General features: G+C 35.5%; 1 protein-coding gene, 1 long non-coding RNA gene and 1 pseudogene across 3 annotated transcripts; 2 read left to right on the top strand and 1 right to left on the bottom strand.

Annotated features, from left to right (window-relative positions):
* Positions 1–35,614: 35,614 nt before the first annotated feature.
* On the bottom strand, positions 35,615–40,353 carry LOC143434382 (uncharacterized). Its single transcript, XR_013103853.1, has 2 exons — positions 40,220–40,353; positions 35,615–37,103 (listed from the first exon to the last, which is right to left on the bottom strand). It is a non-coding gene; the product is annotated as an uncharacterized LOC143434382 (long non-coding RNA).
* Positions 36,132–36,256, top strand: LOC117720241 (small nucleolar RNA SNORA17; annotated as a pseudogene).
* Positions 40,354–40,388: 35 nt separating the features above from the next.
* On the top strand, positions 40,389–68,152 carry Tmx3 (thioredoxin related transmembrane protein 3). Of its 2 annotated transcripts, XM_034518223.1 has the most exons (16): positions 40,389–40,658; positions 41,539–41,593; positions 44,205–44,244; positions 46,192–46,315; positions 47,852–47,897; positions 49,356–49,436; positions 51,865–51,964; positions 52,618–52,695; positions 54,820–54,886; positions 57,266–57,364; positions 58,963–59,020; positions 59,200–59,253; positions 60,352–60,408; positions 63,040–63,169; positions 64,522–64,590; positions 65,891–68,152. In XM_034518223.1, the coding sequence occupies exons 1-16, from the start codon at positions 40,604–40,606 to the stop codon at positions 66,146–66,148; spliced, it is 1,371 nt and encodes a 456-aa protein (XP_034374114.1). In that variant the 5' UTR covers positions 40,389–40,603; the 3' UTR covers positions 66,149–68,152. The 2 variants fall into 2 exon arrangements, with proteins under 2 accessions (XP_034374114.1, XP_076768441.1); XM_076912326.1 differs by lacking the exons at positions 40,389–40,658; positions 46,192–46,315 and having other exon boundaries at positions 65,891–66,293.
* The last annotated feature ends 3,937 nt before the right edge of the window (positions 68,153–72,089 follow it).

The raw sequence follows: 72,089 nt of genomic DNA, 5'->3' as shown, positions 1-72,089 counted from the left end.
GTGGCAAGGACTTCCCTTGTCTGTAGGTGGCCAACGGTTGGTCCAGTTGGTCCATCCTATGTGCTCTGGACCTCCCCCACCAGCAGGTAGCTGATGGTCGGTACACCCCCCCACCTCCTTACCCCCCCACCCCGACCCTGTGGTCTGAGGAATGTTAATTAGCCTCTCCCTTCAGGAAGGGAGGGGAGCCTAAGTGTTCTATGACCTTTCTTTTCCAGGAGGGGAGGGGTCTGCTGGAATTTTCCAAATTTTAAACCTTCATTGAACCTGTGGAATTGAAACAGGCGATGGATGTTTAGCCAGATAATTACTCCTAATGGATATGCATGTGAACATTCTCTGTTGTAAACTTCTATTTCAATTTATGATTTGATTTTTTTGTGTGTGATTTTGTGATGAACTTTGTAACATGTGATTATGTACTTTGAAAGATGTACAAGTACTGAGGACAAAGATAAGAAAAAGAAGATAGATAATTTTTTCCCTTAGAAGAATTTTTCCCTTACTAGAAGTTTTTCCCTTTCCCCACTTAGAACAATTTTTTCCTTTCCCTGTTTAAGATCTTTCCCCTTAGATACCTTTCACGGGAAACTTTTTCAATTTAGTAATAAATACTATAATCACTTTTCTAAGTGTCTCTTTTTCCTGCAACTTCCACCTAGCAGGCTGAAAGTCAGAGCTGTGCATGCAGGTCCTGCTGAGATAGTACAAAGGCTATTTACTTAATCCTTTGCTGTTTTTAGAAAGAGATGCTAAGTGCCACATAAAATAAACAATTTTTAAGTCAGAAACTGCAGTTTCTGGCCTCAGAGAGAGCAAGAAAGTTTTTTAGGACTTTTTTGAAGTTATCCTCAGCATTTCAGTATAGTTAAAGAGCTAGAATGTCCGGAGACCCTCAGACTTTAAAGCCATCAGCCTCCATCACTACCCACTCCAAGCTGGAAGGCTTCCCAGCAGATATGAGAGAAAGAGACCAGCTAGAATCTAGAGGTGAGAAAAAATTAGACTGAATATGTCAGACAGACTAGATATGGTCAGAAGAGAAGCAGAAGCAGGGCAGAACAGAACATGAGAGAGAGGGAGAATGTAGGGGAAACAGAGAGTGGAGAAAGGTAGAAAGAGAAATACTGGGGTTATAAGGGGAATAAGTAGCTAGAAAGAAGGAAGCCCTGGGCTGGAGGGAGTTGAGGTAAGGGAGGTAGAGGAGGAGAGGAGAAGAGCTAAGACAGCATATAACATTTGAAATTTGTAAGAGGCCTTGTGATACTCGGGGAACCTGGAGGCCAGCATGCACTTTTGATATGCTAATAGGTAGGTATACCTATTAGCCATTTGTCTCTTCTGCCTTTTGGAATTTGGGGAAATGGAGTTTCCTTTGTGTCTGACAAGTTTTTAGACATAATTTATTATCTCTAAGATGTCAAAGAGTTACTTTAAAATCCAGAAGAAGCTATCAAGTAATATAACAATTTTTAAGTCAGTCTTTATTTTTTTGTCTTCAGACCGTTAGGCCCAAATGGAAAGCTGAAGCACCCCAATAGGGCAGGTACACCGCTTTAATCAAAAATGACAATCTTGGCTCAACTCCAGGTGGACTACAGAAGGATTGCTGGCAAAGAGATAAAACTCACAAAGCAGCATTCTTCAGGAACCTATAAAACGGGTTTCCTTTCCACCAAAGAGAGCCATTTCCATTATCTTATCTCCCCTTGCCACTGGCAAAAAAAAAAAAAAAAAAAAAAAAAAAAAAGGAAATCTAGTGACATACCTGAGGTGTCTATCCATATACCAATGTCTGGGCTAGCATTCTGGCCTTCCTTACCTCCTCCACTATGCTGTCTTCTAGGCTTTTCCAGATTCCAGCTCACTCTCTTCCCTGCTCTTTATAAATCATCAAGGCCTTTTTCCTGCCATTTCTCTGGCTTCTCTCCTTGCTATTCTCTTTGGAGAGATATCCCAGGCCATGCTGGTCTGTTTTGTTGTTATTGTTGTTGCTGCTGCTGCTGCTGCTGCTGCTGCTGCTGCTGCTGCTGTTTTGTTTTGTTTTGTTTTGTTTTCTCTCTCTGCTTTGGATTCTAGATGCCTCGGGATATTTTCTCTCTCTCTCTCTCTCTCTCTCTCTCTCTCTCTCTCTCTCTCTCCCCCCCCCGCCCCCTTCCCATTCACAGAGAAGTCATTTACATTTTGCTAGTTTCTTTACTGTGTCATCACTTACACAGGCAAATTTTAAAATGTGAACAGTATTTTCACATTTTTCAAAATATAGCTTATATTGTGGGAAGAATAAGTCGTTTTTTTTTAATATGAAGTATGACAGTTATTTGTAATCAATGTCATTTCCATTAGTGCCTGATCTTCTAGACTGAATTTCATAAAAATGATCACTACAACATTTAGGATTTTATAATCTAATTAAAGTTCAAAGTTGATATACTTGCAAAGGAGGAGTTAAATAAGTATGAAATTCAATATAGACGGAGCACTTTGAATAAAAATCACACCTATTTCCCATTGTTGTCATTGAATGTTAAATATTTCTTATTTTTTCAACTAGATTCTTACCATTTTTCTTCTCTAATGTTAGGGATTCAAGACTGACTTCCTTCTGAAGCACACCAGACTTTAAACACAGGTGAAGAGGTGAAAGGTCTCAAGCACAACTGTTTCCGGCCCTAACAACTGCTAATCTTTTAATTAGTTAGCTTTGGCTGGGAATGTATTTGATTTAGAAATTTTAGCCATCTATGAAGTTTTATGCTTGTGTTCTCAGATTTCCATATACTGTAATAGCCAAAGTCAACGTGTAATTCCTACTTTCCCAAAGGATAAGGTAACTTCCTGGAATTCTGGGAGTTGGAGTTCTTGGAAAAATAACAATGCCACAAGGGAAATAAGGTGGCACTGAGCTTTTGCCCTTAAAAAGTCCCTACAACACGTGACTCATTGCCACTCACTGGGATCTCAGAGAGTGGACCTGACCAGTCTGTCCTGGTCAGTAATTAAAGCTTGCTCCAAACAACAGTTGACCCTTTGTATTTCACCTCCACTAACTCTATAATACATTTCTGCATGTAGCATAAAATCATTGTTTTGTTATAAGGTAGAAATTTTTATAACACATGATAAAAATAAAAAATATATAAATATGTGTGGCTAAGTACTATTAGTTTAGTTTTTAAGTACTTTAGCACTATTAATAAAATTTGGGAAATAAATATAAATAATATAAATATTGTCTTTTAAAATAATATATATTTTATATTATTATTAAAATATTAATAAAATCAATAATTAATATAAAATTAATAATATAATTATGATAATTGATAGTTATTTTAATAATAATATAAAATATATTTTATTTTATTTTATTTTATTTTATTTTGAGTTTTGGTTTACATTTATTCATCCAATTCAATCATTGCTTTCATTAGAGTGTTTTGGTTTTGATTAGGTAAACACTTTTGGTGTCCAGTCCTCTTACCATTAGAATCATATTAGGTAGCATTTTTAAAAAATTGGATATTTTCTTTATATTTCAAATGTTATCCCCTTACTCAATTTTCCCCCACCCAGGAACCCCCTATCCCATTCCCCTCCTCCTGCTTCTATGAAGATATGCCCCCTATCCCCCCACTAAAAGGCAATATCAACTAGTAAAAATATCAAGTATTAATATATTATACAAATGTATATTAAAATAAAATTATTTATGTCATCAAATATAGACCCAACTTATACTGTAAAAATACTGTTTTATTTTTCTCATATATGTCAAGCAATTTAGAATGTATTTTTAGACTGAAAAATGATACTTGAAGAAAAACACAACATATTTTTAAATGTATATATGTTTTATAAACCAACTACACCCAAGTTTTTTAAACAATATGACTGTTATATAAAAGTTAAATTACCTATATACAAGAACTTAGGAAGATAAAGCAAAATTATAAGGTCTGCACTGCATACTAGTGAAAAGAGATAATACATGCATGTGGACTCCTTTCAAGTTAAAGTTAACAATTCTATCTACATTGAAGCTTTACAAGCATGTCCATTGCATTGTCTTCACTGCAGTCAGCCTGTTGTGAAAAGAATACAGAATCTCCCAGTCTTCACTATTCCTCCATACCTGATCTTAACCTTCTCCCAATCCTTATTCACTATATTCCAGTAATCACTGTTCTATTTTTAATTTCTATGAGATTATTTTTTTTGTTTTAGTTTCACTTATAGCTAAGATTCACAAAGTCCTTTTGTTTCTGTGCCTGATTTATTTCACTTACCACAATGATCTCTAGTTTTACCCATGGTGTTATAACTAACAAGATTTTCATTTTTATATTTTGTTATATATCACAAATATATATTATAATGAGGTCAGTGTCAGAATTTTGTTGATAATAATGAAAATAGCAATATAAAAACAGGTGGTGTACCTGAATAATTAAATGCACTTAAAATAAATTTATATTTTTAGACAGCTTCATAAGTAAATATAAAAAGACTTTAAAATATATGGCAGAAAATAATCAGATGACCACTTCCTAGGTGGCTGGAATGGCTGATTAATTATTTTATGTACTTGTGGCCACTAAATATCACATTATTGCTTTGCCTCTAAAAGCATCTTTTGTACATGTCAAACATCTGCAGGAGATCTTAACAGAAAATAAATAGCTGGCCCTAGTCACTCAGGAGGTAAAAACAGAAGGCAGAGGCAGGCGGATTTCTGAGTTCGAGGCCAGCCTGGTCTACAGAATGAGTTCCAGGACAGCCAGGGCTATACAGAGAAACCCTGTCTCAAAAAAAAAAAAAAAAAAAAAAAAAAAAAAAAAAAAAAAGGAGGTAAAAACAGGAAAATGATCAATACTTTGTGATCAGAAGGCTACAGAATGAACGAGACCCTGTCTCACAAGTTCAAAAGAAAAAGAAAGAAAGGTGAGAGAGACAGAAAATATAAACAGAAAAACTGTGTAATTTAGAACAAGGTTTCCTAAGTCCTTTCCTGAATTTGATTAAGTTGATCTTTGTAAGTGATCTCAAAGATTTTTTTCTTTAGGCAATATTCATCTTTTATTAATCATTCTCTTGTCTGTACTGCCTGACATTTGTTCCCCTTATGCTATGTTCCAGAGAAAGAAACCTTGGATTCCCCAACTCCCTTCTACCACATTCCCCACAAGACTCACACCTTGGATTTTTTCAGTTCTTCATACTTTCATATTTTCATAGAGACAAAGATGATCCCAGTTGTTCTACATTTTTCCAATGCTGCACTCAATCTAAATCAATTAAGAATAGGGAGGGGGAGAGAGAGGGAGAGAAAGAGAGAGAGAGAGAGAGAGAACTTTTAAATAACTTGAAGAATCCATTTTAAAAAAAAACTCTATTTTTTATTTTCCTAACTTTTTTATTTATCATATAAAAATGTTTCTAACTACTCAAAAATGCAAGCATCAAAACTTGATTTGCTGGGCAATGGTGGTGCACAACTTTAATCCCTGCACCCAGGAGAGAGAGGCAGGCAGATCTCTGGGAATTTGAGGCCAGTCTTATCTACAGAGTGAATTCCAGGACACTAGGTCTACATGGTGAAACTCTGTCTCAGAAAAAAAAAAAAAAAAAAAGGAAACAAAAACAAATTTGATTTGTATTTTATTGGCTTTGTAGTACTTCAAATATATTCAATTTGTAATTGTTAGTATTGATTCTCTCCCTGCTTTTCTTATATATGTCATGCTTTTCTCTCATTTATATATTTCTATACATACAAAAATATTCCATATCCTTTTAGCATGTCTTTTTATCCAGTTGCCTACAGTGACTATCAGTGAAAAAGAATCCCTCTAGCTGACACAGACTATGAGTCAATGCCTCTTATTTAGTGTTTAAAACCCATTCTTAAGCCCACAATGGGACACATGCATGTAATTTAAACAATCAGAAGGTTGAGACTAGATAGGGAACCCCAAAGCCAGTCTTCATCCATGTCCCCATTCCACAAGCAACCCCACTCTCCATGCAACTCTGGAGCAACAAGGAGTCCTATGATCCAAACCCCAGTCTCACTCTACCCTCATACCAGCCACATCAATCCCAACTTAGTCCAGGGAACATATAGCATTCAACATGACCCCACATAGGGATCTCCAAAGCCAGTCAGTCACTCTGCCTACCAAGACACCTTGGGAACCCATGGAATCCTGTGTCTGACCACAGATATGGACCCCTAGTCTGATTCCCACCTAATCTACCTCTACCTTAAGACACTATATCAACTTACATGCTTCCCTGGTGAAGTATGCCCTCCACTCACTGTGACTACAGCCCATGCCACCAAAGGGTCACCTGAAAGAAGCCAGTGAACCCTCCAGAAACTTCTGAAAACCAGTAGTGATAATCTTCTAAGCCAGCAGAAGGATTGTTCCTGGTTTTAGAAGTTGCTCCTATTTCTAAGGAAGGCAGGACCAGTTCTGACACCTCATTTAAAATTTAATTCTAGATGCATATGCCTCACTGCAAAAATACAAACAAAATTAATATCCAAGCCACTGTATCTCATCAAGAAATTAGCACCTCCATCCCTAAAAAAAGGCAACTTAGCTAATGCCCAAGTAAAATGAGTACTAAGAAACTCAGAGAAAAAAAATAGCAGAATGAAGACCAAAACCACAAACAACTGAATAAAATAAGAAAAAAATAAATGAACAAAGAATGTAATGAAAAGATTCTGAAGAAAAACAAAATAGAAATAAAAGTTGAAATGGAAAGTTTAAACAATTCAAACAAAAGCTCAAAGGAAAGCTTCAACAACAAATTAGATCAAAGCAAAGAAAGACTTGGGTCTTCAAGACAAGAGAGAAAAATTGGATCCCTTATTAGTCAAAGAAAATATTGAATTAAAGGTATAGAAATGCAGAAATTCTGAGACACTAAAGAAAGAATAAACCTAAACATTATATAGATATAGAAGAAACTTAGATTAGAAACAGAAAATATTTTTAACAAAGTCGTATAAGAAAATGCCCTAAATCCAAGAAAAGAAATGCCTATTGAGATATGAGAGGCATACAAAATGGCAAATACACAAGCCAGAAAAGAAATTCCCATTTTACCTAATAATCAAAACTCTATAATGTACAAAACAACAAAAGGCTATTGTTGCAAAATAAAATAATAAAAATTCACCTCAGATATTAAGGTAAACCTGTAAAAATAACACCTGATTTTTCAATGAAGACTTGAAAAACAAGAAGGGCCAGGACTGATGCTCTATACGTTCTGAAAAACCATAGATGCCATCCTAGACTGTTACACTCAGAAAACCTATGAAGCTATCAATGGCAAAAACAAAACAATTTAAGAAATTTATAATCCATATCTATAGAAGATGATAGAAGAAATAATTCTGTTTGAAGAGATTACTAAACACAGAAAGGAAGGCATAAAGGATGAAAAATTCCATAATAGTTCTTCAAAATAGGTCTAAGAAAACAATACAATAAAATAAGAAGTTCATAAATCCTATTGAATGACTCTCAATATTAACAGTCTCTTTCTTAGTTATGGTTTCAATGGCTGTGATGAAACATCATGACCAAAAACTTGAAAAGAAAGATATTTACATATCCTAAACCATAGTCTATTGAGAGAAGTCAGGCAGAAGTAACTCAAACTGGTTGGGAACTTGAAGGCAGATGCTAATGCTGGGGCCGTGAGCAGTGCTACTTAGTGGGTTGTTCTTTTTAGCTTTCTTTTTAGTTGTTTCTTTTTTAGCTTTCTCAACCTGCTTTTTTATAGAATCCAGAACCACCACCTCAGGGATGACACCAACCACAATATAGTGGAAACTTCCACATCAATCGATAATTAAGAAAATGCCCAATAGTGTTACCTGCAGCCTTAACTTATAGATTAATTTTTCTCAATTGAGGTTCCCTTTTCTCAGATGACTCTAGTTTGTATCAACATGTCATAATAGTGTTACCTGCAGCCTTAACTTATAGATTAATTTTTCTCAATTGAGGTTCCCTTTTCTCAGATGACTCTAGTTTGTGTCAACATGTCATAAAAACTAGCCAGGACAATAGCAGTTCTACAATAAAGAGGCAGAGACTAACAGATTGGGTTAAAAAACAGAATAGATCTTTCTTGGCACTTCCAAGGAACATATTACCACCAATAGTCACCACCAACTTAGAGAAATGAGATGGAAAGGGGGTTATATAAAGCAAAGGATTTAAAAAACAAGCAGACATAGCTAATATAATATCCAGAACAACAGACTTCAGACAAAAACTAGTTAGAAGAAATAAAAAGGGATGTTTTATAAATAAAGTAGAAATCCATTTAAACATTATCACAATTCTAAATATGTATGGATCCAACACAAGTATACCAAATTTCCTGATAAAAAAATCCTATTCTAAAACCATAGAGTAACCCAATCATACTTATTGTGGGAGGGGCATTCAGACAAAAATTAATAGAGTAATCTGTAGTTAAATGACATTATAAATCAAATTACAGATGATTATACCCAAACACTAAGGAATAAATTTTCATCTCAGAAATCCATGGAAGTTTCTCCCAAATCAGCACATATTAGAACACAGAGAAATCTCAACAATTTGGGAACTTAAAATTACATAGTGTATTCTAACTATAAAGGGAAACAACTAATTATCAAAACAATAGAAATGACCGAAAGTATACAAACTCATGCAAACTGAACAATACATCACTTAATCATAATTGGATAGATGAAAAAGTCAACAAAGAATTTAAAAATTCCAGTGCCAAATGATCAGCCATGAAAGCATACATACAAATAACATTATATGGACTGAACAGGTCATATTTAGGAATATGTACATACAAATATGAATATTTGTATTCATTTGTCATTGCAATGACAATTAGTGAAATAAAGAGGTCATGAATTTCAAGGAGAATAGAGAGTAAATACCAGGTTTGAAAGGAGGGGTGGGAAGATAGAAATGTTTCAAATAATAACAAAATAAAAATTAAATAAATTTCTAAAACTGAATAAAAAGGAAAACATAACATATCAAATTCTATGAGACATAACTAAGTTCTAGGAGTTTCTGGCAGAAAGTTTCTAGAAATAAGTGACCATATCAAAAATCTTAATAGATTCCATTTTATGAATGTATGATGCACCTATGTTTCTTTGAAGTCTTTGAAGAATAAGAACAAACAACACCACTGTGACAATATACAAAAAAAGATAATCAAAATCAGAGCTGAAATTAATAAAATTAAAACATAAAAAACAAAGAATCAGTGACATGAGGAGTTGGTTCTTTTAAAACAGTAACAAGATTGTGAAACCTTTAGCCAAATTAACCAAAAGAAAGAGGGAATCAAAAAGAGAAATACTACAACAGTTACTGAGTAGAATTTAAAAAACCATAAAGACTTTTAAATTGTATCTCATTAAACTACAAATTCAAAATATTTTCATTTTTAAAAAATTAATGGATGAATTTCTACATATGATCTTACAAAATTAAATCAAGATGAAGTAAATATTTAAGCAGATCCATAATAACCAATGATATAGAAGTAGTAATTAAAAATCTCTCAACTTAAGTAAAACTCAGGACCAACTAAATACAGCACAAAAGCCTATCAGATGTGGAAAACTAACACCAACACTCCTCGAATTAAAATCTGTATTTGAAGTCAGTCTTACTCTAATACTGAAACCAGATGAAATCAAACCAGTAGTAAGAAAACTATAGGGCAATTTCTCTGAATGTAAACATAAAAGTTCTCAAAGAAAAAAAAACTTAAAAACCAAATCCAAGAAAGCACATGAAGAAGATTATACACAATAATCAAGTTTGTCATCGCAGAGATGTGGAGATATTTCAACATATATGGTGAATCTATAAATGTAATTCATGACAAAAATAGACTCAAGGACAGAAACCACATTAGTTACAGAAAAGTCTTATAAAAATCCTATATTCCTACTTGATAAAAATTCTGGAGAGTCTAGGAATACTGGGGAGATATCTCAATGCAATAAAGACAATATATAACAAGATAATCACCAACATCATGCTTAACAGAGAAAAATGCTATACATTTCTATTAAAATCAGAGACAACAACAAAAATTTCCACTCTCTTCATCCTCATTCAATATAGTGTTTGAAATCTTAACAAGAGACAGTGAAAGCAATTAAGGAGATACATATAGAAGAGGAAAGAGTCAAGTATCCTTATTTGAAGATATGATTCTATTCATAAAGACTCAACTGGAAAATTCCTATAGTTAATAAACATGTTAATCAAAGTAGTAGAATACAAAATTACCACATAAACATCAGTAGGATACAAAGGATATGCACATAAAGGCAAACAGTTCTACTTATAATAGTATAAGAAAAATCTTGGAATAAACCTAACTAGAAAATGAAACATAATAAAATGTTAAGGCAGTGAAGAAAGAAACTGAAGAAGATACCAGAAGATAAAAGATTTCCCATAAAAATGGAATAGTAGAATAAATATTGTACAAATATCCATTCTAGCAAAAGCACCCTACAAATTCAATGAAATAGCAATCAGAATCCAAACACAATTTTTCACAGAAATTGAAAATAAAATTTTACATCAAAACACAAACACACACACTCACACTCAGACTCACATGCACATGTACACGTGCCAAACCATGCATACCAAAACCGTGCTGTATAATGAAAGAACTGCTTGTAGTATCATCATCTCTGATTTAAAGCAATTTAAATTTATATCACAAAGCCATAGTAATAAAAACCCTGCTACTTGCATAAAAACTGATACACTGAAAGTATCATATTTTGACATTATTATTTAATAAATAAAATGATAGTTTAAACTTTTTAATTAACCTAAGATTTTTAGAGAAAATTCACTGAATCTAAAAATGTTACCATTCTTTTTTAAAAAATGACCCCAATAATGTTATAGAATTATTTAAATAATAATTCTTTCAGAGAAGTTATAACAATTTCAAAATATACATTAACTTTAAATTTTTTTAAAGATTTATTTATTTTTATTTATATGAATACACTGTATCTGTCTTCAGACACACCAGAAGAGGGCATCCGATCTCATTACAGATGGTTGTGAGCCACCATGTGGTTGCTGGGAATTGAACTCAGGACCTCTGGAAGAGCACTCAGTGCTCTTAACCGCTGAGCCATCACTCCAGCCCCAACTTTAAATTTTTATGTATGTATATAACCCAAAGATATAACTACATCTACTTTATATCTACAAATGTAAACATATATATTTATATATTTATATATAATTACATATAAACACATTAAATAAAAGTTAAGAATTAAATATATAATTAAAATATCTGGTCAGTCCATAAAAAAAAAAATCTATTGCCCAATGAAATTGAAAAGTATTATTTTCTTTACTTATTAAAGTGCATTAGTAACACCTTAAATAGAGCAGCATATTTCTTATGTGTATACATCATAAATAAATTGTTATAAGTAGTTTTTTTCAAAATGATGGATTTTTATTTTTATTATATGAAGTATATTACAGGTTGGTCAATGGAGTTATAAGAAAGGTAATTCATAAAACTTTACTAAATGATAGTGAATTCTAGATTTTTACAAAATCCTCACTAAACAAAAATTGAGTGCTGTCTTAAAGATTGTGTAACTCTAGTTTCATGCAGCAGAGAGTACTCTATAAATCCTATATTTACTATTGTAAAAATTCTGTTTCAGAGAGCTTATCAAGTTTGATTAATCTTATAGCTTAATTAAATTGCATTAATTAATTAATTAAAATGCATAGATTAATGGTAAGAAAATATATTTAATTTTAAAATGTTGTATATTTCATACTATAACTTTAAAAATGTGAAACTTATTAAGATAAAACCAAACAAAATATAATATCTTTAACATGGCAATACAAGCTTTAAAAACCATAACATTAAAATACATAATAATTTTAAGGTTTAAGTGTTAAGCCATGAAACAAAATTATTCTACGAAAAACTATGAATGTATTTCTGTCTAGTTCTAAGGATTTGCTATTATTATCTCATAATAATTAGAAATATAATTTAAATATTTAGTGGGAGAGCTTCTAAATTAAAGGTGTTCCTACATTGATATCTGATAATTCTGATCACTTTGAATGGTGAAAAATTGAAATTTTACCTAATCTGAGTTTTCTGAAAGGCTATATTAATATCAAATGTTTGTCATGGTTTTCTGAGTTTTCTTCTGACTGTTGTGCACTTGTCAAAAGAACATTCTAGGAATCATTAGGCTATGTAATAGTGTCAGGATAGATATATCAGCAGCAAGAAGCAATCCTGGGAAGAAGTCTCTGGGGGCCTTTCCTCTGAGAATGCACCTATCACAGTCATGAAAAATGGTGGGCCATTTCCCATAAAACTCACTTGCTTGCCATAGCCTTTATTAGATGATGCCTGTCAATTTATAAAGTAAATGTGAAAAGGGAACATTAAAATAGAAAACGGTTTCATCTCAGAAAATGCTACATACTTTGTGTTGGTGTGAAAAAATAACTTTATAAAGTTAAATCTTTCAAGCAATAGAAATGCAGAAGCCCAAGATTTTCTAAGACTACTAGATCTAGATGAAACTGTTAATATGTGCAGGAGCAAATCCACTCACATGTACTCTTTTTTTTTTTTTTTTTTTTTACAATTGCCTTTGTAAGGAATTTATCTTTGATGATAGTATAATGTGTATTCTCTTTAGAGACTGCCTCCAAGGTTTTTGTTTGTTTGTTTGTTTTTTGTTTTTGTTTGTTTTTTTTGTTTTTTGAGACAGGGTTTCTCTGTGTCCTGGCTGTCCTGGAACTCACTCTGTAGACCAGGCTGGTCTCAAACTCAGAAATCCGCCTGTCTCTGCCTCCCAAGTGCTGGGATTAAAGGCATGCGCCACCACCGGCTGCCTCCAAGGTTATTAAAATGCACTGCTTCTCTGTGTACAGTTACAATAGTCACTTACAATCCAATCATTATACATGGAAGCAAAATATTCTGGTCAAATATAACTGTTTCAACAGAAGCCAAGATGAGAACTCAAATCAGCCACCAGATACGTAAGTGTGAGACTGCAGATATCTCCTTCATAAACTCATATTAAGCTCCAGCCTTTGGGTCACCATAGCTTAAGCTACATGAAAGAAAAGAGCTGTTCTTGCTAGGTTGAGCTCAAGATTCAAAGAGAAGTCATGGTGATTGGTACTTAATGAAGTGCAATTTAGGAAATTTTGTAATAGAACAACATATCACAGGTATATAACATCAGTGGCCACATTTTCAGATCAAGGCCACAGTCCAATAAAATAGATCTGAATATGTGAGAATGAAAATGAGTAACTGTTTATTATTAAGCCATGTGTTTATCTTTCTCTACAATAGATAACACATAAAAATACCCATTTTCATGATAAATATTTTTCAAACTATGGACTGGAATAATAATTTTAATTTATTATATAATAATAAATTGAACATGTTTTTGTCTTTATTGCATCAATGATGTCCAGTAATGTTACAACAGACAAATAATACAGTGAATTTTTGAACCACAAACAATAAGAATTTAACTACAACTATGATTCTACCAAAGATTGTGGAAACATGATTGTGTGAAAAGAAAAACATTTAAAAAGATATAAAGCCTGACAAATCATTTTTAATTTCAAAATATGGATGCTGTCAGATGTGTTTTAATCTTAGAACTCATTATAAATATATACAACTTACAATTACTACAGATAAATACATTGTTAAAGGATAATGGACAAGAATTTTAAGTAAGTTGAGCCTCAGGCTTGGTTATGGGAGGTAATGATTAGCACTTACTCTCCTTAAAGATGTTTGGAAAGCCAGCCAAGTGTGTCTATAGAGGTGAAATTATAATTATTTCATCATCTAAAAGCAGATTCACTGCTTGTAGCTTCAGCTCAGGAGTCACTCCATAGATTATAAAATCACCATTTTTGAATGAATCTGCACAGTGTAGGTAGGGTTTTATTTTCTCATTCATTTTTAATGCATCAATACCCATACCCTCTTCCTGAAAAGAAAAACATAAAACAATAATTATTGAATATTTAAGTCATAGAAAAAATCAAGAGAAAATATCTTTTAAAAAGGAAATAGATTCATTTTGGGGTCTTCAATTTTATTCCATTGGTCAATGTGTCTGTCTCTGTACCAATACCATGCAGGTTTTATCATCACTGCTTTGTAGTACAGCTTGAGGTCTGGGATGGTGATTCCCCCCCAGAAGTTCTCCTATTATTGAGAATTGTTTTTGCTATCCTACGTTTTTTGTTCTCCATACAAAGCTGAGAATTGCTTATAACCCTATCAGAAGAACAACAGTGTCAACTAACCAGAACCCTCAGAGCTCCCGAAACTAAATCACCAACCAAAGAGTGTATATGGGCTGGTCCTTGGCCTCCACTACATATGTAGCAAAGGACTGCCTTGTCTGGCCTCAGTGGGAAGGGATGGATTTGGTCATGTGGAGGCTTGATGCCCCAGAGAAGGGGGATGCTAGAGGAGTGTGGAGGTGGGTGGGTGAGCACCCTTTTAGAGGCAAAGGGGAGGGAGTGGGGTCTGAGACTCATAGAGGGAGGACAACATTTAAAATGTAAATAAATAAATAAATAAATAAATAAATAAATAAATGAGATATCGGGGCTAGAGAGATGGCTCGGCTATTAAGAGCACCGACTGCTCTTCCAGAGGTCCTGAGTTCAATTCCCAGCAACCACATGATAACTCACAACCATGTGTAATGGGATTCAACACCCTTTTCTGGTGGGTCTGAGGGGAGCAACAATATACTCACATTAAATAAATAAATCTCTTTTTTAAGAGAAAAAAAAGAAAAGGAAATGGAATAGTTAACTAGTGACCAGCCCATTTTTATACCCATGGGCAGGCACCAATCCTTCACACTATTATTTATGCTATGTTGTGCTTGCAGACAGGAATCTAGGATAGCAGCCCTCTGAGAGGTTCTACCCAGCAGCTGACTGAAACAGATGCAGATATCCACAGACAAACATTGGATGGAGGTTGAGGACCCTATGGTAGAGATAGGGGAAGGATTGAAGGCCCTCAGGGAAATGGCAACCCCACAGGAAAACTAACATTGTCAACTAACCTGGACCGCTGGGAGCTCCCAGAGACTGAGCCACCAACGAAAGAGATACATTGGCTGGTCTGAGGCCCCTGACACATATGTGGCAGAAGGCTGCCATGTCTGGCCTTAGTGAGAGAGGTTGTACCTAATCCTGCAAAGGTATGATACACCAGAGTGGGGGAATTCAGGGGGTCTGTTCCCTCAGAGGTGAAGGGGAGAGGGGATGGGGGATGAACTCTTTGAGGGGAGACTAGGAAGAGGGGCAAAATTAATTAACATTTGAGATGTTAATTAATTAATTAATTAATTAATTTAAAAGGGAAATAAATAACAAGCATCAGGTTGTATTTTCATTCCTCCAACCCTTGGTAGAATTTACTATTTGGCCAAAGTAAATGGCATTCTTCTTTAAACTTATTTTTCCTTCTATGTTCTATTTTATAAAAATAAAATAACAACTCAAATGTCAGCTTCAACTTTTAATTTTTCTCTTTTTACTAATTAAAGATAAAAGTAACCCTATATAAGCTTGAATATCTTTAAGTGTTTTAATAAGCTGGTGAATTCATTATACTTTATTATGTCATTTAGCCCTCAGAATTTCAAAGTAGAGCTCATTTGGAGGCTAGAGTATATGGTGCTCTGAATGAGAGTCACTCCTAAAGGTTCATGTGTTTAAATGCTTGGTTCCCAGTTAGTGGAACCATTTGGGAAGGATGAAGAGGTGTGGCCTTTTTAGAAAAGGTGTGTCACTTGGGAGGCCAGGACTGGGGAGGGGAGCTTAGAGGTTTCAAAAGCCTATCCAAAATCCAAGTGTCTCTCTGTATGTCTCTTATAAAACAAAAACAACAGGAGCCACATTGTTATATATTGTTATTAAGTATCTATACCTTACAAGAATAAGTTTCTGTTTCCTAAGCCTAATGCATCCTGCAAACCATGTTTTTCAACCTATGTTGAACTTGTAACCCCATAATATATACCCACCCCTTTTACCTTGCAAAACACCTGAACCTATGATATATGATTGCTCCTTTACCTTAGGAAAATGTTTCTTCCCAAGTATCTTGATATCTCCCCTTTCACATGATATACTCTTGGATTTATGTACCCTAAAGGCAGCATTGAACTCTGAGTGTCATACTCTTTTGTCCAGGTACTAACAGCCAATTATTTCTACAGCTATTTCCTATCAACCTTAACCCTGTCCCATAAAAGAGACCTCAAAAGCCAGTGAAGGGCTTCTCTCTAAAACTTTGAGGGAGGCAATCACCTGGCCAGTCCCTTGGGCACTTCTAAATACAGCTTCCTTTAATCAAACTGTGGGGAAAATGTTTTGTCCTTAGGCCTCACACTCTCTCTGTGACTTGCAACAGATAAAGATATAAACTTCTCAACTATTGGTCCAATGCCATGCCTTTCTACTTCCTGCCATAATAATGATAGACTAACCGTCTAAAACTACAAGCAAGCTTCCAATTAAATGTTTTCTTTTATAAGTTGCTTTGGCCATAGTGTGTCTTACAGCAACAGAACAGTAACTACAACAGAAATTGATACCATTGACAAGGGCATTGCTGTGACAAGTCTGACCATGTATTGTATAAAGGAATGGGGAAGACTTTGGGACTTTGATCTAGAAAAGTTGTTGAACGCAGGAATTAATGAGGCATCCTGGTAGTGCTGTGGGTACATCACAGACAAGAGTACTGAGGGCACTGTGGTTCAAAAGGTTTTAGAGGGGAAGAGTTAAGTGTCCTATATCCCAATATAATATCCCAATTAAATGTTTTCTTTTATAAGTTGCTTTGGCCATAGTGTGTCTTACAGCAACAGAACAGTAACTACAAAAGAAATGGGAAACCATTCTTGGGATATTTTGTCAAAGAATATGGCCACTTTCTGCTCTTATCCAGAAAAATCTGCCAGAGGCTAAGTTGAAATTTTTTGAATCAAGGTCATTCATTTATTTGGAAGAGGAGATTCCAACACAGCCTAGTGTTAAGTATTTTGCAGAACTACAATGAAAAGGAGGTAGCAGGACAAAGAGAAATACAAAACATACAGTTTGAAGAGAAAAAGACTGCCAAAAAAATGTAATGTTGGTCCTTCCGGTCTGGGCCAGAGCACTGAGCAGATCTTGGGTGGCAGCTCTGCCCCCAACATCCAAGAACCCAGAGGAAGCAGGGATCCCAGGTGCTCGAACTCAGGCAGTATCTTAGGTAAGCAGACAGCAGGGCCCGCCCTAAACAGGGAGTAACTGGGAACCAAAAGGACCCAGGAAGTCACTCCCGGCCTGGAACACTGGTTCCTTCCTGTCTGGGCCAGAGCACTGAGCAGACCTTGGGTGGCAGCTCTGCCCCCAACCTCCAAGAACGCAGAGGAAGCAGGGATCCCAGGTGCTCGAACTCAGGCAGTATCTTAGGTAAGCAGACAGCAGGGCCCGCCCTAAACAGGGAGTAACTGGGAACCAAAAGGACCCAGGAAGTCACTCCTGGCCTGGAACACTGGTTCCTTCCGGTCTGGGCCAGAGCACTGAGCAGACCTTGGGTGGCAGCTCTGCCCCCAACATCCAAGAAACCAGAGGAAGCAGGGATCCCAGGCGCTCGAACTCAGGCAGTATCTTAGGTAAGCAGACAGCAGGGCCTGCCCTAAACAGGGAGTAACTGGGAACCAAAAGGACCCAGGAAGTCACTCCTGGCCTGGAACACTGGTTCCTTCCAGTCTGGGCCAGAGCACTGAGCAGATCTTGCGTGGCAGCTCTGTCCCCAACCTCCAAGAACCCAGAGGAAGCAGGAATCCCAGGCGCTCTAATTTGGACAGTGTCTTAGAAACTAGTTCTCAGATCTGAGGCCTAGATCAGACCTCTGCCAGGTCTGCTGTTGTGTGGACCCCGGATTCCACCTGAGACATACTGGAAGGTCCACTCAATCCAGATCCACAGAGGAACAAATGAACTCAGAGCTTCAGACAACATATCCTGAGATATTCTAGAGGAGACACTGCACCCAGAACAGCAGACACCTAGCTGGACTACTACCTTGGAGGCACCATATCCTGAGGCATCCTAGAGGTACCACTATAATCAGTGCAGCTGGAAAAGATCACAGAGACATCTGGACCCCTAGGAGATCAGACACAAGCTAGATAACTAGAAAGACAGGCTTCAGTCAGAGACAGCAAGTACAGGCAGCACTAGAGTTAACCAGATGGCAAAAGGCAAGAGCAAGAATGTAAGCAACAGAAACCAAAGTTACATGGCATCATCAGAACCCAGCTCCCCCATCAGAGCAAGCCCTGAACACCCCATCACACCAGAAAAGCAGGAATCAGAATTAAAATCACTTCTCATGATTATGATAGAGGGCTTTAAGAAAGACATAAATAACACTCTCAAAGAACTTAAGGAGAGCACTGGTAGACAGATAGAAACCCTTAAAGAGGAAACACAAAAATCCCTTAAGGAATTGCAAGAAAATGCAACCAAACGGGAAAAGGAATTAAACAGAACCATGCAGGATCTAAAAATGGAAGTAGAAACAATAAAGAAATCACAAAGGGACAATACCCTGGAGATAGAAAACCTAAAAAAACAATCAGGAGTCATAGACACAAGTATCACCAACAGAATACAAGAGATGGAAGAGAGAATCTCATGTGCAGAAGATACCATGGAAAACATTGACACAACTGTCAAAGAAAATGCAAAATACAAAAAGCTACTAACCCAAAATATACAAGAAATCCAAGACACAATGAGAAGGCCAAACCTAAGGATAATAGGTATAGATGAGGGGGAAGACCCCAACTAAAAGGACCAGTAAATATTCTCAACAAAATTATAGAGGAAAACTTCCCTAACCTAAAGAAAGAAATGTCCATAAATATACAAGAAGCTTACAGAACTCCAAATAGTTTAGACCAGAAAAGAAATACTTCCCGCCATATAATAGTCAAAACATCAAATGTACAAAACAAAGAAAAAATACTAAAAGCAGTAAGGGAAAAAGGCAAAGTAACATATAAAGGCAGACCTATAAGAATTACACCAGACTTCTCACCAGAGACCATAAAAGCCAGAAGATCCTGGACCGATATCATACAGACCCTAAGAGAACACAAATGCCAGCCCAGACTACTATACCCAGCAAAACTGTCAATCATTATTGATGGAGAAACCAAAATATTCCATGACAAATCCAAATTTACACAGTATCTCAACACAAATCCAGCACTTCAAAGAATAATTGGTGGAAAACTCCAACACAAGGAGGGAAACTACAACCTAGAAAAAGCAAGAAAGTAATCTTCCAAAAACCCCAAAAGAAGAGAGAGATACACAAACATATCTCCACGGATGTTAGCCCAAAAGCTTGGATTATCGAAGACTCAACCCACAGACCACATGAAGCTCATGAAGAAGGAAGACCAAGAGGGGATGCCTCAGTTCTACTTAGAACGAGAAATAAAAATGCTCAAGGGAACAAATAGGGAAACAAAACATGGAACAGAAACTGAAGGAGGGGCCATCAGGAGACCTTTCCACCTGGGTATTCACCCCATGTACAGCCACCTAATCTAAACACTATTGTGGATAGCTGGAAGTGCATAATGTGAGGAACATGATATAGCTGTCTCCTTAGAGGTCAGCCAAAGACTAAAACACTCAGAGGACAATGTTCACAATTAACCACTGACATGATCAGGGGTTTCCCAATGGAGAACTTAGTGAGAGGACTGAAGGAGCAGAAAGGGTTATTGACCCCAGGTGGAAAGCAACAATACCAAACAACCAGAGCCCCCCAGGGTCTAAACCACCAGCCTGGGAACACATAGGGAGGGACCCAAGACTCCAGAGGTATATGTAGGGGAGGATGGCCCCGTCGGACATAGGTGGGAGAGGAGTTTCTTGGTCCCATAAAAAAAATGAATGAAAAATGAATGAATGAACACACAGTGGGGGGGGGATGTGAGGGCGGGGAGGGGATAGTGAGGGGGTAGGTGTGGTCACTGCCTCATAGAAGCATGAGGAGGGGGATGGGATAGGTTTCTGGGTGGTGGGAGGAAGTAGGCTAAGGGAATAAAATCTGAAACGTAAATACTACAACCAAAAGTCTTCAGACCAACATCTTTAAAAAAAAAATGTCAGCGCCCTGGGGGTGGAAATTTTTTTTTTCTTGATACTAAAACTTGTTCTGAGAATTGTATATTGCAGAATACACAGCCTTGGTGTATCTACTCATCAAGCATACTGAGCAGACCTGCCCAAACCTCTGATGTCCTGGAATTCCATCTGGATTCAGTGAAGACACAGCATCAGAGGCTTATCAACTTACTCTCCCCCCCCCACCCCTCTTCTAAAATCTCAACGCCCTTAATCAGCTTGAAGAAGTTAAAGAAGAGTCAGTGCCCCTATTCCCTGAGCTTGGGGACTAATGTGGTTAATAATGGTCTGTCTTTCTAGGGACAAGTAGTGGTTTTGTTGGAACAGGGGGGATTAGCTAGGACTTACTGCATAGCCATAACCTACTGGTAGAAATCTGTATACTTATTATCAAGATGAAGTTATAAATTCTTAAATGGTACAAAATTTACTTTGATCTCAAATTTAAGGTTTTCATTGGTACGAGCCTCTTATTAATATAAAAATGAGATGAATATTGATACACTCATGGGCATTGTGCCTGTATAACACATTTAGGAATACAATGCCTACACCCAGCCCTTTTTTAACTTTTTTAACTGATTTGGGATGGTTAACCTATGAGTTAAGGGACTATAGCAAATTCATATTTTTGAGTTTATTGTTAGGGTGCTTTCCATATTTTACTTAGAAATAGCTGAGAGGAGTTAACAGAAAACAGTCCAGGTTACCTTACATGGATAGTTGGTTTTCAAAACATCAGAAGTCCATAGAACTGATGCTACAAATATTTATATATTAATGTTCATATTGATTAGAGACCTGTCTGCTCCTGACAGCTTCCTGTCGTGGATTCTAAGAAGAAATTGAGCATCCTTGGAGTTACTCCAGTTGTGTGGTAACAGCCACAAGGCAAGAATTGCCTCTCTCCATCTACAGACAAATTACTGTCCAGAAAAGGACACACATGCAGAATAGTCAACTGATTATATCTGCCTAGACAGAGTAATCAGTCTTAATAATCCTGCATCACCAAGGTCTGTCAGATGATTCTGGGCCAGAAGGCTGAAGATTTGATGCTCCAACGTTCGGTAGTATAGGGGCTTTTCAGGTGTTCAGAGGTCTCTATAAATTGGCTAAGTTTTAGAAGCTATGCTTTGTGCTTCCCACAATTATAGTTAACTCAGTCATTCTGGATTTCTGACGGGGTTGAAAACTTATAGCTATTTACCGTAAGAGAAAAGATTTGAGTGGATGGTAGTCAGCTGATATTCATCCTAAAGCCAGGTTCAGAACTAAATGTTTTAGTTAGGATAGATGACAGAGGTGCTGGTTAGTCAACAAAATGATGGACTGGATATTAGGACTATCTTGTACCTCACTGGTACAAATTGGCATAATTATGCTCTAATTGTATTTTGAGAGAAAAGTTTCATTTTAACAGGAAGGGTGATGTGTAGGAGGAGCTAAGGTAGGAGGAGTACTGAGAGCAAGAAAAGGAGTAAGAAGAGGAGGAGAAGAAGGATAGGAGAAGCTAGGTGATGAAAGAGAGAAAGAGGGGGGAGACAGGGAGGCAGATATTCATGTATCTCCACCAGTCAAAGATAGTTGTTATATCTAGGTCGGTCAGTGGGTTACACCTCTGATTGAACAATTCCAAACTTATAACGCTTATGATTAACATTATTTTAAAAAAAATGTATAAATGCAAAAAGGAAAAGGGGGCATGTGATAGGGGTTTTCTAAGGGGGGTGGGGGGGGGAATGGGGAAAGGGGATGGCATCTGAAGTGTAAATAAAATATCTAATAAAAAAAAAAAAGAAAAAAAATGTAATGTTGGAACCAAGTCCTGTGTTCAGGAGACAAAAAAATTAAAAAAAAAAAAAAAAAAAAAGACTGATTCAAAAATGGAATTAAAGAAGAGGCAACCTCAAGGCAAAATCTACCCAGCCCGTCTTGCAATCTGTTAAATGTAAAGCCTTTAGGATTTTCTTGGCTGGAAATATCATTAACAAGTCAAAGCTTATGCAAATTCAAGTCAAGTTGGGACCAGGTTCCAGCCCTAACATGAAAAACTAGACAGCTTTAAACAAATGATTCTTACTTCAAAGTCAAAAAGGATACTGGAGTAAAAGTTGTGAAATCTTCTTGGGGGAGGGGAGGAGGGGGGTGTCAATGGAAATCCTCCAGCTATGCTGGAGGGAAGTCTCTGCATAGAGTCCTAGAAAGACTGCTGCATGAAACTGTCAAGGTGAAGCCTGGGTTGCCTTGGAGACCAGAAGATGTTAAACATTCTAGACCATGGGATATCAGCCAAATAGAGCTGCAGATAGATTGTGGGTTTTAGGTCTCAGAAACCCAGACTAACTAACTAACTAGCTAGCTAACTAGCTAACTGGGGTGCCTATGAGCACATCAAAATAGATGCTGGCTATCTCTGCCAGCAGTACCTGTGGCTCCTGCCAGCACTTCTCATGCCACTCCCTACCCTACATCTTTCTTTCCTAGGAGCTGGGCCTCTGCTTCCCTTCCCCCAACCTGATCTCTATATAAGCCAGACATTTTGGCTATGCCAATCTTTTGGCTTTTTGGCCCTGGTGACTCTTGATCAGTAACTCCTCCCTTACCCACCCTCCCCTCAATGTTCATGATCTGATTTACTCTGCTGATCATGTTTAGCCTGTCCTCTTCCCTCTGCCTGCTTTCCCCCCCTTATATCTACAATAAAAACCTTTTCCAAACTTTAGGAGTAATCATGCCCTCCTTCTTTTATTTCATTTTTTTTATTCAGTGGGACCACCTCAATGAAGAAAAGTGTGTAGCAGTCAGCAAAGCTGGAAGGGAATAGTTATCTAAGCCTTTGACTATTAGACATAAAGCAGAATTTTCAATTTTCCCTGCTGTTGTTCTGTTGTTGTTCTTTGACCCAGAATTTTCTATCTTTGCCCACTTTCCTCCTTTTGGGAGTGGTTTTATATATATACACATATATATACATACTTATATATATACATACATATATATATATAGAAAATCTGCCATTGTATACCGGAAATATGTGATATTTTTTTTATTTGACTTTACAAGGGGTTGCAGTAAAGGATTGCCTTGTGTCTCAGAAGAGACTGACTTTTGAAGCAGTCTTAAAACTATGAAAGACTATGAAAACTTTTGAAGATGAACTGAATGTGTTTTGCATTATGATACAAATACAAGCTTGTGGAGGCCAAGTAGTGGAATGTTGTACTTTGAATGAGAATAGCTTCCATATACTCATATGTTTGAATGTTTGGTCTCTGATTAGTGAAACTAAGAAGGATTAAGAAATATGGCCTTCTGATCTGTACTAGATCTGGCTTTATTGAAGGAGGGGTATAACTGGAGATGGTTTGAGGTTACAAAAGCCCATACCAAGCCCAGCAGTGAAATCTCTCTCTCTCTCTCTCTCTCTCTCTCTCTCTCTCTCTCTCTCTCTCTCTCTCTCCCCTTCCCTCCCTCCCCTCCCTCTCTCTCTTCTTTCTTCCTCTCTCCCCCTGCCCCTCTCCCTCTCCCTTTCTGATGGTGGGGGCTGAAGAGATAGCTCAGCAGTTAACAGCACTGATAACTCTTCCAGAGGTCCTGAGTTCAATTCCTAGCAAACACATGGTGGCTCACAACCACCTGTAATGGGATCAGCCCTCTTCTGGTGTGTCTGAAGACAGTGACAATATAGTGTACTCACATATATGAAATAAATGAATCAAAAAAATTTTAAAAAGAAAGAAAACAGAGCAATAGACCACATGTGACAAGAAAACAGAAGAGGGGCTATTTAGCAGAAGAATGTTGATTACAGAGGAAAGCAGCAAGAGCTGAGTGGGGAAGAAGGATCAACAAAATCACAGCTGTAATGAAACCCATTACTTTGTATGCTAATTACAAAACCTAATAAAAAACACATTTCTGTTGCCCATGCCACCCAGCCTATGGGACTTTATAATAACAGGGCTGCATCTTAGGGTTCCCTGCCCTCTCAGAATCTCATAGAGCATTCAAAATACACATTATCTGTAGGCATGGATACATCTATCTTTATTTTGCAATGTCTACAACAAAAACAAAGGGAATCATAGTGCATCTGAATTTCCCTTGTAATTAATAAACCAAGAATAATTGTGGATAATACTCATCTTAAAAATTAATTTCAACCTTGTATATATATATTATTTCATTTATATTGAAAAATAATATTTAAAACAGTGTAATTTTATCACCATTTTTTATTCTACTTTCCATTGCAATTAAAATTATAGAAGCAGACTGGAGATCTTTGTTGAATTGTTGTCTGGCACGCAGAGAGTCCTAGGTTTGAGTCCTAAAAAAGAAAACCCAAATATGATGGCACACAGCTGTAATTCCAGCATTTAAATGTAGAGATAGGTAAGAGGATAAGGAGTTATGAACTAAATGGATTTAACAGATATCTACAGAACATTTACCCCAAAACACCTCATGGTACCTTCTCCAAAACTGACCAAATAATCCAATTAAAAATGGGTTACAGAGGTAAACAAGAAATCCACAACAGAGGAATCTTGAATGGCTGAGAAGCACTTAAAGAAATGTTCAAAGTCCTTAGTCATCAGAGAAATGCAAATCAATGCAACCCTGAGATTCCACCTAATACCAATCAGAATCGCTAAGATCCAAAACTCAACTGACAGCACATGCTGGCAAGGATGTGGAGAAAGAACAGTCCTCCACTGCTGGTAGAAGCGCAAACTAGTGCAATCACTCTGGAAATCAGTATGGTGGTTCCTCAGAATATTGGAAATGGTTCTACCTGAAAATTTAGCTATGCCACTCTTGGTCATATATCTAAAAGATTCCCCACCATACCTCAAGAACATATGCTCCACCGTATTCATAAAAGCCTTATTTGTAATAGTCAGAAGCTGGAAACAACCCAACTATCCCTCAACCAAAGAGTGGATACAGCAAATGTGGTTCATTTACACAAGAGAATACTACATAGCTATTAAAAACGAGGACATCATGAATTTTGCAGGCAAATGGATGGAACTAGAAAATATCATCCTGAATGAGGTAACTCAGACCCAAAAGGGTGTGCATGGTATGTACTCACTGATAAGTGGATATTAGCCCAAAAGCACAGAATACCTAGGATACAACCCACAGACAGTAAGATTTGTAACAAGCAGAAAGGTCCAAGTGATGCTTCAATCCCACTTAACCATTGACTGAAGTCGGGAACCCCTATAATTCAATTAGGGGAAGGACTGAAGAAGCTGAAGGGGAGCAGGACCCCATAGAAAAACCAGCAGTCCCAATTTACCCAGACCCCAGGGAGTTCCTAGAGACTGAGCATACACGGACCAGGAGCATACACGGCCAGTCCAAGGCCCCTGACACAAATATAGCAGAGGCTACCTGGTCAGGCCTCAGTGAGAGAAGACATGCTTAATCCCTGAGGGACTTGAGGCTCCAAGAAGGGGAAGGTCTGGTGGGGAAAAGCACCCTATCCTCTCGGAGGAAAGGAGGAGGTGGAATGGGATGAGAAATTGTGGGAAGGGGGGACCTAGGAGGGTCAACGACTGGAATGTAAATAACTAAAATTTTTTAAAATGTGAGTTTGTGCATGTTCACTTGTATCTTATTCTAAAGCAACAATTTACATGTGGAAAAATGAAAACTTTCTTAGAAGTAAATTCAAATTTCCATATGATTGAGTAATCTTTATGTTTAGTCCTACCTAATAGAATTAGTCCTTCTTTCCTTTCAGTGCTATTTTGTGGCAATGTCAACACCTATTTTATATTAATTTCATTTTTAAATTTATTTTACTAAAAGGAAATCATCATTTCATCTCCTAGGGAGTCCTATGGCAATAAAGTGACAATAAAGCCAATACTCATAGGCCCAGCCTATTGTGGGTGGTGCTATCTCTGGGCTGGTAGTCCTGGATTCTATAAGAAAGCAAGCAAGCTGAGCCAGCCAGAGGGAGCAATCCAGTAAGCAGCATCCCTCCATGGCTTCCACATTAACTCCTGCCTCCAGGCTCCTACGCCGTGTGAGTTCCAGTCCTGACTTCCTTTGCTTATGAACAGCAATGTGGACGTGTAAGCTGAATAAATCCTTTCCTCTCAAACTTGCTTTTTGGTCATGATATATTGTGCAGGAATAGAAACCCTGACTAAGACATAGTCTTTGTCATTCTTGATTTGAAACCAGTGATAAAGCAGCAAATCACAGCTGCTGGACAAGGTAAGTAGGAGGCTTGTCATCTCATAGTAAACAGGAAATAGGAAGAAAATGGACTGTGGTCTAGCTATAACCTTCAAAAGCACACTCCCAGGGACCTACTGTCTCTGGTGAAGCCAGGCCTTCTGAGCTCTGACCCATTCCTGAAATAGTGTCATCATCTTGGCAGCAATCATTCAGCATAGGAGCCTGTGGAGGATATTCCATCTTTAAACCTCAACATTCGGTTACATTCATAACAGAGAACTATGTACACATATTGTACATGCTGCATTCTAAGTTGTAAATATGCTCTACAAGCCTATTAAATAAGACATACCCATAGTGGCATATAACTTGGCCTCTGAAATTCTATGTCTCCCTCTCTTATCTCCTAGTGTTGTATTGACTTACTTGGTGTCATGGTTTTGTCACCTTGATATACAAATATAGATATAGTTAGGGAAAAAAATCTCATTTGAAGAATTATCTCAATTAGATTTGCTTTCGGGCATGTCTATGGGCATTTCTGAACTGCTAATTTATGTGAGAGAGCCCATCACTGGATAGGTGGGCCTGAACTAAATAAGAAATGTAGCTAAGCAAGTCAGGGTGAACAAACCAGTAAGTAGCATTTCCCCATGGTCTCTTCTTCAATTCTTGCCTCCAGGTTCCTGACAGGTTTCATCCTACCTTCCCTCTACAATGAATTTTGAGCAAATACTTTCCTTCTGCAAGTTACTTTTGGTCCTGGTGTTTATCACAGCAACGGAAAGCAAACTAGGACATTTAGTTTCCTAATCTTTCCTGCAAGTAATGCTTAGAAAACTGTCTTCATTTTCATTGGTTATTGTTAGGGTACTAAGTACGATTACCTAGACCCATCTAAATATACACTCCATACTAGACAAAGAATCTATTGCTTTTAGTAATTTAATTAATTAAAAAATTAATTGATATATACTAATTTAAATTCTAATTTGTATACATTAAATTATTTTTAGCATTAGTATTTGCTTTTGTTGAATCTATCATAAAATTAACATAGTCATGTTATGTTCCATTTCAGTGAATTGCTGACCAATTTGTGGTATTTCTTACTTTACATATTTTGTGTCATATTAAATATGATAAAAACTTTAACTTTTACATTTGCTCTGGATGTCACATTTTTTAAAATACAAAGTGTTCTCTTCTACTTCCCACAACGAACATATAACATATGTAGCAGAAGCAAGTCTCCTTCAAAATTAGGAACAGAAAACTTTTGAAGTTTAGAACTTTTCGTGGCTTCTGTAATCATTTCTAAGTTCATCTAAGGGGAGTTTGAACTACTTCTGTCAGTTTGGCATGAAGCCATGCTGACATAAGTCATAGAAGGACCTATCTATGTCCATGTCTAGAGTCCCAAAAGACTGAAATAATGTTGCAGTACTTGAATAGCAAGAAGGACTTGAATAGTGGTTTTGGCAGTGCTTCTATCTCTTAGGCCTATTTTTCTGCTGTTAGTTAACTTTGAATAGAAGCAGGTTTGAAGTTAAGCTGATTGATTCAAACTGGTTTCTCTCAGCTTCTGACTGAATTGTTCTCTTGGCCTCAAAGTAATCTTGACAATCCGATCTAATCTTCTGGCTTCTTCTCCCCTTTGGCTCATTCTGTCTTACCTGCAACCCTGTCTCTGTAAAACTGTCCTAGTAAAACCTCTTCATTCCCCCCTCCCGTGTGTGTGTGTGTGTGTGTGTGTGTGTGTGTGTTGTTCTCTTAAGTCCTCTCTTTCCTTTCTGTTCTCATGAGAGTTGAACATATCCTAACTATGACTCATTCTGTCAGATCATTCTCTGATTAGTCACTTTGTCTGCTTCTCAATTAAATATCACTTTCAAACATGGCTTCTTCCTTCTACAACCTAACTTTATCTTCATTATTTGGCATTAAAGCTGTGTACGAAGGATGTGTCTGCATTACAGCCAGGGGATTAAAGATGTGTCATTCCATCTGAATCACATAAACCTAATAGGTCTTTGAATGTGATCCCTTCTCAGAGCAGCGATGTTTCTGGATTAAAATTCCTCTACCTCATGAACAAATCACACATTAAAAGCCCTACCTTCTAATATGTTACCATATTTATATAAATTTAGGGGGTTACAAACATTTAGCTCACATTAGTCTCCCCAACTGACCTCTCCCTTTAGTGCTTTTACCACACAATTTCTGTATGTTCAACCTTAGCTCAGAAAGAGGAATTTTTTGTACATGCATGCAGCTTGCTCAACTCAGTTATATACACTAAATTTAGTAGCTGTTATTCTGGTTCCTGAAATGCAAAATATACCAGCCTTTCACATACAGAAAACATGCAGAATTTTTTTTTCATCTTTGATATGCTTGCTACATTGTCTGAATGGGGGCAGGGGGACAGTGTACTGTTTTCATTGGGTTTTTAGTTGTAAACCTTCTCAAATCCCTTGCAGAATAATTAATATCTAACTTAATTATTTATTCATTTTATAAGACAAAACAAATAATTTTGTTTTCCTAAGGAGGGAACTGCTACTACACAGTGATATTAACAGCTTTTTCTACAATCAAGATTATTTAACTAGAGGAGGCTAAACAGAGTTCCAGAAGAGATTTCACATGCCTAACACAAAAAAACAAAAGCTCACTTATGTTTTTAAATAAACTTTTTAGTGCAGATATTAATATTAATAAAAACATAAGCAAAAAGAACTCCATGCATATTATTTTCTTGTTTGTATGTGTTTATATCATACTTGAGACTATTCATGTTAAAACATGAACGACTTCTTGTCTTTTATCTTCTTATCTCACCAATCATGGAATATGCATTATCAAAAGCAATGCACTTCTTTCTTAGGTTGGTAAGGCTCTGTGCAGAATCTAACCCATCCTTGGGTAATTTTAATTTAAGCCTGTTAATTTAATAACTCTGTCTGGGGATCAATTTTCAAATTCAAGCCATGTACTTTGGCTGCCAACATGTTGATGTTGTTGAAGAAAAGCTTTAACACAATGGGCAGGAATAAAAGTATTCCCAGAACAAAAAGGGCTAGCATGATGAAGCTATATATGCCATTCTTGAAGCTTGACCAAATATTGACCATTTATGTTTGTCCATCAATAGACAAACATAAATGAAAATAAGATGGTTATATTGTTATAATTTTGGGCCTTGAATGTACCCTTATTTCACAAATTTTAAAGTCTTGGTCTCAACCCAGGGTTCTGTAGGGATAGAAACTTTACAATGTTGGTCAAACTTGAAATCTGTTGGATCTGTTGGATCTATGGGAGTTTATTCTTGAATAGACATTAAGACTTTTGCTCCAGCTAGGAATGGTGGTTCATGCCTTTAGTCTTAGCACTCAGGAGGCAGAGGCAGGTGGAGTTCCAAACAGCCTGATCTACAAAGCAGTTCCAAGAAAGCCAGGGCTACCCAGAGAAACCCTGTCTCAAAAAACAAACAAAAAAAATTCTGCGCCTTCTGTCTGTGATGAGCAACTTCTTTCATCATTTTCTATCTATTTTCTATCTATCTATATTATCTATCATGCACTACTTTCCCACATGTCCTGGATCAACAAAGTCAACCCCAGTGTGAAATCTCATGAATTATTAAGAAAAAAACACCAAAAAACAAAACAAAAGAACAAAAAAAAAAAACCTTTTCTTTTTTATCTCACACTGGCTGTCACAGTAACAGAAAGCAGATAGCACATCACATACCTAGAATAGTGTTTTTTTCCAGTCTCTATAAAGATATGGAATCTTGGGCCTGGGGATGTTTCTTAGTTGGTAGGATGCTTATTTATCCATACATGGGGCCCTGGTTTCAATCTCTAGTACTGCATAAACCTGACATTGTAATGTATACCTGTAATCCCAGCACTTGGGAGGTAGAGGCAGGAGGTAGAGGAAGTTCAAAGTCATTCTTCACTACATCGGAAGTGTGAGAACAATCCCATCTTTATGAATTAATATCTATCTGTCTTCCCACCCCCTCTCTTCTCTTATCTTCCACACCAAAAATAAAAAAGAAATTCTGACATATGTGACTGGTATATACACAAAGGACACTGGCGAAACAAGCCAATTACAGAATTTCAAACATGGTATCAATTCCAACTATTAACAATATGTAAAAATAGTAAAACTCACAGAAGTGAATAATAAGACAGAAGTTCCCAGGGTCTTGATGAAGAGAGAAAAAGAGAATGTAGTCAGTGGCTAAAAATGTTATGTTATGCAAGATAAATATATTCTAAAGATCCTCTTTAAGACATAGAGCCTACAGTTTGTGAGTAATGAACTTAAAGTAGCATCTCTGGCAGTCTTAAATGTTCATGCTCTAAAAAGGAAGTAAGCATAAATTAATAAATACATGATGATGGCTTCACAGGTATTTGCATATATAAAATTTATTCATTTATATATTAAATCAATGTGTTAGTTTATAATTAGTGAAGTTGAAGACAAATATTAGATAATTTACAAGGAAAATATTGTAGCATTGGAATATAAAAGTAGACAATTAAAAGGGAAAAGTGAAATAAGATACTTGCATACGAAAGTAATGATTATGTTTTTTCAATGATCAAAGAAGATAGGTTATTCCTCATTCTAATGAAATACCATAATTGTTCATCTGTAATTCTATCATGGGAGGACTTTCTGTTCCTTTGTGAATCTAGTTTGGATTATGAAGAAGCATCTCACATTGTTTGGCAGCCATTTAAGGTTCTTTTCTCAGATAAAATTAATACATCTTCAACAGTCATTTGAAATTTATTTTTGATAGAAAAGAATTCTCATCTGAATTATTTCAATTGTTTTGTTTGTTGATTTATTTGTTTTTAGTAATATTCAAATATGATATCCAAAATAAAAATTCTTGTTTGTGTAAATTAAACATTCAAAAAAATTATTGTTTTTCTTAATTTTTTATGCTTGTTTAAGGTTTTATTGTTAATAATGGTGGTGGTGGTGGTGGTGGTGGTGGTGGTGACTTAAACTTTTTAAAAAAAAAAAAAACTAGTTCTTAAAACCTGAAAGTATTAGAATTGTTTACAAATGGAAGTTTCTCACTAAATGGGCTAGAATTCTGTGATGATGTCTCAGAAGTTTTATTCCCAAGTTGCCCACAAACCTCTGCAAATTTTATAACAAGTTCAGGTACTGAAATGTTAAGACTCCACAAGACAAGTGTCAATCAATTTGATCCTTTCAGATAAAATAACAGAGGTCAGTCAAGTATTAGGAGTTTAAGACATTTAGGTGTTATTTCCATATAGTATATAAAATTAATCTAGGTCCCCAAAGAGCTCAAAGTGGAGTTCCAAAGACATTTTTATGCGGCTCTGATTCCTAATGCTACATAAAAACTACAAGCAACTAAAGAATGCTAAAAGCAGGAGAAATAATCTTCCACATGGAAGAACACATTATTTGGTTACCCAATGGTCAGCCCTAAAAACACATACATATGAGTAATATTACACAGGTTGAGCAGGTTGTTTTTATATATTTAGAAATAAATAACAATACACAAACAGTCATGTAACAACGATTAAATAAAAAGAAGTGATGAGTGTTAAAAAAGAAAGAAATTACATGGGGATGGCTTGGAAGGAGCAAAGGGAGGGAGAATGATGCAATTACATTATGATCTCAAAAATTATTAATGTTGTTTTAAAAAATTATCTGAACGTGTAAAGAAATTAACTCAAAATCAAATGCATAATTAATCTGGCATGTTTTGGACAGCCCAGACCTTATAGCCTTGGTTCTGGAGCAATAAATATGCCCTTTGCATTACACATACCATCATGCCACACAATACCAATGAATAAATTCTACTTGAAGCACCTGAACTCAGATCTTGGTGGTTATATGTTAAGAATTGCAGTGATTTACTGTACTTACAATGTTTTCTGATCTTACAGAAACAAAATGTCTAAATTATGAAAAGCAAAGCCTTTTAGTGTTTTCTCATCATTTCTGTTCAGTATGTAATATCAACATTATATCATTTAATTTTGTTGTATCAGAATGTTTGATTTTTAAAATTCCTGTTCTAGATTCTGATTTGAGTTGCCGCCGCCTCCTCCTCCTCCTCCTCCTCCTCCTCCTCCTCCTCCTCCTCCTCCTCCTCCTCCTCCTCCTCCTCCTCCTCCTCTTCCTCCTCCTCTTTCTCCTTCTCCTTCTTTTCTTCTTCTTCTTCTCCTTTGCCATTAAACAAATACTTACATAGGGTTAGAACTGCAATTTCTCAAATGACCTTGAATATACTTCTATCATTTGTATTATGTAGCTATGTGAAGCAGCTTTCTCAGAACTGACATTCATAAAATCAAAATTTTACTCAACTCCAAAAATGTTGAAGAAATAGTTGCTTCTTATTATTTTAAAAAGAGAAGGATCACAAGGGTAGACAGAAGACAAACCCTACATAAAGATGGAAGTGAAGATTGAGATGATGATAAACTAAGAAATGTCAAGCACCACAGTCTCTATAGACAACTTGGAGGTAAGTGTCTGCCTGTCAGGAGCCATTTTGCCTGCTTCTGTGAAAGTCTGCCTGGCAGACAGAGTCAAAGCAGGCCAGAGTCTGCTGGCAGATTCCCTGGCCTGCTGATGCATGGAACAATAAGAGGGAATATAAGCAAGGGGCTGAATATTCTATTAATCTTGGTGGAAGGAAAAGGGAGGCCTCCGGATGGAAACAGATATCCTGTGTATATGTCAGCCATATCTTATCTAATAAGATACTCATTTTTTTTTTTTTCGGTTTTTCGAGACAGGGTTTCTCTGTGTAGCCCTGGCTGTCCTGGAACTCACTCTGTAGACCAGGCTAGCCTCGAACTCAGAAATCCACCTGCCTCTGCCTCCCAAGTGCTGGGATTAAAGGCGTGTGCCACCACTGCCCGGCTATATTCATTTTTCTAAATGCTGAATTAAATCAGGTTTAAATCTGAAATAGACTCAACCCTGTGGCGTTTTTGGATTTCTATTTGTGGTTTGAATATATATATGGCACATAAAATGTCTCCCTAGGCAAAGTGATGACAGCAATATTCCCTTGGTATTATCTTACTGTGGTATTCAAAACATTCTGTATCATGCTGACTAGAAAATGCAGTTTAGATTAGAGACAGACAGACAGACAGACAGACAGACAACGTATCCTGCCATTTGGCCTAATCTCTATGCGGCAAAGATAATAAAGTGCATGCTTACTTACAGATAGACCAATTGGCTCTTCAAAGGTAGTTCCCTCTTGTCACATCTGTCTCTTAATGAGCCCTAAAAACAGCATCTCTTGAGGCAGGTGACTATTCTCTTCTGTTTTTCCCAGAGGATAGGTTTACATAGACTACCATAGCAACCACAGCTAACTGCTTTCTTTGACTTTTAATTTTATTTTTTTTGAACAGTACTGAAGTTCTCTATTTTCTGAAAATCAAAACAGCACTATGTTTTGCTTCATCAGTTATATCTCTGCTGATATAACCGGGTACTGCTGGATGTGTATTCACCCACATCTATTTATTGTACATTTATCATGTAAGTACTCAGGGTTTTTCTTTTTTAATTTTGGGAAAAGTCAGCAATTCAAAAGTTACTTTTCATTCATGGAAAGAAATGCTAGTGGTGATACTCAGAAATACCAAAGTGTAAAGGAATAACTCAATACGAAATGATTCAGGTAGGGTTTTTGTTTGTTTGTTTGTTTGTTTGTTTGTTTTTATTTGTTTGTTTTGTGCATTGTTCCCCTAGTTGGTAAAGAAAGGATATAGAGGGAAACTCCTTATGCCTTCACTATTTGGAACTTGGCCCCCAAATTTCTCCTTGAAAAGGGAGAGGATTTATGGGGACATACTCTAATTATTGATTATCTCACCTTACAACTGATAGCTGTGTCTTGTAAACAATTGTTGACAAGAAGTCCATCCCAAAGACCCATACATCTTTAGGTGAATAAGGAGAAATGAAATATTTCATTGAGCCTAGGAAAATCAAAGTAGAAAAATTTGATGATATCTAAATGAAAAAGCTTCTCAGAATTATCTTAGAATAGTAAAACCAAGTGATTAAGAAACTGCAAGTTACTTAAATGTTTTAAAGAAGTACTTAGTTGAGTCTAAAGCATTTGAAATGTTTATTTTTTAATATTATATATAATCACAGTTCTATAATCAAGTTTCTTGAAAAGGGTTTGAGATGTACTGATTTTCATAAAGTCTGTGCTTTTAGAGAGTGTACTAAGATTTAAAAATTTGAAGAGCATTTGAAAAGCATCTCTCCAAATTCATTTAACAATTGACACATACCTGAGCTAGCAAGATTCTGTAGCAGACTATATACTAACTATGTAGTATGTAATCAATACAAGAATTAATGCTTACTAATATAAATAATATAATTGTTCATCCCTATGTTCATTGCAATAATCTAAAAGCAATGATATTTTAAATAGCCCAACTTAATTTGCAAAAGAAACTCACATATATAGGTCCTAAAATCAATTTTTCAAGAAAAGGAGTTTAAGATTTTTGGAAAGATCAGTGAGTCCAGATCAGTGAATAAATACCATAAGAAAATGTGTTGGTTCTTTTATAAGAAGCCAAGGTTTTCTTTAAAGGGTTAATGGATTCAGGTTAAAAGAATATGGCAAACAAACTATAAGGCTTGGACTATGATAATATGGGTGTCTTAGTTAGGTTTATATTTCCCATGGATGCCACAATGGAATGGGTCCTCCACCATGGATCATTCACTAACTGAGCTTATGTCAAGTTGATACCCACAGCTAACCAGTGCAATGGGCATCACACATGCAATGTTTGTAAATAACACAAATATATTAAGTTTACTATGGTTCTGAGCCCATGATGTGAAAAAAGTTACATATACATATATATACAAATATACATATATATCATATGTATATGCATACATATATATCATATACATATATACATATCAAAGAAGCTAAGAGGATCAGAACATTTTCTGGGATATATTTTATTACGCAATCCTGTGGTATGTCCATACATTTATTCCACTGATAAAGAACACAGTATCACTCAACATTATATGTATCACTTAGAAGACATTGCATGACTCATAGAATGATCCCATTACTGTGATAGCCATCAAGATGAAATGAATAATACAGTTACAACCAGCAATCATCTTGAAACCAGTATTAACTTAAACTTTGACTTATTGTATGTTTATAAGTCTTTAACATTCAGAAGAAAAGATCATAGATTTTAGTAGTGTTGATCAGTAATGTGCAACTTAATTTGCATAAGCTGCATAATCCTTTATGTGTAGAGACAAAGAAGACATGAATGGGACAGTCCACTGTAGAAATTATGAAAACTTTATAAGAAATAAGTCTTAAAGTGTTTCTTTATAATTATGAATAAGAATCTAAGTTATTTGCTCCCTCTAAAATTTGTATTAGCACCTTTAAGTCCAGAATGACTTAGAAATAAGTATTTAAAATTATTCAAAAGACCTATCCCTATAAGTGTGTGGTTGCTGTGTTACATGTGCATCAGAAGGTGGCAGAGAGGAGAGAGGCTATGTCTACACTTAGTGTTCTGATCTATGAACATCTGAATGATTAGTACCCTAACATTCCCTGATAAAAGTGAGCCTGAAACAACCACCATTCTGGAATCAGGGGGCTTGGACAGAGAGCTAGCCTGAAACTATCCTCAGTCTGCTACTACTCAGGCCCTGGCAGTTCCTAAGACTGGGAGCAAGCCAGAGAATAGAAGAACCTGCATGTGACTGAGGGCACTGGGGAAGAGTGAGCCCAAGATAAACAACCCTCACATGGGGCCACTCAGGCAGACGAGGACTGAGCCTGAGATGACCACCAGACCAGTGCCATGGGGCCTAGACAGGGAGTTAACCTGAGATGACCAACAGTCAGGGGTCACATAGGCCTTGGGGTACAGACCTAGCCCAAAATGACCTCTGCCTGTTGTCATAATGAATAACCGGGCATAGAAATCACTCCTAAGGTGACCCCAGACACTCAGCGATCCCAGGCACCAATAAGAGGAGCAAATAAATGGTGGAAAAATGGAAGATAATGAGAGACGGATGGATGTGGGCACAAACAACAGTAGCAGACTCTTATTTCCCTCAATCTTCTCCCTTCCGTGTGAACATTTTCTTCTCAAGATGGCTTTATGTAAAGAATGAGATTTAGAGTTTATCTCAGTAGAGATCTGACACACATTCAGATGCCAGGGTCTTCTCTAGGCTGGTTCTTCCAAAACAGCTAGGCCTTCTTCATTAAGTGAGCAGATAGATTCCAGTTTCTAGGGTCTCTCAAGTCTGAAACAGACAGCCCACTGAAGAGGTTCACATGGAGTCCAGTGATAAACAAAGAGAAAATCTTGGATTTGTCTAACCTAGGATGTTCCTCAATCTCACCGATCTAACTTATTTCTTTGGCTTTCCTCTCTGTAGAACCTGTAAATCACAAAGGGGTACTGTTTAAATTTCACCAACAGAAAACAAATACACTGCCTTAGTATTAAGAATTAATTTAAGAATTAATTTTTCCTGAGGCTGGAATATAGACACACCCTTAGTATATACCTTTAATGAAAAACAATGAGGTCTAATTGAGGGGCAGACAAAATGATGAATTAGAGAAAGATTTGATAGAATGAGTCAGAGATAGGATATGTCCAACTCTTATGAGGACAGAAAAGAGCTGCTTAAGAGCAGTGAAGAAAAAGGGTAGGCAGTTCCATGAGTACAGGTCAGTTGAGTTCAGGAAATGTAGTACAGCTCAGTTGAGATCAGTTGAGTTTGTGCAGTTCATACAGTCAGGGCAGTCAGTACAGATCAGTTCATAGAGTTCAGAGGTAGTTTTTCCAAGCAAAGCAATTCAGTAAAAAGCTGAAGGAAACCTGTTTGAACCAGTCAGCTTGAAGAGACGCTTTGAGCCAGAACAGTTGAGTTGAACCAACTACCCAGAGTTCAGAAAAAACTAAAAAGGGTTAGCTTATTCAGCAATAAGCCTCTGAGGTGACAATTGCATCTGATGAATAAAAGTTACATTATACTGTCCTGTCCTGTTTGGGAAGTATTGTTTCCTTATAGTTATCCACCACCTTTGGCTATTACAATCTTTCCTCCTTCACTTCTGTAACTATTCCTGAGGACTGGAAGAAGAGGAGATATTAATCTCCCATTTATGGATGAGCATTTCATAGTCTTTTATTCTCTGCACCTTGATCAGTTGTAGGTCTCTGTATGTCTTAGTCACTTTTATAGCACTATGAAGAGACACCATGACCAAGACAACTTATAGAAGAAAATTTCTAATGGGGACTTACAATTTCAGAGGGTGAGTCCATGACCACAATGATTGGGAACATGACAGTAAGCAGGCATGATGCTAGAGCAGAAGCTGAGAGTTTATATCTGAACCATAGGCAGAAGCCAGGAGGAAAGCTAACTGGGAATGGTGTTGGCTTTTGAAACCTCAAAGCCTACCCCTAGTGACACACCTCCTCCAACTTCCATACCAGTGCCATACCTCCTAATCCTTCCCCCAAAATTCTACTAACTGGGGAATCAAACATTCAGATGCATGAGCCTATGATATTTCCTTAAGAACATCATTTCCATTCTTCTCTAAAGTGAATTATCTGTATAATTTTCTTTCTCACATTTGCCTCTTCTGGGTTTTGTATTAATTTTCTACTAGCCTCGTTGGATAAATTGGTGAATATTATCTATTGCTCCTATCGTGGGAAGTTTGAAACAACAATTTGATACCTACTTTCATGTGCCAAATTACTGCAATAAAGGATTTTCAGACAGGTGTTAAAATGTTATTCTGAGTGTATTCTGTGAAAACATTTCGGGAAGTGTTCAATGACTGAATAAGAAATTTAGAAAGTAGGCAGTCTTCTTCAGTGTGGGTGTGCATCATACATATTCATCTTAGCCAGAACAAAAAGGTGATGGGTGGGTATCCACACTGTGTTGGGACATTCATGTGTTGCTACTGCCTGTCCTGAGTTCTTAGGCTTCAGAATTATACCACTAGTTTACAACTTCAGATCATGAGTCTTATTTATCTTTTGAACCATCTCCAATAAAATTTTTCCTACTGTTTTTGTTTTGCTGGAGAATTATCAGTAATAACTGATTTAAAAAAAATAAAAGTAGATCATAGATTAGCACATTTTAATTATTGAGCCTATTGCTTTCTTTACAGAATTATTTTAAATCTGAATTTATATGAAGGCTAATTCTAAAATCAACTTTATTCTTGAATGTGTTTTCCCTATTTTTAAGGTTTGAGCTTTAAACTTTTACATTCCTATTTACAAAGGTGTTCATCTTATTAACTGCTGCTGCATATATAGTTGCATGTATAGTTATTGGTTACTTTTCTCATAGCTGTGATAAAATACTTGAAATAAGCCACTAAGTTTTTTTTTTTTTTAAATAGTTTGGTAGGATATAGTACAACATGACTGGGGAAGGTACTGAGACAGAGACAGGTATAGGGCAACTGGTGACATTGCATTGGCAGTGAGGGAACAGAGAGCCCAGGTGCAGTGAAATTTGGAAGTCCTCATCTTAGGCTCTGTTTCAGCCAGCTAGGGATCATGTTCAGGTTTTAGAACTTCCCTAAAGAGCACTGCCAGCTAAAGAATAGCTGCTTGAATACATGAGCCTGTGAGAGACACTTTTCACACGATTTGTCCTTTTCTCCCCCCCACTCACTTCTTCTACTCCTCTGCCTTTGCGTGCTCTGTTTTCATAACATAAATCCTAAGATCTAATGTAATCCAAATCTCCTGGCACCTCATTCTTATTTCTTTTTTAATCTCATCTAAGTCAGTGACTGCCACAGGGACCTACTTATAAAAAGTGTACTATTTTTATATTTTTATAAATCACAATGTAAGAAAGGAGGCTGCAATACAAAAATTTTATACTAAGGATTTCAGTCCACAAATAATCAGGAAACAGTAAAAACATAACAAGATGTTATAATTAACTTCCCCTTTTTTAAGTTTAACGAAGAAGCAATTCTTTTTATTCGTTCACATTTTCAAACATGTTTATGGTGAACTTGGATCACTTATATACACACATACAGACACATTCGTCCCCCCTTTCATACAGAAACTATTCTTGAAGACCTGCGTATACTTTCGTGTGTGTGTGTGTGTGTGCGTGCGCGCGCGCGCGCGCGCGCGAGTGGGGGGGGGAGGTGGAGTGGGGGTGGGGAGGCGGGGGATTTGCAGTTTCCTTTTTGTTGCTTGCATTAGCATGGCAACCTATCACTTAAGAAAATGTCACATACACCACCAGAGTAACTGTTAACTGTCCATAATTCTCTCATCCATCATAGTAATGGACCAATTTATATGATTCTAAATAGGTTTTTACACAGAGGGTGTCAGAGCTCAGCAATCCAGTCTTTTATTTTAAAGCACGATTTCCCATCTATTAGTGTACCATCCCGGTGAACAAGTGCGTTCACTGGACTTAGTAGCAATCTTAAGATGTGTGACAAAACTCAGGCTTGCAGTGCATGTCGGACCCTACCTCACCTCAAGCACTAAGCTCGCCGGACAAGGCTATGCGTGCATTCTGGGAAGAGTCCCGTAACACACTTGCATCGTCACAGGAAGAACCCCGAATGGATTCCCACGCTCTCAGAGCTCTTACTCAGCGAAAACTCCGTGAAAACTCGAATGCGCGTGCGCACCGCTCGGGCGCATGCGTCGCTTCCCGCGCATGCTCACAGGCTACCACCGCTGGGCTACCGGGATCCTAAAGGAGGCCGGCCTACCCTGCCCCGCCCCGCCCCAATCCTGGTGGGCGCTGTTCTGGGTCCCAGGTGTTCTTCAATTTCTTTTCCCGGAAGGCGGGCGCCTGGCGCGGGCGATTCTATAACTCTGCGCGCGCTCATCCCGGGATTCACGCCGCGCCCCATGGCGAGTGCAGCGGAACGGAGGAGCTGGGCGGCCCTCCGGCTGTGCGCTGCCGGTGAGGAGCACGCGAGGCGGTGGGGAACCGGTGGGAGGTTGACCCGGAATGAAGTGGGGCCGGGTAGGGGCCGCGCCACTGGGTACTTAGGATTTCTACTCTGCCTCCTTGGTGGGTCTGGCTTCCTCAGCGGGACTCTGCGTGATCCACCGCCCCATGCCGAGAGGGCACTGCTACCTTCTCCGCGACCAAGAAGCTTCTTTGACTCCATTGATGGAAGAACAAAGATTTTGAGCCCCAAATTGGCATAGGTTCTGAGTCTTGTTACAGTGGAAAGCTTTTCTTGACCAACCTAAGAGAGGGATGATGCCCAAGGGCAGATCCTGATAAGATGTCCAAGACTGTGGTTTGAAGAGACCAAGCATCTTTAAAGCTCTCAGCCATTTACTTTCAACACGGAGTATTTGGGTTCTCTGTGGTTCACCCCTGACTCAGCCACCAATTTAGAACCCTCTGTGAGCCAGGCACTGCCCTGGAATCAGTTAGAACAGTGTTTCCTTTTTCTACCTATTTTGGGGAATTGCATTTGGAATATGTATCGAGGGGATACATTCCACTAGAGAAAAAGTTATTTTTATCTCTAGGCCAGCAAATTAGTGAAAAGGAAAAATTAAAACAAGTGGAAATATGAAGAAATATGTATTTTGTGTATTCACCTACACAGTGCTTGTCTTTTCAACATGATTGCATGCAGAGTAAATTTTTACTGAGTGGATGAACTGCTTTTGCTTTTGTGTCACTTAAACCTTATAATGGATCATTGATGAATTTTTTTTTTTTGATAGATAGTAAAAATGTTGAACATTGTATAGACAATTTAGACTTAAGGTAAGAATCAAAGTAATAAATGATTTACTTTCTACATTTTTGTCCTTTCCAGTTATCTTACTTGATCTGGCTGTATGTAAAGGATTTGTAGAAGATCTAAATGAATCGTGAGTATACATATATGTGTAAAATACTATTAAATCCTATTTAACGTTGTCTAACTCAGATGCCATCTAAATATTCACACATGATGCTAAACTTTTAATAATAGGTGCAGTGGTGACTGATGTTAACAGTTTTGTTTCAGGAGTTGTTAATGTTCCTCCGTTTACATGCACAATGGAGGAGTGCCCCAGAGAGTTTTGCTAATAGTTCTAAGATGAAAAACCAGCAAATGTTTCCCTATTGTTTCTTTCTTCTGGTTTAATAATACAGAGTTAGTGCTAGAATTCAGTGTTTAATCTGTAATATAGCAAGTTTATTCACCAGACCTTGCTTACAATAGGTGGGTAGTCAAACTTCATTGCAAAACTCAAGGTTAATCTTTTTGCCTTGACTGTAGCTTATAGCAGTCTCTTCCCTGGTAGGCCACATGGGTTCCTATCCCACACCAGATTTAGTATACAGACAGTCTCTGGAGGAACATGTTGTCAAGGACTCAGGCCTCCCATGCCAACCAAGCTCATGTATACCAGCACTTCTAACATACTTGTTAGTATCTTTATTGGAGATGTCACCTTTTTCATGTACTTTGCTACTAAATGTTCTTATTGGGGGTCTTTTTAGTCACTTTCCCACTTAGGTCAAGAGGCAGAAATCTTTTTTCTGTGCTCCTCATCAGTGAGATGGATTTCCCTGTCCTATGCATCTGCTTGATGCTTGTATGGTACTATTTCATGACGGAAACAAAAAAATACCTACCAAGGAGCTACCATCCTTTTTATTTCATCTTTCATTGTTAACAGTAGATGAATCAGGATTTGTTACTTCCAGTTTTCCTTGTGTGTGTGTGTGTAGGTATGTGTTTGTAGTTTGTAATGTGTGTGAGCACAGTCTTTGCATGCTTGTTCAGAGGATGGATGGTTACTCTGGTAGTCCTCTCCTTCTTTGCTATATCGTTAAGACAGAATCTTTCACTTAACCTGAGGCTTGTCAATATCTAACAAACCCCAGCACTCTTTCTGGTTCTATTCCTGTAACACTGGGATTGCAGGTATAATGTTAGCTGCTTTTTTTTTTTTTTTTTTTTTTTTTTTTTTTTTTTTTTTGAGGGTGTTAGAATCTACATCCTGACCCTGTTTGCACAACAAACTCTCTTACTCACTGAACAATTTCTTCAAACAATTTCAGCTTGTTCCTTGTGCCCATCAGTCACCTTGGCACCCAACTGTGTGGTAGAATTGCTGTTGTAAAAGCATAATCAATTCAATACAGGTACTGTTATGTATTACCAAGAAGAATGAACATCCCATGGGCTCTAGTCATTGTGATGGGCATTGAGTATGTGTTTAAGGAAAACTCTTTGATAACAAGAACGGAGCTTTATTTAACTCAATGATTGGGTTTGTCACTATCAGGTACCTTTTCATACTGTTCTTATAATGGTAACTCTGCCTGAGGAGAGAGGAGTTTCACTTTTGGTAATCATTTTGTTCCTTACATGATGCTCACCTGAAAGGCTCTTCCATTGACAAATATTAATAGAATATCTTGCTTGTTGGCCGAATGTGAAAACTGAAATACATCTTGTGATAGTGCCAACTGATGTTGCCACTCAGATCCAGAAGATAGTGCCCCATGAAAAGAGAATTCCATTGTGAAAAAGCACCAGAACAATATTTAAAAAAAAAAGATGTCCCATTTGTTACATCCCGATGAAGGCTAAATATACTGTGCAAAGAGATTTGTGAAGCACAAAGTCAAGCCATTCTCACCAGATGAAACATGTTGGACCAGCTGGTGGCATTTTATGAGTTCATTATAGCCTGGAATGAATCTCAGACATGTGATCCCAGTGCAGCGATTCTGGATTTGTTGCTTTTCACAAGAATTGCATTCTTTACCAGGAAATGATGGGACTCCTTCTAAAATCCAAGTTCTTAATATAAAGAAGGGACCAATCTTATAGGCAGTCTTTTCTGGGCTTCACCTAGCCTTCTACATTAAATTTTCTGTACAGGTTTAAAATTGAATAGAGGAGTAAAGAACTGAGACACACTATCATCTCTCAAGACTCATGGATATTAGTTCTAGGATTTCCTGTAGATAACCAAATCTGGATGCTCAAGTACTTACTTGCATGTATTTCATACACATCTTCCTTTGTATTTTAACTCATCCCTAGAGTTTATGTAACACCTAACAAAGTATAATGTAAATAATTTTGCTGTATTGTTACTGGAATAATGACAAGAAGTGAAAACTAATACTTGTTCAGTATAGAGGAGCCTCTTGCTCAGAGTGGAATTCCAGATAAAGGAAATAGACTACATTTGTGGTTTTCCCCCAAAATTCTACTTTCTTTTGTTGGAGTTTTTTTAATTCTTTGGTCATTTTTCAATTTTAATTCTAAAATATTTACTGGATAGGATAAGATTTAGCAGTCACTGAGTAAAAATTTTATATAAAATTTTTATTTAGAGAATTTGTTCTGTATTGATAAGTTCAGTATTATTAAGTAAGTTGTACATTTGTAAATTATACTAGTTGCAATAAGTACTATTGGAAGGGATATTGTTTCTGAACATAAATATAAAATCAGATTTTTTTTCTTTTTAGATTTAAAGATAATCGAAAAGATGACATTTGGCTTGTTGATGTGAGTATGTAAATTTAAGTATCAATTTTGGTCTCTTATGCAAAGAGAAAAGTTTGTTTTCTCAAATATTGCTACATGTATTTCCTCCCATATGTATATGGGTGTGGTGTGTGTGCATGTATGCATGTATATTTGCAAGTGTGTATTCATTTGTGTATGTGAGTATACATAGTGTGTGTCTGTGCCTGTGAAGGCCAGTGGTTGACACTATGTCTTCTTCAGTCCCTCAACACCTTGTATAACATGAGACAGGCTCTTTCACTGATGGATCTTTCTCTGTTTTGGTTAGGTGTCTTGTTCTGGGGATTCTTCTGTGGACTAAGATATGTACTCTAAGTAGCATGTACCCAACTGGGTTGTGTTTAAGTGATTTGGTCCTTATAGGAGTATGGCAAGCTCTTTACCAGTCATCTTCCTACCCCTATTTAGGTTTTTATATTTAAATGACCCAGAGAAATTTCAAGTTCCTGACAAATTTATTTTTGATGAAATGCTGAGAGTAAAGTCATTCTGTGAGAAGCTGGGACTATTTCTTTTCTTTTTAAGTTAATCATTCCATTCATTTACATCTCAAATGATATCACACTTCCCGGTTACCCTTCTACAAAACCCCCATCCTACATCTGCCCTCTCCTCCCTCCGCTTTGCCCTTATCAGGGTGCTCCTCCACCCACACACTCTCTCCTGCCCCACCCCTCCATCATCCCCCTGCACTGGGACATCAAACCTCTACCGGACCAAGGGCTTCCCCTCCCATTAATGTCAGACAAGGCCATTTTCGCTAGATTATGAATCTGGAGCCTTGGATCCCTCCCTGTACACTCCTTGGTTGGTGGTCTAGTCTCTGGGAGCACTGGATGGTCCAGCCAGCTGATGTTCTTCCTTTGGGGTTGCAATCCCCCTCTGTTCCTCCAGTCCTTCCGCCAGCTCCCCCACCTGGGTCCTTGAGCTCAGTCTGGTGGTTGTCTCCAAGCATCCACATCTGAATTGGTCAGTTGCTGGCTGAACCTCCCAAGGCCATTTCTTATATGAAGTAATGGATTATATCTTAAAGAGATTTTGTTATGATCTCAGTATTGACTTAACTTATTTTTTTAAGAGATTGAGTTATATTAATATAACAGTAATACCAAACACACTTTCATCCCAATACTGAGCAAAATTAAGTTTGGGAGTTTGCTTTAACATGTATCAGAAAGAAAAAAAAAAAAAAAACAGTATAATCCACAAAATGGAACATGATAGCAGAGTTGGTGACTGTTAAGGGTAGAAGATAGAGCTTGAGAATTTACTGCTTTTTTCTCTTTTTATTTATGTTTGAACATTTCCATAGTATCAAGGTTAAAAATAAGACTCACTTCATGAAAATTCATAAATATTATGTTAACATAATATTAAAAATACTATGTTAACATTATATAAAATTCATAAATATTATGTTAACTCAAGAGCCTAATTAAATCCTGATGATTCTGAACTGTGAAGGGCTGTGGTTGTAATCAATCTGACTTGTCCCTGTGCCAAATCTCTCAATGATCACCCATATTCTGCCAGTGAAAACAGTAGAATTCAGCAAATGCTCCTATTGCTGTCAAATATTTGTACTAAGAACAGATGTTTTCCATGAACACAGGTTGTATGTAGTATAGTGCATGCATGTTTACTTAGTGGTCTTATATAAATATGGACACATTTGCACAGAATTAAAGACTTTGAATCAATGTTTCTATTCTAAATAGGTATGTTAATATCAATAGTCAATTAAAATGAAGTTAAAATATTAATTTTGAGGTATTTAGATTCATGTGTTTTTATTTTGTTATATTGCTACTTAAAACTATCTTGTCTGAAACAGATTAGTATCAGGTCGCTTAAATAAGTTCTTTAAATTTATGGTTGATCTTCATGGTGATACAGCTTTTTAGTGTTTTCTTTCTTTATGTGTAGTTCTATGCACCCTGGTGTGGCCATTGTAAAAAACTGGAACCAATTTGGAATGAAGTTGGGCTTGAAATGAAAAGTATTGGTTCTCCAGTTAAAGTTGGAAAGATGGATGCTACTTCGTATTCTAGTAAGCTCATAGTTAATAACTTTATTGTTTCAATAACGGAAATATTTTAATTATAACAATTTTCAGGATAAGTAGAAGAGATGTTTTGTCATGTAAAGTTATCTTAATAATTTAAGATTATATACTTTGAGTTAAATGAATTAGCCATTAAAATTTTAATATACAGTGTGAACTTAACCATAACATAGACATACAAGCCATTGTTTTCCTAATTGAGTCCAGACTGGTGATAATATATTATTGGAGGCAACTACAGAAAAGTTGAATTCGTAAGTGTAAGCTGAGGAAAAAAGATACAATAAGTAGGCATTTAAAAGATGGATTGAGAAAAATATAAATGAAGATTAGGAAGATATTGAAAGTTGAAAATGAAATTAATAAATGGGTGCAGAAACTGAATGAATCTACGACAAGTATACGGCACCACATAAGCTAAATCTGCCCTTCTCCCTGTTTTGTATACTGTTATGTAGACTATTTTCATGCCCCATTGTCAAAACTGAGTTGTGACAGAAACTACATGTCCCCATAACCAATTGTTTGCTAATTGATCTTAAGGGAAATGATAAAAGAAGAAATTAAGCTTAGAGAAGTTTGGGGTATCGTAGCAATTTGAAGAGCATGGCTTCAGAAAGCAAGATTGGCATTGCCAGATGCTTTTGTGTGTGACACTGGGAAAGCTTCTAAAGACCCTAAGCTTTGGCTTTAGTGGTAAACATTTAATTGTGATATTTCTTTTACTGGCTATTTTGAAGATTGAATGATGTGACACATGTAAACCCCTTGTGTTCAATAAGATTTGTTCCCTTGTCTTTTACTTACGAAAGTAGAATTATGTTATGTTATATGGCAATATGTTTGCTTGTTCTCTTTAAAACAAAACAAAAATGGGACAGGATCTTTCTCTATAGTTCAGGCTGACCTGGAACGTTCTCTGACATCTTCATGTCAGTCCTCTTCCTCAGTGTCCCAAGTACTAGGTTACAAGAATGAACCAACACACCCAGCTGTTTTCTGTGTACTTTATTTATTATTATTATTATTACCCAGTTATAACTATTCTACCTCAGTATAATTAGCATGTGTACCATGATGTGAACAAAATACTCTGAATTTTGGTGAATTTTGAAAAAAATTTATTTCAAAAGTTTGTATGTTAGATTATTAAATAATTATAAGAAATATCATGCTTTTTTTTCCTTTGTGAGATTTTAATATTTAAAAACATTCACTGAGGGCTGGAGAGGTGGCTCCGAGGTTAAGAGCAGTAAGTGCGCTTCCAGAGGTCCTGAATTCAGTTCCCAGCAACCACATGGTGGCTCATAACCATCTGTAATGGAATGCAGTGCCCTCTTCTGGTATGTCTGAAGACAGCTACAGTGTACTCATAATAAATAAATAAATAAATAAATTAATTAATTTAAAAAAAATTTAGGTTTATATAAATATACTTTTTTCTACGTAAAAAGCTCATGTTATTTAGTTTTCTCAGTTTAAAAAGAACTTAGAAGTATTTATTCTTTTCTTTTTATCAAGGCATTGCCTCAGAGTTTGGAGTTCGAGGTTATCCAACAATTAAGCTGTAAGTCAAGTGTTACATGTTTAGATCTATATTTTCTTTTTCTTTCTTTTTTTTCTTTTTTTTTTTTTTTTTTTGGTTTTTTTTTGTTTTTGTTTTTTTGTTTTTTTTTTTGTTTTTGTTTTTTGGTTTTCGAGACAGGGTTTCTCTCTTAGCTTTGGCTGTCCTGGAACTCACTCTGTAGACCAGGCTGGCCTCGAACTCAGAAATCCGCCTGCCTCTGCCTCCCAAGTGCTGGGATTAAAGGCGTGCGCCACCACCGCCCTGCCTAGATCTATATTTTCAATAGCCCACTCTGCTTACATTTTATTTATTCTAGTACTTTCTTTGGAGGGTGAATGTTTGGGTTCAGCCATTGTTTTTAAGCCAAGTGCATGATCAAAGACTTATCTTCATATTTAAGTATGTGTTCTGAGAGTTTACTGTATAGCATGCACTTACAAGATAAGGTATACATTTATTAATTATCAAAAGTCTCTTGAGGAACCCCAGTCTGTGTTCTGCTTTGCCACTACAAATTCTTGTATAAAGAATTTCATTCATTCTTTTATAAAGAGATTAACTTCATTAAAAATAAATAAATCAAGAGAAAAAAATTGATAGATGATTTTAATCTGTGGGTATTGATCAAGTTTACTAGAGAAATTAAGTTGAAAAACTGCTTTGATGATTCTAAAGAGAATTGTTTTACAATGATTTTGCTGTATTTTCCTGTTATTTTTCATTAGCCATATTTTGGCATTGTGAGGAGCTAAGCAGTTGTTTTCAAAGTGTTTTGTTTTTTTTAAGTAACCTGACTTTTCCCTGGTATTTTAAAACCCCAAATTTTACAATTTTAAGTAAATATATTATTGTGGGGGGGGGGTTGTTGACATTTTGTGTGTGTGTGTTTTTTTTTTAATTATTTTTCTATTGCAGTATGTATTAATGGTGCTTTCTCTTTGTTATTAGAAGTTCTGGTTTTGCTTATTATTCTTTTTTATCTGTACAATTGGCTAAATATAAATTTATTCATTAACAGGTTTTGTGGAAGATGATCTATGTTTTAGGAAAGCTATTTTTGTGCCTCATTCATGATGCATATTGGAGGTTTTACCACCACCAAAATACTCTAGTTCCTAATCCTTTTATTTCCATTTGATGGAGAGTAAAGTTACTCTGATTTAAGCTCTTGATTATAAATGTGCAAATTATTCACGTTTCAGAAGATATATACTGTAACTTTACACTACAAAATAAAATGTATTCCTGTTGTGTATGTGGAGTACAGCCTTTTCATATGCATATTAAGTTGCTGTTCCTCAGAAGACAATTGCATACTTTGTTTTACACAAGTGTGCTCCTCTTAAAGCTTCCTCTTATTCAGTGTTTTATACATTTTAAGTTTATATTTTAATAGAGGGGGATTGAAACTAAATATGAAGACAGTTAATTTCCAATTCTTACCTTTAATTTTTTTAGATTAAAGGGAGACTTGGCATATAATTACAGAGGACCAAGGACTAAAGATGATATAATTGAGTTTGCTCACAGAGTGTCTGGGTAAGTGGATTTTAATATTTGAAAGAAAATGTATTTTAGTAGACCATATTGGATATACATATTTTACACATTAAATGTGTTGTATGTAATTATGAAAAATTTACAGTTATGTAGCATATGCAGTGAATTTCTATAAAGATATATCATAATTTGTAGTATATGTTAAATTTGTGTTTAAGACCATTTTATGTTTAGAATTTTTTCTCCAATGAATTGTAGTACATTTTCAAATTTTTGTTACATATACAATTTATATATATAAATTTATTTATATTATGTAAACAAATTTATTTATAAATATATGTCCTATTTATAAAGGACATCCTCAGCTCCTACCTCGCCCCCCTCTCAGCACCAGATCATATGAATGTACTCTTTCTTTTTCTCAAAATACCTTGTACTTAAAGGAAGCACTTGATTTCCTTTCTTTAGTATCTAGATTTTCAGTGTTACTAACTTCTGCACTTTGGGTCCATTGACAGAGTAAAGATTACTTGCATACAAACCCTGCAATTCTTTCATAAATCAGTCTGGCAACTCAAAGGGCTGTAGAGTTGCAGATGGGCAGATTATGTATACAACATATATATGATTGGACAAAGGGATGATTCACTGTCTTTCTATGTACTCCTTGAGGGAAACCAGTATACAGTAGAATTTCCCATTACTCAGAGCAATGCACAGTTTAACTTCCTGTGGAAGTTTCTACTTAGTGTTATCAGACCATAGTTGTTATGAGTAATTGGAAACATGGAAAATGAAATTAGGAAAATCAGCAACTTCATGAATCTTAATTTTTGAATTTTTTTTTTTTTTTATGTTGGGATGCCATATATCTTAAATTTCTTGCTCTCTAATTTCAGAGTTTTAGGAGAAGCCCAGAATATTATTGTTCTTATAGACTTGGGATTTCATCCCTAGTTTGTGGTACTAAAATACTTTTTTAAATTAATTTTCCTTATTATCACGTGTTTTTAATGCCACCTGCAATGTGTTCTAGCAGTATTTGTTTAGCAAGTGACATAGCTAAAACCCAGTGAGCCATTTGTATTGAACTACAGATCTTTGACTTTTTGCTGATCAGAAAGTAGATTTTTCCATTAGGAATTCCTGATGTTATTTTTTAAACGAAATGTCTATGTCTTGCTCAGATGTAGAGAATATCAGTTTATAATTATATTTATATCTTTTTGAAGAATATTTGTCAAGATCCGTTAATCTATATTGGCTTTGAAGTTCTAGGCACTTCAATAGTTTGACAAAATATTTTGGTAAATAAATAGCTTGAGGTTAAAACGGGATAGGTTTGTTGTGTAAAATGATGCTTCAAAATATTTGTGTAAATGCACAGAATTAGAAATGATCTTTATTAGAGTTTGTGATGCTTATACATATAATTTCAATTGTATTTTTCATTGTGATTGCATGTTTCTCTTCATTTTCTCTGTGAATAAATAAATTTTGAAATGAGTTTATTTGAAGTAAGTGAGGCTAGTGGTATGCACTTGACTCTCATGACTTCAGATAGCTTTATATTTGGCAGTTATTGAGTGCATTTTTCCTTAACCCTAGGAAGGGATTCTCCTAATGTGAAAGTACCTCCAAAGCAGAGACAATTTCATGACTCAGTTTCAGAGTTGCATCACTTCCTGATTAATTAAGCAGAGGCTAGGGAAAGTGATGCAAGGACCTTAAGAACTGTGTTTTGAAAGTGTTCACTTTTACAAAATAGGTTCTCTTCGTTTTGTAGGTTTTGTGGATTGAAAGTATAAGTATGATAATCTATATTAAATTTTAAAAGAGAAAGCATTTATTCATTTCTTAACTTTTATAAGTAACTTTTAGTGTAATTAATTTATTCATTTGTTTTTTAAAATAACTATAATAAAATTTATAGCATAGTTTTTATTATAGTATAACTCTTGTTTCCATTTTATTTTTCTGAAAATAGTAATATAAATTGGAAGCTTAGGGCTTTGACCTCTATAAGATATTTAAGAAATATATAATATTTAAACTGACACATATTATAAAATTTTAACTCTTGTTAACTCCTGAGATACTATTTTATGATCTGTTTCTGTAAATATGCTTTTGAAACTGAAAGAATTTTCAGGTGAATTGTCTTGCTTTTTGCCAACGACTATAAGCAGATGGTTATTCTGTGTCTCACTAATCAAAAACTAATATTGATGATATCTAAAAAGATGTGTTTACAACTGGCAGATTTAATTTTGGGACTACATAAAGTGTTACTATGTAGTACTATATAAACACTATAGGCTAAAATTTTAGTTGGGTGGGTTTGGTGCTATACTTAAGTACAGATAAACATTGCTAAAACATTAACTATGATCAGCCATCACATAAATGCGAATGAATTGTGCACCATCTTTAGCTGATACCCATTTGTTTTGTTTTCACACAGGGCTCTAATTCGGCCTCTTCCAAGTCAACAAATGTTCGACCATGTACAGAAGAGGCATCGTGTATTTTTTGTTTATATTGGTGGAGAATCACCCTTGAAAGTATGAAATTATCTTTTTCTTCCACATAAACAGACACGTTGTAATTTTATTTGCTGTTAAGCTGTGATTTTACCAAAACTTTAAAGCAAAATATTTTAGTTTACCTAAGTATTTTTCACAATGAAAACACTTTATTTAATCTTTTTTACTAAATTTGCAATTATAAAATTGAAGTAAGTAAAATTTGGGTAAATATTGCTTGCCTTAGTGTTTCTTATGTTACTGACTGGATTATTTAATTTTGAATGGATTACTTTTTAACACTTTAAGTGAAAGACTGAAAACTGCAGTGCAAATGTTACCTTTTTAAAGCAAAATGTGTGTGTGTGTGTGTGTGTGTGTGTGTTTGTACATACCTTCCTTACTGTCATCACTATCATCATTATTCATCATTGCTAATCTCTGTTAATAAACCTGAATTGACTTTGTGTTATAATTCATCAACTTGCTTTGAAGGGAAGAATAGGAGCACTTAGTTGCAATGATTGTTTGCCTTGACAACAGTGTATTTGATTTGGCTATAGTTTCTTCTTTCACTGAAAGGTGACATGGTAGGAAATTCTTCTACTGCTTATAGATAGCTTTAATTATTAAATGGAAAATAAATTGTGATCTTTTATATTTAAGATATCCTTTTTCTGTTTGTGTTATAGGAGAAATACATAGATGCTGCTTCAGAGTTAATTGTATATACATACTTCTTTTCTGCCTCAGAAGATGTGGTTCCTGAGGTAATATTTAATATTTGATTTAATGATAATTTATTCTTAAGAATTATGATTTGATTTTACATGTCAGATTTATTCATAATGTTGCATGAAAAGATTTTTTACTATTGATGTCAGACTTTTTATAATTAATTTATGAACCAATACTTCCACACTCATGGCACTTAGAGATTTTGGTTACATTATGAACTTTTTTTTCTCTGTGAAATAATACTAGTAAGCAGTGATAGACATCATACCCCAAAGATGCTTTTAAGTAGTAAGTTAATATGTATGCTGCAAATACAGTCTTTTCCTGGTTCCCCACATTAACAGCAAATAAATAAATATTTCAAAAACAAGATTCCAGAGATGCCACCAAAAAGTAAATGGACAGTGTGAGAGTTGGGATATGTAGGAGTGGACAACTGTTCTACGTTTTTTGATCCAAAAATAAAGGAAAAAAAGGGAAGTATGTCTAAGTAGAAAATATTTGAACTGAAACCTGCCTCATGCAGGTCTATGGATAAAATGTATCAGAGACAAGAAAAGATAGTACAAGACAAGTACAAGATAGTACAAGTACATGTCCAAGGCCAGAGCATACCTTACATATTTGAGAAACAACACAACAGCCAGTGTTGTAATGACTCCCAACCATAAATTTTTATTGCTACCTTATAACTGTAATTTTGGTACTATTCTGAATCATAAAATGTATTATCTGATATGCAGGATATATGACATATAACCCTTGTGAAATAGTAGTTCATCCCCAAAGGGGTCATTTTTATATTATAAATGGAATTCTAAAATAATTTCAGCTTGTTGAAAAACCTCTATTTTTGTCAATCTAAATCCACTCATTTTCCCAGTTTGGTGTAAGACATTATTTTTCAGAGCAGATCATGTTCATACCCTTAATTTGTCATGTCTTTTTAGATATAACTATTAATTTTTATATTTACAGCCAGATACATTTTTAGCACACAGGTGTGTGATTTTGGGCAAATGCAAATAGTTGTGTAACCACTACCTCTTGAAGTTGTAGAATTACCTGGACAGGATATTGTATAACTGGAGATAGAGGCAGGAGCTCAAGACCAGCCTGTGCTACATGAGACTGTATTAAAAAAAAAAAAAAAAAAAAAAAAAAAAAAAATGAAAACTTCAAGAACAGACCCAGCACCCACTTCAATGTGATAGTAAACATCAAGGAATATAGGAGAGAGAGAAAAAGAGATGGAACTGGATTATCTGCTTTAAGCCCTTCCAGGAATGACCACTTCATTCCTTTGAAAGGGATCAGTGCCTCATGCTGAAAATAGAAACTTCCTATCATTTTGGTGGGTGAGTGTCTAAGAACTGGTGGATCTAGTTATAGTTGAAAGCTTTTTCACTACCTGAGGTATGTGTGTGTGTGTGTATATATATATATCACATTATATAATTTTAGTCACAATGTAGCATTATCATAAGGTCATTTATCATATTGCCTCTATGCTGAGATGTACCTAAATTCCTTTATTTACTGTTATTTTCATGTTTCATATACTCATGGGTAATTGTCAAATTATTTGTCTTCTGATAATTTTACTCTTTTGAAATACATACAAAATAGAAGGAGGTTCTTTTAGGTGATTTCTTATGAATGGCAATTGTTTTTAAAAAGTAGTTTGGAGAGTACTTGTTACCTAATGTCATTCATAATTATCCTGTAAAATAGATACTGTCATAGGCTTTATGTTTCTAGGATAAGGCAGTTGACCCTAGATGAAGTGACTGAATATCACATAGCTGGTGAGTTGTGGGTGTGGCATCCTTAGGTTGGCTGTTGAAGCGTTGGTCCTGCTGTCCTGCGCTCCAGAATCAGCTCCATCTTTCCTACTCAGAATGCTGTTCATGGTCTTTTAGAGTAGTCCTTGGTTTTTCTCATATCAAACATGATGCTTCCAGGGAGGTATCTGAAAACATTCAGATAAAAAATTTGGCTGAACTTAAAATTGTACTCTTTTTAGTCTTTAGTTGTTGTGTGTATGTTTTTGGTTTGGGTTTTTTTTTTTCCCAGTTTCTTTCAATGTTTTTGAAATTATGCTTACTAATTGAATTGCTAGTGTTAAAACTTAAACTTCTAATGTTTTTCTGCAGTACGTGACACTGAAAGAGATGCCCGCTGTGCTTGTTTTCAAAGATGACACTTACTTTGTTTATGATGGTAAGTTCCAAAGCTTTAACTCATATAAAGCCTTTCATAATTAAAACATTGTTATAAGGAGACATTTATAAAAGATTTTGTAAGTGCTACCAGTGTCGCATTTGGTAGAGTGATCTTTTAAGCCTTCAGTAGTTTTCCAATCATTGTACTTTCATCCTTAGTTACTGACAATGATTTTGTGTGCATGTGAGAGTGTGTGTGTGTGTTTGTGTGTGTGTGAAAGTATACTGACTGTTCGTTCAGAGGTCCTGAGTTCAATTCCCAGCAACCACATGGTGGCTCACAACCATCTGTAAAGTGATCAGATGCCCTCTACTGGTGTGTCTGAAGACAGCTACACTGTACTTACATACATAAAATAAATAAATAAATCTTTTAAAAAAGAAAGAAAGAAGCTGTATTCTATTTCTATGCATTAAAATGTTCAGACTTAATTTTAGGAGGATAGTTAACTTTCATTATGCATAGATAAAACCCCCTCTATCAGAAAACATTTCTCGAAGTGAATATTTCATTTCATTTAAATTTTATTTTGATATCTTTTATGTCTTTTATAATGTATGCATTATAAAAAAGAATAACGTAATAAAACCCTAGTACTCACAGTAATATAAATGGTTAACAGGACTTTACTGCAGTTGCTTCAGTTGTATTGTTTCTCTTTTGAATCATGGGCTATATTTTTTAGGTAACCTCTTGGTTAGTGGACCACTGAAGAAAAAAAGTATTTTCATTGTTTTAGTCAAGGGTCATGTTAACTGAGCTGAGAAAACTAAACATCTCTATTTTTTACTGTGTTTAATTGAACTAACTTTAAGTTATTGATATATAATTGTCATTATTGCATGCTATGCATTACTATACATTAGGTGTATTCTATTACTTAGAAAGGAACTTGTGCATATAAAAATAAGAGAAAGAAAAGAACCCATACATGTGCCTTTACCTACCTTCTTTTTGATTATGGAACTGCTAGCAGAAGTACTCACTGTATACTTGACCATCGAAACTATTGTGTGTATTTTTAAAGTGTTTTCTTTTTTTCCTCCCAAGTTAAGATCTAGCAATATCTAGATTCAATCATCAAATCTCTTATTCTAGTTCGAAGACGTTGGTAACTTAGAGAACTGCAGTTACATTTGATTCTTTTTTGAAAATTAAAAAATAAAGCAAAACTGGTCATACTTGTCTAGATTTATGTATATATACTTTGTGCTTGCCTGAAGAAAGTCCCTCTCCTTTCATCTCACTGCCTATTTCAGATGTCTTTTGTGCTTGAGAGAGAAGTAATAGGTACAGTTCCTGAGGGTATTGTACATGTCCAGTTTTGTTGCCAAATTTTGAATCTGCCTGAAGCCTTCAGGTGGATAAGAGATCTCATAATACCTCAGACGTTTATTCTGCTACTGGTTATTCATGAATCTGGAACCATTTGGATATTGCTACAGTGATAGTTTATCTAAAGAGGTTTTTTTCCCTCTGACAGAAGAAATCATTTTTTATTTTTTTACATCTATTCAGTTAGTATTTATTTTTCCATCTTTTTTTATTGGATATTTTATTTACATTGCAGATGTTATCCCCTTACTCTGTCTCCCCACCCACCTAGGAACTCCCTATCCCATTACCCTTCCCCCTGCTTCTATGAGGGTGTGCCCCCACCCACCCACTCACACCTTTCAGTCAGTGAGTACAGTATAGTCGATTAAAGACCTTTACTTTTAATGGTTTCTTTATGCCATTGTCCTGTTACCAGAAGTATTTCAGAATTATATTTTTAATCAGGATGTAATATTTCCTGTCTGTCTAGAAAAGGAAGTATTTGACATTGAAATACAGCTAATGTACTGTGTCTTATGTGTGTGTTTAAGTTGTAGATATGAGAAAGAATTTTAAGTAAGATAAAATCTAATAAACAGGAGCAAAGAAATTACAATACAAATTACCCACAATAATAAGAACCAGGTAACACCTTCACTAGGCTGTCATTTAGGAATATATGTTTTCATTCGATCATTTTGTCACTATCTTTTCAATTTTGTTTTTCTAATGAATATTCAGTCTATAATAACTATGTATTATAATTTCTTTTTAAATTTATAAATGAACTTTCTTAATATGTTGCGAAACATACTCAGTTTTGATTCAGGGCATTTTAATTATTTTTTAGTTATTTATTGCTAATTTTAGTGATGCTATAGTAAATAATTGCTTTGTTCATTAATTCTTTTCTACATCAGATTGAGTAGAATAAACTACATAAGAACCAGTTTAAGGTTTTATAATTATAATACTGTGTTAAATACTTTATTCACTTTGCCATATTGAGACATTATAACTATCTTGTACTCTGATGTATTTCTTTTGCTTTGTTTCAAGAGTATGAAGATGGTGATCTGTCTTCATGGATCAGCAGAGAGAGGTTTCAGAACTACCTTACTATAGATGGTTTTCTTTTGTATGAACTTGGAGACACAGGTAACAAGCAGATGTCCATTCCTGTTTCATTACAGAATTTTTCTTTAATTGAATACATGTTTACTGGTTCTTTTAAGGCTGCATTTTCTAATTAAAGTAGACTTATGTTTACTAGTTCTGCTTTCAAAAAAGTGAGGCTTATAATACCATGGATATGTACTCTCATATGGTGATCAGTGTAGCGAAAGAGAAGGCTTACTAACAACTGATGTTGAGGAAGACAGAGAATGAGGGCAAAACAAAACAAAAATCATGAAGTTACTGGTTAAAGTGAAGCCTTCTCACTCACTGTCTTTTAAGGTCTGCTGTTACTTGTGAGTATTGCTTAAGGTCGTATAGTAGAAACTGACAAAGCAGGAAAATAAATAGAAGTATAAAAGTTAACAACACATAGAAAGTTTAAAAGTTATAAGAAGCATCTTTTCTTAAGAAAGTATACTTAGACTAATTAAAGGTACAACTATTAGTTGTTACCACATGTGTCTCCTCTCATGGTTTTGTGGTCATGAAATGGAAATGCAGTTGTAGGGAAGAGATATTTGAAAACTAAATAAAAACAAGAAAAATTAAGCACTGACTAGTACATGAAACATTTCAAGAAATAATCCTTATGGACTGATATTTTCAACAGAAAGCTAACAGTAAGTTGAGATTCTATAGTTGTATTAGAGATGTATTAGGCAGACTGAGATTGGGAAAAGCATCAAAATAATGTACAATGACACTAATTTTTTTTTAACTTAACCCTAAATTTGTATTCTTGCCCCAAGTGAAATAATACTTTAGTATGTGTAGGTATATAAAGTCATTTAACTTCCTTCATAAATCTGAAAAACTTGTTTTCCTATATAAATAAATGGGAGTTTCCTGAATTCAAGTACATAGGTTGTACACAGTGATATCTCGCCTTTGTTCTCCCAGGGCTTGGTGAGAACAATGGGTCAGGCAATGCTGAGAACAGAACATTTTCAACCCACATCAATACCACCAGAATACTACTGTTCTGTTATTACATTATTCTACCCTCCTGAACATTATCAGTAGGCTTATGAATTACTGTTTTACTTATATTTCAAGAGCAGTATGTCCCTCAATTTTATTCTACGTGCCATTACTGGTGAAATTGTAACAGAGAAAATTGCCATGCAATAATCATCTCCTTAGTGTTATAAACTATTGGGGTTTTTATTTTGTTTTGTTTTGTTTTGTTTTGTTTGTTTATTTATCAACAACAATTTTTAGTAAACTTTTTAAAATCAACATCTTCTTTATGGTATAGCTTTTCAGAAAATGGTGTGTCAGTCTGGTTGCATAAATTTTAATAGAGAAATTACAGAAAATTTATTATTATTTACTTCCTGGAGGTAGAAGAAATTTATCATTTGCAATTAACTAATTCACTGGTCCAGGCTGCAAGCATTGTACCATAGGATGTTGGGTTAATTTTGTGTAACATATAAATGATGATTGGAGTTAAAGTTTAGAAACATATTATGGTAGTTTACATTTACAGGAGAAGTAATATTTGACAAGTAAGTGCAATATGAGTTATGTCATATTCAATTCAAGAAAATGAAAGGTATCATTCTAAATTTCAGGAAAGCTTGTGGCCATTGCAGTTATTGATGAGAAAAACACATCACTTGAGCATACCAGGTATGGTTGCTTTGAAATGGATTTAAGCTTCAAAAGTCATCCAGATCAGCTCTTTGTATAATTTCCTTAGAGTATCTTGTTTTGTCTGTAGTACTTAGATAAGGCAACAGATGTTGTAATGGGATAATTAAACTTTTTAATTGAAGAGGTGAAATATTTATATATTTGTTCTTCCATAGATTAAAGTCAATTATTCAGGAAGTTGCTAGAGATTTCAGAGACCACTTCCATAGGTATGTGCATGTGTTCTGAAAAGTTGTCTTTGTTTGAAAGGTTGTCTTGGTTTAATTTGACATTACAGGGAGATAAATCAAAAGTGTTAAGTTGAGCATCCCTAATCTTTAAAATTTAAATCTAACATCTAAGATGCTCTAAGGTCTAAATGCAGGGACTCTGACATGACACTAGGTGGAAAATTCCATGCCTGCCTTCCCATGATAGGAGTCATGCGTGAAATTTCCTTCAGGATATGTGTATAAGTTATATATGGGGGAAAATGTGAATTCTGTAATTAACATTTTGGTCCCTGCCTCATCGTTTATGTGAAAATGTTCCAAACCATGAAAACTTTCAAAAATTTCAAGCACATTTGGCCCTAGGCTTTTGGATAAGATAGTTCATATCTCATACTTTGAAAGGTGAATCAAGAATTGATTGACCTGGAGCTTCCTGTCAGCATGAGGATACATGCATGCCACATCTCTCAAGTTAGAGTAGCTGCATCTATAGTTCATCCCATTCCTGCTTCCTGAGAGTGTTTGACATATGTCGTATGGTAGGAAAATATGGACATAAATTTGTAAATTGGAAACAATTTAAATGAACAGTCACATATCAGATAGATGATTGTAACAAAAATTCAAAAAAATTAATGGAATGAAAAATTTACTTGGGAATAAGAATTTTTGCTGTATTTTAAATGTTTGGGTTTGTTGCTGCTATCAAAAACAGCAATAAAAACTTTTAGGATTCATTATTTTCTTCATATTTTAAATCTGCCAAAAGCTCATTGTGCAGTTCTCAAGGTACATGGTAGTTGACCTTTTCTAATTGGTCCTATTTCACAGTAAATCACCTTTCCTAGTATTTTACTTGTAGCACATTTCTTTCTCTGCCTTTTAAATATGTATATGAGATGAAATGTCCAGAGTTTGTTGTTGCTGCTCGTGTACTTGCTTATCAATAGAACATACTCTTATTAAATATCATAGGGATTTCCAGGTTCATTATTAAAAGTTTATATGCTTACCAATTTCTGGTTTATATTGTGTCTCTTTTTTCTTTTAATCTAATATTGTGCTCTTTCTCTTTGTTGTTGCTGTTTTTCAAAGAGATTTTCAGTTTGGCCATATGGATGGAAATGATTATATAAATACTTTGCTGATGGAGTAAGTAAAGTGTTGATGGTTTTGATAGCAGTTTTTCCACTTTGATATCTCTAATTTTGAGAGATGGGGAGTGACTTAATTACCTGGGAAAAAACATACCCAAAACTACTTGTCATTTTCTGGTGCTGACATTCTCCTATTAAATGTCTTATTTTATTTTATAAATCCTGAATTTTGAAATCATTGAGATTTAATTTTATCCTTTTTTTTTCTAAAGTTTTATTTATATATTTTGTATATATGAGTGTTCTCTCTGCTTGCCAGAAGAGGGTATCAGATCACATTATTGGTGGTTGTGAGCCACCATGTGGTTGCTTGGAATTGAACTCAGGACATCTGAAAGAGTAGCCAGTGCTCTTAACTGCTGAGCTATCTCTGTAGCCCCAGAAATTTAATTTTATTCTTTAGTATAGAAGATAATTTCCCACTTAAGCATTATAACTTAGTGTTCTCAAATCATTCTACAATATGTAATATTTGTAGTTTTTATAATACAAACTTTAATAATTTTAACAGGTAATTATGGGTTGGTAAGGTGGTTCACTATATTGGCACTTGCTCAGAGGCCTCACAACTTGAGTTTAATCTCTATATAGAGACCAAATTCCTGAGGGTTGGCTGACTTCCACATGTAATTATTGATGCTTGAAGTAATTCACACTAGTATTTTTTCAATTTTAAAAATTCATCGATAGATTAATACAAATGTAGAATAAATTTTAGTTAATTTTGCTCCATTCTCTCCAATTTTCTCCCACATTTCCCTCTGAAACACTTCTATCCAACATGTCTGACCCAACTTAATTTAATTTGAGTTGTTTGCATGAGTATATGATAGGTTATTACCTAGAGCATTTGTAACATCAATGAAGAAAATGATAACCTCCTGACCCAACAGTAGTAACTGCCAGTAATCACATAGGAAGGTTTAGGACTTTATAGCCCCTCCTCCCACCTCATGCATGGTATAATGCTGACAGACTAAGTCACATGCAGAACTTGTGCAGATAACTATGAGTTCATACTTGCAACAACTGTATTATATGCAGAAGTCAATTCTTTGCTTCACATCTGGGTTCTCTATCTCTTATATTTTTTCCACGTCCATCCCCCTTGCCAATTGTTCCCCAAATCACAATAAAGTTTTAGTACCAAAAAAAATTAGTAAAAAATTTCATATATTTCTTATTGCCCATTTATTATTTATAGAAGTTGTAAGGTTGATCTTGTATAAACCTAAGAGAAAAGATATTCTGTATAATTTTATAAAAAGAATACCCTATAATAGAAATATAGTTTTGCAGTATGTATAATAGGAACTTTGATAAGACCATTTTTTTAAATCTGCAGTGAGTAGATAGATTTATTTTAAAAAATGTTTTACAACATTACACAGCAGTTTTGTTTCAATAACTGACATAATCTGAGATGATAGTATCTAACAGTAAACATTTAATACATAGTTTAATCAGTTGTGAAATAGTAGAAGATCTGAGTTCAAATTACAGTCACAAGATCATAGTTGGCTTAAGTTGTTAGGTTTGAAGGGTATGATAAGTTTGGGGTTTTGGGGGTTGCTTTGTTTGTTTGTTTGTTTGTGTTTTGTCTCTGACAAATACCTGAGGAAAACATTTTAAAGGAGGTAAATTTTATTTTGGCTCCAGTTTATAGGTCTCAGAAAATGTTGGGTTCCATTGGTTTCAGTTTAAATGAGTATCATGGCAGCTGGAATGTGTGGCTGATACTTTTCATCTTAGATGACTAAGAAGTAAAAGTAGAGGAAAAGGAAAGGAAGCAAGAAATACCATCAAGTGCATGTTGCCAGTCACATCTAGCTAGGCTTAATGTTGAAGATTCCCTGTTTATAAAGATAATATCACCAACTGGGAACCAAGCCTTCCACACATGAGTCTGTCCAGGCCACTTTATATTCAGGCCATAACAATAGTGCTTTCTGTGCTAGGATATGATCCTCTTTGGTGAATGCTTAAATATATTGGAAAAAATATGTATCCTGTTGTTGGGTAGAGTGACAGTAGACTAGAGAATTCACTATAGTGTTTATTAAACATCTCTATGTTTACTCAAAATATAAAAGGTATCATTCTGAATGTTTAGCTTGAATTTTCTCATGTAATTGTATAGCAAGTTAGGAATTATTGGTTTCCATAGTCTGTATGAAAAAAATTTACATGTAAGAAGCTAAATTTCTGGACTAACATCTTGCGATGTTAAGAGAAAGTGCTAGATTCAAAAAGATAGTCTCAGTATGGGTCTAGAGACTATCTTTTTGCCTATCTGGGTTTCTGAGTACCACCTAAGGTAGGGTTAAATGTTATTAGTATTCCATATAGTACTATTCAGAAATATATACTTTGCATAGCACAAATTTTATTCTTAATATTTAATCACTTTAACCCAGGTATTGATTTTTAGATTATTTTCATACAATCTTGTCTGATAAATTTTATGTAAACTTTGAAAAGTTCCTATAGACCACAGTGTTAAAGATATTAAAAATCTCTTTTCTTCTCTAACTGTAGCTCCTAAGATATAAATGAGCAGTAAGGTATTTGTTATTGCTATGCTTAATATGAGTTTTAATTTCTTTCTTTTTTTTTTTTTTTCTAGCGAATTGACAGCCCCAACAATAGTTGTACTGAATACTTCAAATCAACAGTACTTTTTGCTAGATAGACATATTAAGGATGCCAGCGACATGGTCCAGTTCATTAACAGCATTTTGGATGGTACAGTACCAGTAAGTAATTCAGATCCATTTCAGAGGGATAAAGGGGAGGAGGCAGAGGAGAAACTAGCAGTTCTTTACCTTTGAACCGGAACAGAAAGGGTATTCATTTCCTGGGGGGTAAGAGGAAATCAGCTTTAGCCCACTGCTTTCTCCTGTCTCAGTCAGCCTATTAAAAAGTTCTTGTGTGGCAGAGGCTCACAGGTGTAAATATCCCTCAAAGTGTTAGTTGAGACACCTTTGCTAGTTACAGTAATAGGAAAAATGTTCTTAGCCTCTAGTGTTGGACTGGAGATATTAAGAGATTTATGATGTGGGATAGTAGATTTTAGAGAATTTACCTGGCACTAAATACTCTTTTGGGTCGATTGAATTAAGGACAACTGAAATAAGTTATCAGAAATTATTTTTTTATTTTCTAATAAAAGCTGTGAACAGTCACAGTTTTTTAACCATCAAGGAAATGTATTGAGTATCAGAGGTCCAGCAAAGAGTTCTAAAAATAGTCATGTGAAAGAATTGTCATAAAGACTATACAATTTTAATTTTCTTATTGTAATATTTCTCAAACTAGCTACAATTTATATTAACAGTCATAAAAACTTGCTCAAGTATGATCAGCACACATCTGAAAAAAAAAAAAAAATCCAGAAGGATCTTTGTTGCTTTAATGATAATTTAATTACTGTTTTTTTACATTTTTGTTTTAAGTTTTATACAAACTTTGAAAAGTCAACATTGCATACCTATCATAGTTTAAAGTCAGTAAAATTGGGAAACTCCCTTAATTACATAAGCAGTATGGTATTGTGTAGAAATGGTATTTTGATTGAAAGAAATTCAGTTGTAGTGGTGAGAGCCCTTTTGTTTGTGATTTAGTAAAACCTGATCAGACTTTTATAACAGAGATTTCATTGGTCCTATCTATAGTTTAGCAATTCAAAGAATGGGCCAGACTTTTGGGATAGCTAGATGCCAGGGTTTGATATCCCCGTGAACTTTTTCCTGTTTCTCAGCACTCAGCCCTGTTTGCATGAGGATGTTCCTAAGTAGCAGGAAAGTTTTTGCCTCAATGTGGCTAAGCAACCCAGAGAAACTCAAAGCTTGTCCAAGCCTGGGGAGGGTGGGCCAGCTTCAATAAGCCACAAGGATCATGAGTGAAGGCAGAATGAATTTTTTAGAGTATGTTAACATGATAAGATAGGAATATAGGACAAAAGAGGGTGTAAATATTTAATATGAATTTTGGGGGTTACATATGTAATATTTTATAAGTCAATTTTTACCTCCAGTTACTTGATTATGTAACATAAAAATGAACTACTAATATGTTCATAACATGTTTTATTCTTATTAAATTGAAGGCCCAAGGAGGTGATAGCATTTTTCAGAGATTGAGAAGAATAGTATTTGATGCCAAATCTACAATTGTGGTAAGTTCTGACAGTTAATTTAGTATCTGCTCTCTCTTTGAACTTGCCTTTTTTTCTTTTGTACTTTGTTTCTTTAAATGGCTGGTTTAAATTGTAGAATTAAAATGTGTCCGTAATTCTCTAACAGCACCCTCCTTCATTTGTTCATCCCAGCTGTCTTGCTAGCTGTTCCATGCTACTTTTTATTTGTTGAGGCCAAGGCCACCATGAAAATGTAGCTAGCCTTCTTTATAAATAAGGAGTAAATTTGAGTAATCTGAATAAATCCATATATAGCATCTTTCTGTTTTTCAGTCACATTTGTTTCCCTGTTTCCACCCAAATAGATTAGCCACTTGGTATTTTGTCCACCAGCTGCCCTCATTTTCACCCAAGTCCACACTTCCAGTCTTCAGAACATTTTTCATACCACTACACAGTGTCACAATAGCCATCAGTTCTGAGTACTTTCCTTACTGGCTTTTAAATATTGTTGAGGCTTTTTAGGGTTAGGGATAGTTGTCATAAATTGTCTTGCTCTGCTTCTTTCTTGCTCATCTTTAAATTTCCACCTCTTATTCTGTGAATCAATCCAAAATGGTCTTTTTGATCTCTGGATTCTTCCAGAGTAACAGACCCAACCTATGAAATACATCTTATGGTAAAACTCATTCAGTAATTTATTTTTCTGAGAACTGAGGAAATAACATATAACATAAAATTAACTAGTCAGGTAATGTGGCTTTACTAACAACATGACTCATGTTAAAATGTCATGTGAAGAGAATATGTATAGGGCTATAAGTAAATGGCTCTGTGGTTCATTTCCCAGCACACAACCTTCTATAACTCAACCTACAGGAGATCTGATACCTCTGGCCTTCAGACATCTACACATACACACACACACACACACATACAAGCTTTTAAAAAAACCAAAAACATAAGAACATGTATATATAACTCTTTATTGGCAAGAACCCACAAGCAATTTCCTAGAGTTCAACATATTAACAGTAATTATCTAAGAGTTATTTATGGGTAATGTGAAAAAAAGAAGTGTCTTTATTAAGTACTCAGACTATTTGGTTACTTTTTCTATTGCCCATCACTAATTCTGCACACGTGAACAGTCACATGTGCATGTATGAGTATAGAGTTTTATTTAGTCTTTAACATGGAAGGAATTGCTCAGGTATTGACATTAATTCATTAAAACTGAGTTCAATAGCAGTGAGGGGAATTTGTTGTGGCCTTAAACTTACATCATATATTTTATGTCAGAATTCCATTCAAGTGCAACTGTATTCTCTCCCCACAGTCTATATTCAAGAGCTCTCCACTTATGGGCTGCTTTCTTTTTGGGCTGCCACTGGGTGTCATCAGTATCATGTGCTATGGAATCTATACAGCCGACACAGATGGAGGCTATATAGAAGAACGATATGAAGTGCCCAAAAGTGAAATGGAAAACCAGGAACAGATAGAAGAGAACAAAGAGCAAGAGTCCAGCAGTGGAGAGTCTCTAGTGCCTGCTGTGCAAGAGCCCAAAGATGTATTAGAAAAGAAGAAAGATTGAGACCTCACAGATAAAAAAAAATTTGATAGAATTTCAAGTTATTAAAGAGTATTTATTGAATTTAGAGATTTAATCATGATCTATTTACAGAAGAGAACATATTCTTTGTATTTTGCTAATAACAACTGCATGAATTAAAATAATTCTTCCATAAGTAAGAAGATGTTTGGAACAAAGTGATAAACAGTTTGTCCAAAACAAAGCTAGATCACTGTATCAGGTACCTTACAGGTACCATTCTGTGCACACTTCTCTGTGTGTATGTTCTATGGCAAAGTTAAGACGCGTGGACAAATACTAAATTGACCATTAATGTGGAAGATGTGTTTTTGCAAAGAGAAATAGTACTTTCACCTACTATATCAATTCTCCTATATTTTGGATAAAATTTATATAAACATATAAAGTCTTTAAAATTTAGACATTTTAAGAGGAACTAGTAACTTTTTCCATGTATCAGATTTAAGGTTCTGAGTTTAAAACTAGTGATTTTGTATATAGCATAGTGATTTTATTTTACTAGTTGTTTTTAAAGGAGCAATGTTACTTTTTTACTTATACTCTGTTACATTATTATGAGAATGGCATATGGTCCCATGAAGTGGAGGAAGAATCTTGTAATTGACATTTTAAAATTACCACAGTATGCAGGGAGTGGTGGCTTCAGCCTTATCCTGTGCTATTTAGTAGAGTGCAATGTCCATCACTGGAGGAAGAAGTGGCCCTTAGTATATCTTGATTTTAGCCAAAGCCTAGTATTTTATTTTGTTTTTATTTTATAGCTTGACATTACTTCTAATATTTCTATTAATTATGAATGTTTTCAGAAGTAATAGAAGTCATGTTTTTATGATGTGTAAACTAATAATTTAAAATTTACTGCCACACCTCTATTGTGGGGGGCCATAACAGGTTGGTGATATAATCAACATGTTAAATTCAGATGTCATGAACAAAGGGAGAGATCCTAGTTCCCTTCTAGACTCAGCTTTGCCTCTATGACAGTCACAACCTCTCATCTTTCATCGGAATGCAGTCATGTCTAAGAGTGGGTATTTTGTGATAATACGTTTACTACAGATCAGTTTGTTAATTTTGATGCCTTCATTTTAGCTAATTTCAGAATTTTTATTAGGTAATGTTTAGGTCCTATTCTTTGAGTATTTTTAGAGTTTGTTGAAAGGATCCGCTGAGCATTTACAAACATGGTTTGTAGCTCTAACCCTGAGGTTACCTGAGGCTTCTGCTTCAGTTGCCAAGGGAGCTTCTGGTTTCTGATGCAATACTAATTAATATTGCATCATATTAATGAATTAAAACATGTATATCTGTAGAGCAAAAGAATTGCTAATCATAGTCTGTGTCCAAGTGTTCTTTTCATATTTAAAAGCAACCATTTTTAATATATAATCACCCATCATTAACTTTATTGATAATGGTGTAAGTATGTAGTCATGGGGAATATTCAGAAAATAAAAGAATATTCTCAAATGGAAACTGGAGATAAGCACTGTTAAAAGTTACTGTAACAAACTCCTCCATAGAATAAACTCCATTGACTCTTTTGGAACGTTCCTAGTAGTGGTCCCAATGGTCAAGGAGAAAAGACCTGAAGTCCATATGGATGCCTCATTAATGATAATATGTGGTATGGAGAGAGACATGAGGAAATAGGAAGTACCACTATTACATTTTATTATTGTTTATCACTATCAAATGTTAAATGTATTTTGTCAGTCATTCTTTGTAAATAAGTTCTTAGTAGGAAAAAAAGAGTAAAGCACAGCTTTGCATTAATAAACATATGCACAGAGGTAATTAATTGTATTCTGCAATAGTTTTCTTTTTGAATAAGTGCTTGGTTCTCTGTTGTGAAACAACTTTATATTGATCCTCATATTCTATTTGTACTTTTAAAATGTGCATTAGGGAAAAAACATGTAAGTGGTTTGTAAGTAAATGGTTTTATTTCTTTTTGTATTAAACTCTTAATTTTTAAATGTTTCTTCTTGAGAGTATTTTTTTGCCTTGTCAGAATGCACACATAAAGAAAAAACCTTAAAATATGTTCACTCATGTGCTTTTCTTTTCAGTGTGTTATTAGAGTACTGTTTGCTTATCAAGAGAACATACTTTAGAATCAAGGCCGCTCTATTCATAATGTAGGAAAAGATTGATCCTCTAATTCCCTTGGTTAGATACCAACGTTAGAATCCTTTCAGGAAATTGAGATTCTGCCTTTTCTTTCATGTATCAAGTTTCTGAATTCTGAAATTCAAAACCATAGCTCATTGGTGCTCAAACATTTAAGAGTATTTCAGAGAATGTGCGTACTCAGCCCAACACTATGAAAACATGTTTTATACAAGTGTTAATTTTTAAATTTCTTACCTCAACGAGATGTGTTTTCATGAGATGATGGGAACAAGAATAACAAGAGAGCCCAAAATATGAACTTATACTTGATTTGCAGTTTATGAGCAGAGACAGACTGCTGAGCTATGTGTAAGAGAGGTGCCCAGTGTTGAGTGAATGGGTGTACTGTCTATATGAGATTCTGGTTTCACTTCATGCTCCATGTTCTTGCTCCACCCTTGTAAAGTTAGAAAAGCCAACTAACCTCTCCCATTTCTAAATTACTTGTAGCCTGAGGATAATACCACCTATCTCTAGATTATGAAGGTTAGATGAGTTCATGAGTGGCACACACCTACAACTCTAACTGACATTTACTGTTTAAACTTAACTAACTTCTCACTTCATTTAGAATTTTATCATTGACCTCGGGGAGAAGAGAACAATCCATTGTCATGTGAAGTCCTGATAATATTTAAGCTTTGTGAATTTTTTTAATTCTAGCATTTTATATAGTGACAGAAAATATTTTAAAATTAAAATTAAGTACAAATACTTAGGTTTAGTTACCTGTGAAAATTCTCTAGCCTTTGTACTTTTTAAATGGAAGTGATCACAGTGTAACTAATCAGATATTAATATATGTGAATATCTTATTTAAACTTCTATGTGATTTAGGCAGTTAGATGCAGGTATATCACTGGAGGTGGGGTCTGAAGTTTCATAAGCTGTGGATGAGGATGTTGCTCTCAGATACTTCTCCAGCACTATGCCCACCTGCCAGCCACCATGCTCCTCACTGAGGATGTCTCCTGAAGCTGTAAGCAAGCCCCTGATTAAATGTTTCCTTTTTTAAAAGTTGACATGGTTGTATTGTTTCATTACAGTAATGATAAACCCTAAGATAGTCTTGTTCTGTCTCTGTCTGGGAGAATACTGTGGACAGGTGAGCTAGGGAATGGGTTGAGAAAAAATTTCTACACTGAAGTGCAGGCATTTGCTGTGTGTCTATGTAACATGATATTTGAATTACTTTAGAAGAAAACTTGCTGAAGTGATATTTTTGTCTTTGTGGAATAGAAGGAAAATAGTTTGCTCTGAGTGGAAGGAAATATGTAATTGTTCATGCTGACTACTGTCAAAGCAGGAAGGCTTCCTACCTGTCCATTTCTGTGCTGTGACTACACTTACCTTCAAAGTTGGTCAGAGAACTCAGTTCTTACACAGGTCCTTAATTACCCAAAAGGCCAGGGAGATTAGAGGACACTCATTCACTGGTCTCTTTTCCTTCACACTGACCAGTCAGGGTCCAGCCTGGAAGGATTTGCAGGAGTGTCTTCCAGGCACAGTATACCAGAGGCAGGATTAGGTGTACAAAGGAAGTCTTAACTACACAGCATGAGAAAAGGCTACAGGAAACATTGCTCTGAATAGAAACAAAATGAAAATACTTGAAAAAAAGAATTTCATCAGGAATGAAATTCTCGATGACTGGGAAACATTGGAGAGTACAAACAAATAGATTAGAGCAGTGATGCATAAAGAAAATGAGACATGCAATATTCCTCTTCCTGTGTATGCAGTCAATTTATAATAACATGCTGAATCATTCACATTGTGGCAAATGACAGAATTCATAGCATTGGTCAGGTCAAATATCAAATCTGAGGATGCAGAATATCTAGTTTATAGAATGAACAAGTCAAAATTATATAAAATGAGGGTTGTAATTGCTAATTTTTATTATTGAGGATTTGAGATTTTTGTCTAATATCTCTGTTCTCTTTTGTCATGTTTTGGGATATGGATAACTTTGATTGTTATGCTTGATATGTTAATTTTTAGCTATAACAATTTTATTTATACACATAACATCCTGCTGTATTTCTTAAATACATACAATGAATTTATTAAAATTATAAAATCATGCAAAAATGAAATTTAAAAAGTAATACCAACAATTAACTTTTAAAAAGATAAATAAAATTGAAAATCAGATAGGTATACTGACTTTGAAAAGGGGCAGGCCATTCTCTGTTAGAGGAAATAGCATTAATAAGACTTTGGCCCTGTGTGCAAGGTTAGCTGCTGAGAACTGTAACCTGACACACACGAAGCAGCTAGGAGCCTGTGTCTCAAATTTCCTAGCTGACTTAACTGTATCAAAGAGGACTGCACATATCTACATGGGTCAGTCCCTTAATTGGAAATTCAATATTCACTGGCTCAAGCTAACCTACTCAAATTGTACACTTACCAATCTAGTCTGTTTTCATTCAAATGTGTGGATTAGTACATGCTGGGAAATTACAAAATCACCTGCCTGAATCAGTTCCTTCTTAAAATGATAACCCCCTGCAGCTGATGGCCTTAAACTTCAGTCTGTGATCTAACTATTGCCTACCCTGTTTTACTCTGCAGTGTACACAGTAAACTGTTGTTCCTGCTGTTCTGATCTGAAGGCATAACCATGCTCCACATGGAAGTCCTTTTTCTGTTACTACAATGGACACCACACTACATGACTCAAATGGGTAATTTTAGAACTCTGTTTTTAAATCCTTTAAAGAATTTAGGAAGTTTAATCAGGAGGAAAGCATTGCCCTGGGGAAAAACAGACTGGGATCAAGGTGACTTGAGTTAACAGAGCTTAACTCAGAAAGATTCTTCTAAAAGGCAGACGATACAGCTATCCTAGAATTAATATGCGTTCCCAGGGAGAAATCACTGCCACACAATTAAAAGATTAATTAAGAGAAATCTCTTTAATGAAAGCATCCATTCAGCTCTGGCTACAAAGAAGAACCACCTGAGAATAGATTTTACTTTCCACCTATGCTATTACCCTTAAGTCTCTTTTAGGTTCATGCTCCAGGTTAAGTTTTGAACAATTTAAATATGGACTAGAGACTGCAAGTCTAGCCACTTAGACGTTTACACTTCAAGGATAATCTCAGAATTCTTTCTTAAGTACACCAGTCCTGAAACAACATCAGTAACAGGTTCCTAAGTGTAAGGTCCCAGAGGATAAAAAAGACAGGAAAAGTAGAAGGTAGAAAGAATAAAAGCTGGGGTGAGGAGGCCTTGCAGAAGCTGTCTTATGCTAAGTACGCCTCTTAAGAATAGCATCTTTCTACTTACAGTGGAAAACAGAAAGAAATGGAAGACTTCTATGAAGTCTTCAGAAACTATCATACAATGGAACAAACTCAGGAGGAGATACTCAGGGCATCTTAAGAACATTACCAACCAAGCCTACAGTGGATTTGGAACTGAAAAGCACAGCCCCGTGTGGTGGAAAAAGTTGTGTTCTCAAAATCTAAACCAACCCCTCCCTTAAGGCCCTGGTCCCAGACCATTACCAGCTCTCCCAAGCATATTCCTGGCTTTAGAGAAGTAGCTCTATTTTATTCTCAATACATCAGGGCCTTGGGGAAAGCTCCCAAGACCCAGGCCCCAGGCTGTTACTGGTTCTGCCAAGTATGTTCCTGTATATGAGAAAAAGCTGTCATCCATCATACATGAGGGCCTCAGAGAAAGCCTTGCTTGATTAGGCCAGACCTCAACACAACAGATTTTTTTTTCC

Source organism: Arvicanthis niloticus, chromosome 14 (assembly GCF_011762505.2).
Source record: "Arvicanthis niloticus isolate mArvNil1 chromosome 14, mArvNil1.pat.X, whole genome shotgun sequence".
Taxonomy (NCBI): domain Eukaryota; kingdom Metazoa; phylum Chordata; class Mammalia; order Rodentia; family Muridae; genus Arvicanthis; species Arvicanthis niloticus.
The sequence above is the reverse complement of the archived record's forward strand: the minus strand, read 5'-3'. Positions and strand labels throughout refer to the sequence as shown.

Excerpts from the sequence above, each read along its gene's own strand:
- Tmx3 (XM_034518223.1), top strand. The coding sequence starts at position 40,604 with ATGGCGAGTGCAGCGGAACGGAGGAGCTGGGCGGCCCTCCGGCTGTGC. Across the intron at positions 41,594-44,204 it reads GTAGAAGATCTAAATGAATC|ATTTAAAGATAATCGAAAAG; the intron begins GTGAGTATACAT and ends TTTTCTTTTTAG. Across the intron at positions 64,591-65,890 it reads ATGCCAAATCTACAATTGTG|TCTATATTCAAGAGCTCTCC; the intron begins GTAAGTTCTGAC and ends CTCTCCCCACAG.